At 43.7% G+C, this 72,089-nt stretch overlaps 2 protein-coding genes across 2 annotated transcripts; both read left to right on the top strand.

Moving 5' to 3' along the window:
* Positions 1 to 7,302: 7,302 nt before the first annotated feature.
* On the top strand, positions 7,303 to 29,152 carry cbx3a (chromobox homolog 3a (HP1 gamma homolog, Drosophila)). The gene is made up of 6 exons (XM_084313235.1): positions 7,303 to 7,441; positions 8,472 to 8,527; positions 9,388 to 9,539; positions 14,588 to 14,747; positions 24,268 to 24,362; positions 26,915 to 29,152. The coding sequence occupies exons 2-6, from the start codon at positions 8,516 to 8,518 to the stop codon at positions 27,039 to 27,041; spliced, it is 546 nt and encodes a 181-aa protein (XP_084169361.1). The 5' UTR covers positions 7,303 to 7,441; positions 8,472 to 8,515; the 3' UTR covers positions 27,042 to 29,152.
* Positions 29,153 to 37,473: 8,321 nt separating this feature from the next.
* snx10a (sorting nexin 10a) lies at positions 37,474 to 70,169 on the top strand. Its single transcript, XM_084312984.1, has 7 exons — positions 37,474 to 37,532; positions 45,301 to 45,352; positions 47,069 to 47,155; positions 49,965 to 50,065; positions 52,220 to 52,318; positions 66,519 to 66,719; positions 70,020 to 70,169. Exons 2-7 carry the CDS (start codon positions 45,314 to 45,316, stop codon positions 70,114 to 70,116), a joined length of 624 nt encoding a protein of 207 aa, XP_084169110.1. The 5' UTR covers positions 37,474 to 37,532; positions 45,301 to 45,313; the 3' UTR covers positions 70,117 to 70,169.
* The last annotated feature ends 1,920 nt before the right edge of the window (positions 70,170 to 72,089 follow it).

The following is a 72,089-nucleotide window of genomic DNA, read 5'->3' as shown; positions in this document are numbered from 1 at the left end:
TCCGCATCGACGGACGCCTCCGGGAGAGAAGGCGTGAGCGAGCACGACGGGGACCCCCAGACGTACCCCCCGAGTACCACGACCTCGAGGAGGTTTTCAGTAAGTCCAGGGCTCAGGTCTTTCCGCCTCACCGGCCTTACGACTGTGCCATCGACCTCCGCTCAGGGGCTCCCTTTCCCGGCGGCCGCCTCTACAGTGCTGACCGTCCTGCCCCCTCCGTGACCGGTGGGTTTTTTCCCTCCCGAGCCGTGACCGAGGAGGAACCCATGCAGCTGGGACACAACCGCCTTAGCCCGGCCGAACGGGAGTCCAGGCTCAGGTCCGGCCTTTGCCTCTACTGCGGCCGGGATGGACACCGTGTCTCCAATTGCCCTACCCGGCCAAGAAGACCAGGCTCGCCGGGACCCCGGGAGATCCTGGTGAGCCGTTTTTCCTGTTCCCCCACCCGTGCACCACCTAACCGTCTGGCGAACGTCACCCTAGCCTGGGCGGACCAGCGGGCGACGGTGGGTGCACTCATTGACTCTGGTGCTGATGGGAGTTTCCTGGACGTTGAGTTTGCCACCCGGGCCAACATTCCACTTGAGGACCTCGAGAGGCCCTTGGAGGTCTTCGCGCTGGATCATCGCCGCCTGGCTGACATCACTCAACGCACCTGTCCAGTCCTTCTCACCATTGCTGGTAACCACGTTGAGAGACTCCAGTTTTTCATCACCAGCTCTCCTCTTGTCCCTGTGGTCCTGGGCAGGCCTTGGCTCGCGCTGCATGAGCCCTACATCGCCTGGTCCTCCGGCACCATCAGGGGGTGGAGCCCCTCCTGTCGTGCCCAGTGTCTTCAGGTGCCGTCCAGCCCCCTCACCGGGTCCCAGTCCCCGTCTCCGGCCTCCCTCGCCGGTCCTCTGTCCCCGTGCCCGGCCTCCGCTGTCGGGCCCCAGTCCCCGTCTCCGGCCTCCCTCGCCGGTCCTCTGTCCCCGTCTCCGGTCCCCCTCTCCGGGCCTCTGTCTTTGTCCCCCTCTCCAGTGCGCCTGATCGCCGGCTTCCTTCGGTCCCGTCCGGGCAGGCCGGGGCCGAGTGGGTCGCCGGGTGGCTCCCATGGAGGGGGGGGTACTGTGAGGATTGGTTCTTTCCCCACCACAGGCTTCTTAAGGTACTGTGATGATTGGTCCATTCCCCGCCACACGCTCCGTTCCTTTAAGGTACTATGTTGATTGATGCATTCCCCGCCACGCGCTCCGTTCCTTTAAGGTGCCGTGTTGATTGGTGCATTCCCCGCCACACGCTTTTGGAGCAAGTATCAATCTCATCCCGCAGCTGTCACAGTTTGTGATTAGCGCCCCTGAAGGCTTTATATACACAGATCTCCTTGCTATCGATGTTGGGTCGTTCTGGAATACAACTGCATATACCTGCCTTTCCCCGTCGCTGTTCCTGTCTTCTTTCTCTCCAGGACCTTTTTGTGGAGAACCTGGTTTCCCCGTTTGGAGCTGCGCCTCGTTATCTGCCCGCTTTACGCGTTGCGCTCTGGTGAGTTTTTGGAAACAGTCCTTTTGGATTATCAGTTTTTTGTGTGTTTGGTGAACACTGAAGAAATACCGTTTTTGTTTTGTACTGGACTCAGCTAATTTGTGTGTTAGGATAACACTGAAGAATTCCGTTTTGTTTCGCACTGGACTCAGCTAATTTGTGTGTTAGAATAACACTGAAGAATACCGTGTTGTTTTTCACTGGACTCAGCTAACTTGTGTGTGGTACACCGAAGATCAAGTCACTTGGGATTAATACTGGACTCAGTCACCTCTCTGCCTCTGTGTGTTCGTTGGGCTGTTTCTGATTTCTCTCTCTCTCTCCGTTTTCCACCGTGAGTGAAAGCTGGGAGTATCTGCAGAGCCGCTACAATGTCACATGCCAATTCCTCACCACTATACTGGGAGTATCTGCAGAGCCGCTACATCGTCACATGCCAGATCCCCGTTTGTTTGATTACTGTACCTCATCCATCTTGTGACTCTGTAAATAAATACGCCCTAGCTTTTGGCTAACTCTGAACTTGCTGTCTGTGCCGTTGCGTTTGAGGTCGGTTACAAACCATAACACAAACTGGATGTAGCCAATTACTTAAACACTTTCTTCACAAACATAGCCACAATACTGGTAAACAAACTACCCTCCCACTCAGGGCAGTATGGGGTAGAACACATAGTAGCATACTACAAGAACCTAGGCGTCCACAAAGACGATTTCAAACTGGAAATGGTAACTACAGATGAGGTACTCAATAAACTGAGCGCCCTCCAACCGAACAAGGCCACTGGCCATGACAACATCCCCTCCAAATTCCTCAGAGACTCAGCAGCTGCCATCACCCCAGTCATCACACACATAATAAACCTCTCCATAAAACAGGGACACGTCCCCAAGGACTTCAAAATAGCGAGAGTAACACCCCTGCACAAAAAGGGCAGCAAATTAGACCCAGGCAACTACCGCCCTGTTTCTATCCTTACATCCATCTCGAAAGTCATGGAAAAAATAGTATACGAACAGGACGAAAAGTACCTCGCGGATAAAAATCTAATCTACGAATTCTAGACCTACAAAAGGCCTTCGACACTGTCAATCACACCATTCTGATTGACAAGCTAAAAGCAATTGGTTTTGATAGTTTATCAGTGAGCTGGATACAATCCTACCTGGAGGGGAGAGAACAGATGGTGGAGGTAAACGGTACCCTATCCCCCCCCCTCACAGTGAACTGTGGTGTTCCACAAGGAAGCATACTAGGACCACTACTGTTCCTAATTTATGCAAATGACATGTCGTCAGCTTGTGACTGCAACTTGTTCCTGTTTGCGGACGACTCAGCCCTGCTGGTCTCTGACAAGAACAAGTTACAGGTTGAAAAAACCCTCAGCTTGGAACTAGGCAAAATCTGCATATGGCTCGCCGACAACAAACTATCATTACACATGGGCAAAACAGAGTCCATTTTCTTCGGTTCAAATAACAAACTCAGCAAGACCGACTGCTTCTCAGTTACAGTGGGTGACAATATTGTACCATTACCTACCTGGGTTCCATCCTAGAGGCTAATCTTTCCTGTGACAAAATGGCATCTAATGTAATAAAAAAAGTCAACCAACAAACTCGATTCTTGTACCGGATCTCCTCTCTGGTAAACAAGAATACCCTGAAGACTCTGGCAGAAGCACTCATTCAAGGGTACTACGACTATGCTTGCACCTCATGGTACCGAAGCACCTCAAAGGCACTAAAAACCAAATTACAAACATCTCAAAACAAACTAGTCAGACTACTGCTTGACCTGACTCCTAGAACCCACCTCACCCCTGCACACTTTGCCAACCTAGGATGGCTTAGAGTAGACGACAGAGTACAGCAACTTGCAATGGGCCTGGTCTACAAGATACACTACACGACCAAGGTACCCATGTACATGTCAAAATACTTCCCAAAGGTCAGTGAATACCACGATCACAACACCAGAGGGAGCTCCACAAATCATGTAAAACCCAGATTCGGCTCAAACAAGGGACTAAACACGTTTCGCAATTATGCCACATCAATGTGGAACGCCCTACCCAAAGCTGTAAAGGAATGTGAATCACTACCCACCTTCAAAAACACTCTCAAAGAACACCTACGGGAGACTGCAATTCGAAACTGGCCCCTACAAATGTCCTAATCCAGTTGTACAATAACGACCAAGCATGACTTTGTCAGTACTCCAATGCACAGTTTCTATGTCAAATGTATATACTCTTTTTCTGGATTTTTTTAGTATCACAAACAGTACTGTATTTGCAAATCTGGTATGTCATAAATGTATAGATGTAGCAGTACTGTCTATCTGTATGTCGTGTGTCATATGATGAATTGAAAATGGGGGACCCTGATGGAAACAAGACGAAAGTCTTTCTCAGGTCTGCATCCTCTTAACAATTGTATGTATTGAGCTGTACTGTACTGTACCCATTCTGCAATCTGTTAATAAACTTTTCAATCAATCAATCAATCAATCAAGACTACTGCTTGACCTTACCCCTAGAACCCACCTCACCCCTGCCCACTTTGACAACCTAGGATGGCTTAGAGTAGACGAGTACAGCAACTTGCAATGTTTCAAGTTTCTTTAATAGTTGTCATACAGAAGTACAGAATACTTTTATACAAAATGCTTCTTACTGTTACGCTCCAGAGACTGCAAGACAAGATAAGTATGAAATAAAATAACATAGTATAGCATGTAAATTAGAAGTAAAAAAAATGAGGTCACAGTGTTCAATATAGACATATGTACAATGTTCGATGCAGAGTAGACGTAACTGAGTTACCATATAATATACAATACTGTGTAGTGTACTAATATACAATACTATATAGTGCAAGGCAGAAATAGGATGAGGTGCAATTTAGGTACAATTTACAGTAGGTGTACGAGTTGTAGTGCAAATCCTTTATCAATAAATATAAAGTGTGTTTGTGTGATCTAAAGTGTGGAGAGTGGGTGCTGCAGTGTGTTGTTTGTTTAAGTGAGTGTGTGCGTGTGGGTGTGTGTGCTGTGAGCATTTGATGGTTGTTGCATAGTGTTTATTGTTCGTTTAGCAGCCTGATGGCCTGGGGATAGAAGCTTCTTCTGAGTCTTTCTGTGCTCGCCTTAAGACTCCGGTATCGCTTGCCTGACCGCAGCAGTTCAAAGAGGCAGTTGTTCGGGTGGCTCGAGTCCTTAATAATTCTCTTAGCCTTCCCCTTGCACCGCTTGTTGTAAATGTTCTGGAGGGTGGGAAGCCCCCCTCCAATTGTGCGTTCGGCTGAACGTGTCACTCTTTGTAGTCTGCTACGGTCTTGTGCAGTGCTATTCCCAAACCAGGAGGTGATGTTGCCAGTCAGGATGCTCTCTATTGTACATGAGTAGAAGTTCCTAAGGATCTTCTGACTGACTTGGAACATCCTTAGGCGCCTGAGGAAGTAGAGGCGTTGTCGTGCCTTCTTCACAACACTGTCAATGTGTGTGGTCCATGTCAAATCCTTGGATATGTGGGCTCCGAGGTACTTGAAACTGTTCACTCTCTCAACCGTCGATGCTGAGGGGGCTGTAGTCCTTGACCCCCGACCTCCTGAAGTCCACAATCATCTCTTTTGTTTAGCTGACGTTCAGGGAGAGGCAGTTCTCCTGACACCACTGTGACAGGTTCTCTACCTCTTCCAGGTAGGCCCTTTCGTCGTTGGCAGAGATCAGGCCCACCACTACTGTGTCATCAGCAAATTTGATGATGGTGTTGTTGTTCCGCTGTGCTACGCAGTCATGTGTGTACAGGGAGTAGAGGAGGGGGCTCAGAACACAGCCCTGGGGGGCCCCTATGTTGAGCGTGATGGATGAGGAGGTGCAGTTGCCTGCTCTTACCACCTGGGGTCTGCCCGTCAGGAAGTCCAAGACCCACTGGCAGAGGTCATAGTTCAAGCCCAGGTCCCTGAGCTTGGCTATGAGTTTGGAGGGGACTATGGTATTGAATGCTGAGCTGTAGTCGATGAACAGCATTCTCACATAGTTCCCCTGCCTCTTGTCCAGGTGTGATGCTGCTGTGTGCAGCACATGGGCTATGGCGTCCTCCGTGGACCTGTTGGGGCGATATGCAAATTGCAGAGGGTCCAGGTTGATGGGGAGGGAGGAACAGATGTAGCCCTTCACTAGCTTCTCAAAGCACTTCATGGCTATGGAGGTGAGGGCTACAGGGCGGTAGTCGTTGAGGCAAGCGGGCGTAGATTTTTTGGGTACAGGGATGATGGTGGACTTCTTCAGACAGGTGGGGATGACAGCCTGTTCCAAGGACAGGTTGAAGATGTCAGTGAATACCGGGGCCAGTTGGTCGGCACAGACTTTTAGGACGCGGCCGGGGATGCCGTCCGGTCCTGCTGCCTTCCTGATATTCACTTTTTTAAAGATCCGTCTCACCTCATGCTCTGTTACCCTGAACACTGAGTCTCCATCAGCAGACCCCCCCCCCCCCCCCCCCCCATTGCCGTGGTTTGTGGGCTGGTGTTTTTATTCACAGCCTCAAACCTCGCATAGAAGGAATTGAGATCATTTGCTAAGGAGATGTCATTGTTCAGTTTGAGGGGGGTGCCTTTGTAATCTGTCATTGTTCTGAGGCCCTGCCACATGCCTCTAGAGTCAGCCTGTTCGAACTGAAGTTCAACTTTATCCCTGTAACGCCGTTTTGCCTCTTTTACTGCTCTCCTGACGTTGTATCTTGCCATCTTGTGTTCTTCCATGTTGCCTGTCTCCAGCCCGGTGTTGTATGCTGATGTGCGCACTTTCAGAGCCTCACGGACGGATTTGTCTACCCAGGGCTTTTGATTTGGGTAGATTTTAATTTTGGTGGAGGGGATTGTTTCTTCTACCAGAGTACAGACATAGTCAAGCACCGTTTCAGTGTATTCGTTAATATTGGCTGTGTTATCACGGAATACACTCCAGTCTGTGCATTCAAGTGCAGCTTGGAGTGACTCCTCTGACGTCACGGCCCAACGCTTAACCTCTCGCGAGACCACCGGCGTTCGCTTGAGACTTTGTTTGTACTTTGGCAAAAGAAATATGGCGGCGTGGTCCGATTTACCGAATGGACTAAGAGCCTGTGACTTATACCCATTCTTAAATTGCGAGTATACATGGTCTAATATGTTCTCGCCTCTGGTGGGACATGTCACATGCTGATAGAAATTCGGCAACACCTTTTTAAGACGCGCGCTGTTGAAATCACCCAGAACCAAAATGGCAGCGTCAACATTAGCTGTCTGGGCCTGGTCTACAAGATACACTACACTAAGATACCCATGTACATGTCGAAATACTTCCCAAAGGTCAGTGAATTCCACGACCACAGCCGCGGGAGTTCCACAAATCATGTTCAACCCAGATTCAATGCATTAGCTAACACTAGAACAGAACGTATCTGCTTATAAATATCACTTGTAAAATGGGGGACCCTGATGTAAACAAGACAAACGTCTTTCTCTGGTCTGCACCCCTTAACAATTGTGTGTATTGAGCCATACTGTATTGTACCCATTCTGCAATCTGTTAAATAAAGTTTGCATTCATTCAAGCATTCATTCATTCTTTCATTCCTTCGCGGTATCCGTAGACGTTTTTTTCTTTTATTTTTTCCCCTTGGCGCGTGCACGCGCTGCTGGTGCCACTACTACGCATGCGCTGCTGGTGCCACTGGGCTGGTGCCACTACTACGCATGCGCTGCTGGTGCCACTACTACGCATGCGCTTCTGCTGGTGCCACCACTACGAGCTAGTTTGCATTCCACCGTCACCACGCGGTCGCGGAGTCATTCGAGTGCCTTGTTGCAAAACAGCTTGTGTGCAGAGAGAGAGCATCACTCCGCAGTGTTTGCAAAGAACTACGATAAGGTACGTTAAAAGTAACATTGGCTAACAACTTAAACATCGTTTTAAACGTAATTGTGTATAGCTAAGATAATGCATTAACTGTTGTTGGGCTGAAAGGCAACCACAGGGCCATTAGCGGTAGTTAAAGAGTGGCAAGTTAACGTTAGGCCGCACCATCACAATACACACTCGAGTTGGGTTTAGTTAACATTGGTGTTATTATTACTAGATTAAGTTATTGGCTAGTGGGTGAGCCTTTAGTTAACTTAGTGTGATAGTCTTTAACTAATCGGCAAGTGCAAAAACAATGCTGGTTGTGCATTAATTCGCTCGTTTTGCACGAGTAAAAGTAAGCAGCTAGCGGAGCTCCAGGTTGTAGCCAGGCCACGTCCAGGTAGTTCATTGCCGACCTGCCCGCCATCTGAGGAACGTTATGTTGAGCTAGGAGTCGGACAAGTGTTATCGACACCAACTGCTAACTTTAGCCACTTTGTAAACGTTAACCTGTTTAACTACACCGGTGTGAACGTGATAATAACTTAAAGGAAACTCCAACATTTTGGGAAATTAGCTTATTTGCCATCTACCCTGTAGTTAGACAAGAAGATACATAACCCTTTTCTTCTCTGTGCATGCAGTAGGAGTAGGAAGACGCTCACCGTTAGCCTAGCTTAGCGTCAGTCACTGGAAGTGGGTTCCTCCATTAGCATATAGTTCCCAACGTCTTCCTACTCCTACTGCATGCACAGAGAAGGAAAAGGGTTATGCATCTTCTTGTCTGACTCCAGGGTAGATGGCAAATAAGCTAATTCCCCCCAAATGTTGGAGTTTTCCTAAGGCTACTACTCTCGCCTTGCTTGATAAAGTTGGCGCCAGTAAGAATTAATAATGTTAAAAGCTAAGTTTGGCGTCAGTGGGTTGAACCTTTTTAGTAAAGTTATTGGTTAAAAAGTTAAGTAAAACTGCAAGTGCATAAAGAAAGTTGGTTGTGCACCAAGCCGCTCTTTTTCTTGCACGATCATTAAAGTAACGTTTTTCTTCTTTTTTTTAGCACAACAACCAGCTTTGTATTTTCTCCTCCAGGAATTCGCCATCATGCCCCTCCAGGTAAGTTCCTGCAGCCATTGTTGATCTAGCCCGCCGTTTTGAGTAGCTAGGACGTACTTTTTTCTTTTAACGTGTTATCACCACCAACAGCTAACTTTAGCAACTAGTTAACCTAGTTATTTAAGTCAACATTACATTAAACGTTGCTTGACCGAGTTAACGTCAGTAAAGCGAATGTAGCTTTATTAAGCTAAACCAATTTGTTCTGCTGGGCCTTTGTTTTCGGTAGTAGCTTTTTAGGTCTTAAACTTTCGTTGTGTGCAATGTGCATCCATTTCGTGAAGTCTATCTCACGTTAGTTACCTCCTTTTCGTAATGTTAGCTTGGGAGACGTAACTTCTTCGACCCAACTTGTATTCCAGTGTTTTTTTTTGTGTGGGTGGTGATGAGTTAACTTCAGTCTGCTGTAAGGTGCTGCTGTAAGTGGTGTTTTTTTTAATAGTCGTCTACATGTTAAAATAGATGATCTGGTCAGTAACCTGGGTCTCCCAGTCCCCCTCTCTGCAGTAAACTAATCCAACCAGGAGAGAGAACTACACACTTGACAAAAATAAGAAATAACTAGTTTTGAGCAAATGTGTCCTTGAAACAAGTAAACGAATCTACCACTCCACTGCAGTAAGCACATTTGGCTTGGCAAGATTTCTTGAAATAAGGAAGAAAAAAAATATCTAGGGTTCTCTCCTGATTGGATAAAGTGGAAAGGGATACCAGCAAATGTATTTTGTTTACTGGTATACATACTCTCTATACCAGTGATGGCTGTTATTTTGACACTTATTTGAACAAAAAACACTTGCAGACCATTACATTCCTTCAGCTCATCTCGGGCCTCTGACCCAAACTTGTGTCTTTAACAGTCTAACATGGGCAAGAAGCAGGGTACGAAGCAGCAGAAGAAGGAGGTGACTACGCAGGAGGAGCCAGAGGAGTTTGTGGTAGAAAAGGTGGTCGACCAGCGCATTGTCAATGGAAAAGTAGAGTTCCTCCTGAAATGGAAAGGCTTTACAGAGTGAGTTCACTGCACCTGCCGAGCTGGAAGTGATTCCCTGGTATTGGGCGGGGTGTTATGCTTTGTCAATGCTGTGTGTAGCATGGTTCACTCTGCGTTGTGCATTTATGTGTATGAAAGAAACTGCTACAACCAGGTCAGGTCCAGTTTATCTGCCTCCTTCTGTGTTCAAAAAATCAAAGAAAACACATGAGCAATAACTCCTTCTGCACTGTGCTCCACATTGTCCTTAACAGTACTGTTCAGAAAGAGATGGAACAGCAAACAACACATTATATGTACACTTAAACCAATAAGTGTAACATAAACGTATATAAACTCAAAAAGAAGCTCGGAAATGTTATTTCGGCCGATTATTCCTCCTCTTTAACACATTGAGTGCCACGCCCCTTCCGGGAAGTGACCTGGCCTTGCCGTCCATTAACCCCATGTAAACGTAGTTGTACTTTGTAGAGCTAAACCTATATTTTATAGTAGGGCTATGGGTCTAATAACACTGTCGAGTCTCAGTGAGTTGCTTCCAGTCAACGTGCAAAAAAAAACGTTATTTTTTCATCCGTCCATTTCCGTTTTATACCGTTTTGAATATGAATATAGTTTGGTTGCTTCTGAGTAATTCCAGGGAAAAGACGCGAACAGCGTTTTTGTGTAATTCAATAAACACGTAATTTTTCGCCTGATTATCGGATCTTCCTGAAATCAATGCTAGATCATCATTATTATCCTTCCTCGTGCAAGCATGCAATGTGGTTTAGACCGGCGTGCCCCCCTCCTGCAACCCAACGGCAGACAGCCACACATAAAACACAGATAGCTTCAATCGCGGTAGAAATAAATATCTGGTCAACGCAAGATTTCATATATAGTGTCCTTACCCTGGTATCTGATGTAATGCAAAAAAAGATCTGATTGCCATTCCAGTTATCCACAGTGATCCTGTCTCCGCCGTTGTTGGGCATTGCACTTCAACGGGCGGGCGCGGTCAGTAGTCCAAACTAGGGGTGGACGGTATAAACGGTATGAATTTGCTCTACGGTATGGATTTTGACTATACCGTGTAACCGGTAGGGCAGCTCTAAAATAGCAATGACGTCATGTAACCACAGCGCGACTATTTCAATCACATTTGCCCCTAAAAATAGATCTAATTAGTCATAGATAATAGATATGTGCAAACTGGAAAAAGTTATTTAGGAGGCTTCGCGCAGTGGGCGTGTCAACACGCAATTGTCATTTCATAATAAACATATCACCGTGGCGCACAGCAAGTTTCAATTTCAGTTCCTGGCATTTTTAACCAGTGGAGAAAGGTAAGAGATCTTACCTATCGTTTTTCTTATATGAATTATGTAAGGTATAATGTATAGCGCCTCGGTATTTTAAACTCTGTCGGTCAATTATTTTGCGACAATGACCGAGTATAGCTATACATTATCCCGCTTATTACATGGCTAACTTACTAACAATATACCTAATTCATTTTACAAAATCGACAAGACGAGATCAAATGCACTGATTGAATGCAGTCAGCTGTGCATAATTATGCTGAGCAGCTTTCATGACTGCAATCGAAATGCTTGATTGCTCCCCACTTATTACATGGCTAACTTACTAACAAAAAAAATTAACAGCGTGGTCTCATTTCTGGTAATTTATTTGGACATAAAAAAAATTAACAGCGTGGTCTCATTTCTGGTAATTTATTTGGACATTTCCATTTATGGTGAAATTGGACCAGTTGAGGGGGGCGTTCGTCGGGACAATCATGTTCAGGCCCGTCTCTGTGCGCTCTGGTGGGGCTGGTTCAGGTCTTTCCGCACCTACAACACAAATAATATAACATACGTTTTCTATGCAACATATAGGAAAGGTAGGCATATCCTTGTACTGGGTTACTATAGCCTACTTACCAGCGTTTCTGTTCCCGGGGGAGGACACCACGGCTGGAGGACTGGCGCGTCCACTTTTATTTTGCGTACCTAAAACACATAATAGACATCAGTTTGCTGGCAATTTTGTGATGGCTGTTAAATAAATAGTAAGTAGGATGTTATAGGCATAGCACTCACCAGACAGGATATTGCTCCATTTCTCCCTGTCTGTGGTGGAGGGGGTCCAGTAGGACTTTAGACTTCCCTCGCACCTATGCCCGGTCACTGTCATGATCTCCCTGGTGTCGAGACCTGCCTCGGACAGGCGCTGCACGGCCGTGCTCCGCAGGCAGTGGTTGGTATAAAGCTGCGAGAGTCCGGCTGCGAGGCTGATGGTGGGCATCATTTGGCCTATATGATTATGCCCCATAGGCTCCTTGGAGTACCACACTGACTCGGTGTTTAATTCATGCTGTGGTCTCCTCAGCGGATGGTGGAAAAGGGCAGTAGCACAAGAGGGTAACAGGGAGAGATATTTTTTTAGACTGGCCACGGGACAGGTGGGGTCGCCGGGCGTTGAAAACATTGTTCCTCTGTACATCTCCTTGCAGGGATCCCTGGCGTCTTTGTGGTTTTTTGACTCAATGTTGTGAGTCAGGACAAAATATTCTTTTCCGTTCTCGTCTACTTTCAGCTGGAAGGAATCTCTTTTCATCTCCCTCGTTCCCTCTCGTCCCCTCCTGGCCAGCTGTAATTGAATGTCAAACCACACTTTGCGCACAAGTCCAGTCGCCGAAGTTGGTGCCAACACACTGGACGTGCGCAGGATGGCCATGTCCGCTGTGGTGATGCCAGGATGGTGTCGGCTGGTGTCTTGGCCATTTTTACGCAGCTTTTTAATTACGGACTTAAAGACCCCGTTACATGGCTCAAAAGAAGTACTCTTCATTGCATCCATTTTCGAAAAATGTCTGCAGATTCCTGCGCGCAGGGCCATGTAGCTTGCCACAGAGTAAGCCGCTCCTCTCGTTGTTTGAACGGATGCGTAAAATACGCGGAGTGCCTGGTTCAATTCTTCCGCGCTGACCTCTCCGTTCACATCTAGTGGTCTCTTAGTCTCCTTCAGCCAGTCCTGAAACACCCCCATTGCCCATACTGTACTTTTCTTGGTGTTTTTTTCATGTCGGTCCTCTTCAATTTGATCCACCTCATTTTCACAGACATCTCGATGTCTCTTAGTGCCTGTCTCCGTGGCTGCTTTTGCAACCTTAACGTGACCGGTTGTAATTGTTTTCGCTGTCTTACTTTTTTTTGCCGGGGGGACCATTCGTAATTTAAATCGAAATTAACGTCAAAGTCCTCAACACTGGCCATTGTGGATGTAACTTAAGCAGTAGTTTTGAAAAGTAGGCTATCGTCAGACTCACACACACTCCGCTGTCAGTGCGCGGCAGGTGTGTCTGATTGGCTGCACTGATGTGGGCTTGATTGCCAACAGCTGCGCACTGCGGTCATTATTGAAAAATCTGCGGTCATTATTGAAAAATAATGACCGCAGTCGGGGGGCTATTGACCAATCACAAGCAAGCATTTCGGCGAATGTGAAAACGCCATGTAATAATCTACGTTAATAAAACATACCTGGTGATCAACTACAGTTTGCTGTAAACATGATATGTGTGTAGTGTTATGATAACGACGGGAGGACGGCTGCAGCAGTGGATTTGCGAAATAGCATGCAGCTGCAGAGCCGCAGAGCCAGTGGCTCTTTCAGGTCTGGTCACAGGCCCGCTCAACAGCGCCCCCCCCACCAAACGGCTGAACGACCTGAAAGAGCCACTGGCTCTGCGGCTCTGCAGCTACATATGCTTCTAGCGAAATCCAGCCCCGCTGTTTGCAATGGGAGCAGCACGGAGTCTCGACTCGGGACTTATTTTATTTGGAATATAATTACTTTATACGCAAAAGTAGCCTATTTTTAAGTTAAAATATTATAAATATGCATGCCTTGAGGATGTCATTCTTTATATAGCCTGCCTATCGGGCAAAAAAAATGATTCTAACGGAAACACTGATACCGTGATATATACCGTTACCGTCTATGCTTCAAATTATACCGTGATATAAATTTTAGACCATACCGTCCACCCCTAGTCCAAACCATCCCTACAAACGTGTGTTTTGCTGGAGTGTTTAGGACCTGCCCCCACGCCGCAGCTCGGTAGAGAAAAGAAACTAACTCGTTTCTAACGGGGTGCAATAATGGCAGAAGGCGTTAGAGGGCGGTATAAGACTGTCTGCCAGCTCAGACACACTCTGAACAGTATGCACAAGGTGCCCCGCTGAATTATGTGAGAAATCTACGTGATAAAAACGTAGATCTATGTTTCCGGCACTCAACGATTGGGCGACAGAAACGTAGTTCTATGTGAACGGCATCAGAAGTGTTAATAATACCAATTGGTATTGTATTTTATATCTTTGCAAAGGCTGATTAGGCATAAAAGACATATTGTTTGGTTCCTGTTGGTTGTCAGTTAAGGCCATGGGTAGGTAAGGAATTTATTTTATTTATTAATTTCTTTTCCACGGCGACTATGGATAGGGAATTTCTTTATTTAATTAAAATGTTCACAACAACATGGATGCATGTACTCTGCCAGCATGTTTAATATCCATAATACTAAAGGTTTGACTAAGATTTTTATGAAACTTTATTGTAAATTTTTTTTAAAATAAATGTATTTTTATTTTTTACTCATAAAATATATTGGGTCGCACCTAAATCGGCAGGGTCGGTCGGCAACCGGAAACAACCCATTATCTTTTTAAGGCCCTAGTCACCTTTACAATGAGGTACAACTTTTAAGGATTGTGCATTCATGGAATAAGCAACACGGCTAACGGCTTTTTTTTTTTTTTTGCCAAAATCTACTATCATTTTGAAATGTTCAATTGTTTTTTCTGGTGAAGTAATCGCTATTGGGAATTATTCAGAGTGTGGGTTTAGTGTGACGTTAATGTCAATAAACCAAGTCAAGAAAATATGACTTAAGCTTATCTCGCTCATGGCGAGATTTCTCACTTAAGATGTTTGGTCCGCCAGAAAAAATTGAGAACCACTGGCCCTAACTAATATAGACTCAAACGGATTGTTTTTTTCTCCTCCTTCTTCAGTGCTGATAACACCTGGGAGCCAGAAGATAACCTGGACTGCCCAGAGCTGATCTCGGCCTATCTGGAATCCCAGAAGAACGTGGCGGAGAAGCCGGAGTCGGTCAAAAGGAAGCCCTCTACAGACGAGCCTGAGAGCGATGCGAAGAAGAAGAAGGATGCAGTGAGTTTGTTTTTGCTATAGGACTTTTTTTTTGTCGTTTAAAGGCCAACTTGCAGGTTAAACCCTACTCTTCAATTATGGGTAGTTTACATCATTGGTATCTAATTTCATTATTTATTCTTTTCCATTTGATGCCGGAAATGCCACTCAGAAAGGGTTAAAAAGGTCCACGCACGAATAACATGCACAAGCAAATCAAAAAGCTTATCAGACGCTAGCAGGGCCGTGACGTCTCGAGGCAACTTTCCCTACTTCTGATCCACTATAATGGAGTTTGACGAGTGCAGAAAGCTATTTCCTTGAGCCAAATGGACGCCATACAAGACTCAAATGGGTTTAATTATCGGATACTTTGATGGACCAGCTAGAACTGGTCAAAACAAGGTAGTTATAAGGTTTTTAATGTCGTAACAAAAGAACTACATGTACCACTAGGCAGCCTGTTCAGTACAGCAGCGCTACTAGTCTGTGGGCTGTCGCCTTATCCCCGGTTCATAGTATCAAGCTGGCTATCTGGCTCTGGCTAATGTTACCGCCCTAACGTTAGCATTATGTCTACTGTCGTGCATGTAAAAGTGTTTGGCGAACGAGTAAAATGAGCAGGTCCTCTTCTCAGACCTGTGGGGCAAAGCACTGCACGCATCATGCCGGCTAGCAAGCTACACGGCGTGGCATGTTTGATACGATAGTAGCCCCTCGGATAGCACTCGGTGCATCAGTCACGAAAGGGGCTACCACGATAGCTATTAGTTTAGCTAACTAACTTTAACGTTACAAGCTCAAACACCTTATAACTACTACTATTGTCGTGTCCATAAGTTCCCTGGCAGAATACTTGTGAGGACAAAGGTATACAAAGAGGAGAGAACTATTTTAAATCAGGCCATGTTAGGAGTTTGAGAATGCTGGCTACCAAGCTAGCTAACTTAGCTACTAACGTTATAAACTATACACAATATGTACAATGACACAATGATTTACATTATTACAAATATGGTAACGTGGTTGTGGCTTTTACAAATGGTGGTTAGCTTTAGAGATGAATGGCTATGATCACGGAGCAATAGTGTTAGGTGAAACAGACACTAGCTCCTCGGCTAGTAGTAGTAACAAGAAGGCTCTCTGCTTCCTCCCTGTGAAGAAACCCTCCCCAGCATGTCCAAATGACTACAGACCGGTGGCACTCACCTCTGTGGTCATGAAATGTTTCGAGAGGCTGGTCAAGGACCACATTTGTGCCTCCCTCCCCAGTGATATGGACCCTATGCAATTTGCATACAGGACAAACGGGTCCACCGACGACGCGGTCTCCCAGGTACTGCACAGCACCCTCTCGCACCTTGACCGTCCGTCAGAAGGGGGGCTATGTGAGACTGTTGTTCATTGACTACAGCTCAGCGTTCAACACCATAGTCCCCACCAGACTGGTGGACAAGCTGATCGAGCTAGGTCTGAGCTCCGCCCTGAGCGCCTGGGTACTGGACTTTCTGAGCGAAAGACCCCAGGCGGTCAGGGTGGGGGGTCAGACCTCCAACACCATCACCCTGAGCATCGGGTCCCCCCAGGGCTGTGTTCTGAGCCCCCTGCTGTACTCACTCTACACACACGACTGTGTGGCCAAGTTCAGCTCCAACTCCATAGTGAAGTTCGCAGATGACACGGTGGTGGGGCTGATCTCGGACAACGACGAGAAGGCCTACCGGGAGGAGGTTGAGGTACTGGAACGCTGGTGCCAGGACAACAGCCTGCTCCTGAACATTGGTAAAACCAAGGAGCTGATCGTGGATTATAGGAGAGGACAGCAGGAGACGCACACACCACTGATGATTAACGGGGCTACCGTGGACAGGGTGAGCAGCTTCAAGTACCTGGGGGTCCACATCTCAGAGGACCTGACATGGTCAACACACATAGACACAGTAGTAAAGAAGGCGAAACAGCGTCTCTACCACCTGAGACAGTTAAGGAAGTTCAGAGTATCGGGGAAGATACTCCAGTCCTTCTACTCAGGAGCTGTAGAGAGCATCCTGACCGGAAACATCACTGCCTGGTATGGAAACAGCACGGCACAGGACAAGAAGGCCCTACAGAGAGTGGTGCGCTCAGCCGAGCGTACCACAGGTATTGCACTACCCCCCCCTGCAGGTTCTATACAACAAGAGGTGCAAATCCAGAGCCTGCAGGATAATGAAAGACCCTCACCACCCCAATAACAGCCTGTTTCAGCTGCTGAGGTCAGGCAGACGCCTGCGAACCCCAGCTACTAGGACAGAGCCGCTTAGGCTCAGCTTCTTCCACCAGGCCATCAGAGCCATGAACAATGAACATTGAGTGCTCAGAACATTGAACTGTCCACACACAAGCACACATGAACACACACACGACACGCACACTGTGCACGCTCACACACGAGCAGCCACTTAACACTTTAACATGAGCGGGCACACACTCATGTCGCACACACGCACACTTATGGCCAAAGGAAAGGACACTTTAAATTAGAATAACAGGAACCGTGTATTGCACTACCAAAGCTAACTAGCATGTCCCACATGCTCTGTAAATAACTATGTACAGATACCTGCACAATGTTGTTTCCTTCTTTTGATTCTATTATATGTACCACTGTATTGCACATCGTTGCGGGCAAGACCACCCGCATTTCATTGTATACCTGTATGCCGTGACAATTAAAACTCTTGACTTGACTTGACTTGACTTGACTCTCAGAGCCCCTGCTGCCCTGCACCTCGTGTGACGTCAGCATTAAGATGACACACGCACGCTATGAAACATGGATTAAAATATGCATGTGCGTTGTGGTTTGGTCGACAAAATGTTTGATAAAAACTAGAGTTGTTCCGATACTGCCTAAAATGCTGGTATCGGCATCGGCGAGTACACGTAAATTCTAGCCTCCGATCCCATGATGTAATTTATCTCCTGCGGAGAGTGAGGATTATAAAGTGTGATGCTGTGTCATTTTAACAGCAGATACACTTTCTTAAATTCCATTGTCCCCGACAGTGCGGTGTGACGGGGAGCTCGGACGGGAATCGGGATGTGTTTGGCTGGTGTTATGATAGCATTAGCTGGAAAGATAGCTAGTTGGAACAACATCCGCTTTTAACGTTACATCAAATCAGATGATCGCCTGTCCTTTCTCCAGGACCTAACACTGTCCGTGACCGTCTATCAACAATAATGCACCCACGGTGAATTGTATTTAAGTTAAGTAGCTACGGACTAGCGTTAGCTGACTATTACTAACGTTATCTTAATGGCAATGCGGGAAGACGAGCTAGGTCAGTTAGCTTAGCTTGATAACGTTACCGTGTCTAAAGTTGGTGCTATTCACATAATCCAGCAATAATGGCTGCAGACCTGCAAGCAAAGTACAGCAAGTGCCAAAGGATAAGAGTCTGAGGCAGAGTTTCAAAAGAGAATGTTGAATATTTATTTTGCATCAAAAATCACAACATGAACGTTCTATCTGCCACTAGCTTACAGACTGAATAGGGTATATCTGCAGAGCCACTGAGTAGCGAGTGCAACACCGTTTAATGTCCGTGTGGATCATTGGAGTAGGGTATATCTGCAGTGCTGCAGCCCATACTCATTGATTAATGATACTAATACAAATCTATACAATCACCTGTTGTTGAATAAATACTATACGTTCTAGTTATTACTAAAAAAAACAGTATAACAGTATCTGGAAAAAAAAAAAAAAAGTATAATTTATATAATTTTTTTTTTAATTCTTTTTTTATGCACTGGTATCGGATAAATATCGGTATCGGCCGATACCCAAAGCTTAGGTATCGGAATCGGATCGGAAAGGGAAAAATGGTATCGGAACATCTCTAATAAAAACGCTAAAACTGGGTCAATTTAGATAATTCCCCCACCCCCCCCCCCCCCCCCTTCATGAAAGTCAGCGTTGGCCTAGTCGCATTGTTTATTGAACAAAAATACAACCGGCAAGTTGGCTTTTAACTTATAATTTCCTAGGCCTCTTCAAAGTTAAAAAGGTCACCCAAGTGACCACATCACACATGGCTTGATTCGATTAGATTCAAATGTATTGTCATTGCGCAAGAATTGTACAATGAAAAGAAGCTGGCATCTAATCTAACCAGAGTAAATGTAACAGTATTAATAATATTACGATGTACAAGTGCTTAAATGTAATATATCTCATTGTATGGTCTAACTGTAGGAGTATGTATAAGATCTTCCTTTATTGATCCCCTTGGGTATTGGATATATACAGATATAGATATAATATTTACAGGTATGTGACCAGGGATTTATGCAGATACCCAAACAGTTGTACATGTATATAGTACAGTATTATAGTACATGGCTATCACTTCTATGTAAACGGTAATATATGGGTAGACTATAGGATGAGGTAGGTAGTTATGAATACAGTGCAAGGCAGTTGTAGACAGTGATGGCAGTAGATGAGTATATATTGAGTATAGTCAACAGAGTTCAGAGTAAACTAAATGGTGGAACATCTGAGATTGTGGTTTAGGTTACCACCAATGATTTAGGTTTGGGCAATGTGCAAAATATCACTATTTTTCTTAGTTATGACTGTATAACAGTATTTGTTTTTCAGTACAAATTGGCATGCGATTAGGGATGCCACTGAGAACATTTTCCCGGTGACACGGGACATTTTACAAGATGGCGCTCAATATCTAGAACAATATCGTTGTGTAACCTGTCATCTACTGGAGCCTTTCTTCCCCTCCATGAAGTGGCGTTTACTTTGATACTCTGCTGCTGTGTGTGCTGACTGAGCTCACCTTCAGTTTATAATGTTGTCTAAGTAAACACTGGTGGGCAAGTAATGTACTTGAGAACTTTTATTTCAAATGCACACCACAACTACATTGGACCAGTCACAGTGGACAGACCACATGTGGTGTTTTATGTGTTTTATAGCACAAGTACTAGTTTTCAACACTAGTCCATTGAGGCTTTTCTAAAAGATGGAATAAAGTGAATAGTATAATAATACAGAATTAAAACCACAAATCGGAACATAGTTACCAGAACAAGAGTCCATGATCAAAACAACAAAACTAGTCCGCATCTACATAATGTGAGCACTGCTGCTTTGATTTCAGCCATACTTTTAGTCCTCTGTTGAAGACGTTGGCATTGGACTCCAGTTTTAAGCCAACAGAGAAGGCAGACTTGGTGGACTGGATGTCTGAACACGGTGAGGGCTAGTCAGACGATGCAGCACCTTGCCGTGTGTTGATGTGGAGGGGCCATTTATCTGACATACAAGATACTTTAATGCCACACAACTAGGGCTGTCTTAAATACTTCGAAGCTTCGTTCGCTGGCACAAGCTTCGAACATAAAAAGAAAATAGAAGTTTATTATATTTTTCTTTTTCAATTTTTTTTTTTTTTTACTTCAATTTGTGTGCATGGGGCCATTGGGTGGGGCCGGGGGACGAATACACTGGAGGAAAGTAACCCAGCTCAGCACTGCCCAAATTATATCATCACTATTGCCTGTTTGAAGTACACTCATTTGAGTAGTGGAAAAGGGGTAGGATTAAATAAGTGTATACTTCTTCCTACTCCTTTTCGAACATGCAGATTGAGTTGTTTTTTCTCTTTTGTTATTGTTTGTTTTCATTGCATGTTCGAAATAAAGACTTCAAATCAAATAAAAAAAAAAAAAAACATACACCTACATGCCTTGTAGAATTCCACACATAAGAAAGAAAGATACTGGGATGAATAAACAAAATGGGAAATAAAATGTATGCAATGCAATACATAAATAAATATGAATCTCCATATATGAAATGGAACATTTAGATAAGGTGCTACTGAGATGTTTTGGTGAGTTCTTTGTTTTTTTGTGGAAGTAGCCCTTAAAAATGCATGAACATTCACTGATAATTGGTCTGTAGTGGAGTCTACAAGGTCTACATTGCCGGACCATGTAGAATCCGGACCTTGTAGACTGACATAATTCTGTGCATAGTTTATTCTACACAGGCCATATTTAAAATAATCAATCTTACTTCATTCATCTTAAACATTCTTGATTTGGGGGATTGGTAGTTCCCATGAAATCTGAAGTTAACGACAACAGCGATCCACCTTGAATTAAATCACACAGCCGAGTGAAACCTTGTTGGCTGCATCACAGTCACGAAAGGGGCTACTTAATTAATTAATCCAATCCACTTTATTTATAAGCACATTTAAAAACAACAAAGTTTACCAAGTGCTGTACAAGTCCCACAACATAATTTTTTTAAAATAATTATAAAGCTTCGAATTAAAATCTAAGCTCGGCCCCGAAGCTTCGATTGCCAAAAAAAGCTTCGAAGGTCAGCCCTACACACGACTATGGTTGGTGGTATCGTTTTCGGTACAGCATGTTATTAAAGCACTGGAACATCAACATGGAACATCAAACGCCCACCTCCCAATCCCCACAATAAATACATACAGGACAGTCGCATATAACAAGTGTCAGTTAGATTCAGTTCATGTTCACTTCACTTGTCTGTGCAAGGGGGGGGCGGGCCAGGGTGAGCTTTTTAACTTTTGTCCCTGCGTTGTCTGATTAAATTTGAATGAGCCCCAACACAGACATATATTTTTTATGTTATCTTAACACATCCTGCGCCAAGAACGAGTTACGCCGTTTTTGCCCACCATGCGTTGAACGACTTACACCGTTTTTGCGATCAATATTTAATTTTTTCGCCATGACATTCATAATTCATCCAGCCAACCTCCGGACTCCAGCGGGACCCTGTATGAGATTGCAACGCCTCAATACCGCCGCCTGGTGGATCGTCGCCAAAACCGGAAGTGCCTATCGGTGCGTCGAGGAAATCCCTCCGGCAGTGATATCTTGTTACGTGGCTCCAGACAAACACTATAGTGCATTTGGATCTCTTTCTAAACGTAATAATCTATATGATTTCTGCGTTTATTGTACCATACAAACCGGAAATGGATGTAGGAGATCGGCGTCAAATAATTGGGATCTTTTTCCTCCAGTCTCATCGGCGAACGGTAGGGATGCCCCCCGGACCCCGGTTTTAAACGGGAACCGGTTCTATATTAGAAAATACCGGAGTATTTATAAGCTCTGACGTCCTCGGTACTGCTATCGATACTCTAGAGAAATTATTATTATTATTATTATTATTATTTAAAAGTTGCGAACGATCCTCTCTCTGTCTCTGCACGAGAAGCGAGCCGCAGCCAGCGAGTCTCCTCGCGAGTCGCTCGCTAGTGCTACACATAGACATACGGGTCCTACATACGGGTACTCCTTAATGAAAGTGTCCCCGACGCCCCGTGCTATAGCGCTCTGCACACAGACAGCAGCTCTGCATGCACTGAGTCGTGATCATGGCGGATAGAGCGAAGCGTTCTAAAGTATGGATATACTTTACAAGGGTCAATGCCGACAATGCACGTTGCCACAAGTGCAACAAAACATTTGCCAGTAAGGGTGGCAATACGAGCAAATCAATTTATCAAAACATCTGTTGGCAAAACATGATATTAGTGTGCAGAAATGTGCGTATTCGACTGCCTTGCGCGCAGTGTTCCATCTGCATCCACTGCAGCCGTAACCGTAAGCCAAGATACGGAGTTGCCTAGGCTAATAACGAATTATTACAAATAGGCTAATAAACAAAACAATTGTTTAGCTACAAATACTACAATCTAAACTTTTTATAGATCGTCAAGCTGAGGCGTCAGCCACTATGTCCCAGGCCAGTGAGCCCAGGGCCACCACACATCCTCCTCCTCTACCTCCCTCCACCACCCAAAGTCCTTTCTCCCTAGCAGCTAGAGGAAGGATGACAGAGGATAGGGTGAACGAGTGTCACAGTTCTGTTAGCCTTTTGCATTTGTTGTTTATTATAAAAAGTCTATAATTCAGAGTCAGACACATTTAAAACATTGTTGCTGCTGTTGCTGAAGAAATTATATTAATTTATTATATTTATTTATAAAGTTATATAAAAGAACATTGCTGTTGCTGAAGAAATTATATTTATTTATAATACTTATTTATAAAGTTGTATTTATAAATAATAAAGCAATGTTGATTCTGTTCTTAATTAATTGTCTTTTTTTCTTGCAAAAAAAGAACCAAAAAGAACCGATAAGAGTATCGATAAAGTACCGAACCGTTAAGCAGTATCGATAAGAGTAGTAGTATCGATAAAATCCTAACGATACCCATCCCTAGCGAACGGTAAGCGGACAGTAATGTTATTTTCAGCCCGATTGTTTATTCATTTCACTGCAAACCATCTGATCAATATATCAACCCATACTAAATAAAGCCGTTACTGACTATCAAGGAATTATAAACGACCCCCCCCCCCCCCCCCCCTTCCTTCACGCATGATGAAGCATAATGTATACCGATCAAATACATTTGAATTTTTTTATATAGCGTGTATAGGAAAGAAACGCCAATCGATAATCTATCATATGCGTCGGGGCCTATAACTCGTTTTTGGAATTACTGCTATACTGTCTAAAAACACTTATATTCTAGACGGTATTAACAACAATGTGTGAATGAAAAAATATAACGTTCCCACATCCTGAACGATAGATAATCGATGTTGAATGGGCCATAGTAATGTCAATATAGCAATAAAATTAAAAAAGTTATAGCCCTGCAAAGAAGGTAAACATCTCCATAGGCTTTCAATGGTGGCAGACTGGGTATATTGATGGATATAACCCATGGCGCCCAATGTGTTAAATGATCATGGTGCCTTTTGATTAAAAATGTTCTTACTTGGGCGGTTAGGTGGCCGAGCGGAGATTGCGTTCGTCACCAGCCCCGGAGCTGAGCTGGATTTGCCTGTTCGAATCCAGCTCACAGCTCCGGGGTTGTCACCAGCTTGGCTGGCCGTCTGCACTGATACAATTGGCTGTATCAGAGGGTGGGAGAAGCTGGCGGGGTGGGTCCGGGTCGTTGTAAACAGCGACTCCTACAGTTCGGTCGGGGCGCCTGCTAAGCGCGGATTGGACGTGAGGGGGATAGTGTGGTCCTCCCACATGCTACGCCCTCTCAATGAGAATCCGCGCTGCCAGGTGAAAAGAAGCGGTGATTGGCTGGACGTGTGTCGGAGGAAGCACGTGGTAGCCTCCACTCTCCCAGATGATCTGACTGGGGGGTAAGTGCGCAGCGACCAGGAAGGGACTGGGAATTGGCATACGACTAACATTGGGATGGGAGAAAATCGGTGGAAAATGGAGGGGGGAAAAGACCAATAAAAAAAAATTCTTACTTTTTCATACTTGTATACTTATTATTATACAATTTTTTAAATAAATGTAAAATTATACATGTACATATATTATTTTTTATGTATTGTGGACTACAGTGTAGGAGGAGTTCACACCGTTGCATTGATCCATGAATGCTATACCTGTTGTGTTGGTTATGTGCGCCAGTCTTGACTAGTGTTTTTCTGTTTCAGCCAGAGAAGCCCCGTGGCTTTTCCAGGAAGCTTGAACCAGAGAGGATCATCGGTGCGACGGACAGCAGTGGAGAGCTAATGTTTTTGATGAAATGGTGGGTCTTTTTTGTCTATATGTAACCACGCTCTCTTCTGCCTCTATGTAACCACGCTCTCTTCTGCCTCTATGTAACCACTAGGGATGCACCGAAAATTCGGCTACCGAAAATTATCGGCCAAAAATGGTTAAAAAGGCTCTTTCGGCTTTCGGCCGAAAGGGTTTTAGCACCGAAAATATATGACCGAAAGTCAAATAACGTGTTGTTGTGATGACTACAGACATACCGGTAGCATCATAGATATCTATGGTAGCATGCGCAACATGTAACGTGAGCAGCTTGGCAGCTCTTCCTGCATTCTACAGCCTGTGATAACTAACTCCTCTTGGGAGTAGGGATGCCCCCCGAAACCCGGTTCTAAACTAAATTCGAAAAAACCGGAGTATTGATCAGCTCCGACGTTAACGGTACTGCTATCAGTAGTCTAGGAGCGGATTAGCTACGGAGCTAACAGTGTACCATCCACCTGCGATGCAACGGTGGCAGCAACAGTGGACACTGAGTAATGTTAACGTTATGACGAGTTCATACTACACTACACTACACGTATGAACTCGACATAATGTTAACGTTACTCCGTTTAAATGAAGTGTTTAATTAGCAGCAATCCGTTGTTGAAAATGTATCGTTAAACCGAAAATGGAAATGCGAGGACAGGAAGTCGTCATCAATCGTTGTAGTCTTTTAGTCTTAACAGTCTGGAATTAATGTATGCATTCAAAAGTGCTGAATAAATGTTTTATGGGCCCATAATAGTGATTATTAATATTATTTAAGTTAAGTTTAGCCATAATCATGTCTTTTGCCATAATCGGCTAGCTAAAAAAAAAAAAAAAACATATATATATATATTAATCATTTTCGGCATTCGGTTTCGGCCAAGAATTTCCCATTCGGTGCATCCCTAGTAACCACACTCTACTCTGTGACCTCTATATGTAACCACACTGTAGTCTCTTCTGCCACCTCTATATGTAACCACGCTCTCTTCTGCCTCTATGTGTAACCACACTCTACTCTGTGACCTCTATATGTAACCACTCTAGTCTCTTCTGCCTCTATATGTAACCACACTCTCTTCTGCCTCTATATGTAACCCAGGGCTGTACGTTAACTTTTTTTGCACATAGCACTGGTGCTACAGAGGTTGATAGTTTTGTAGCACAGGCCAAAATCTTGTAGCACAGGCCAAAATCTTGTAGCACAAGCGTAAAACGTGTTATATTTGTAACAGTCACAAATGTGCCTATTGTATTTGTGTTATTTAGTTGCAGTGCCATGTCTGGCTGTCATTTTCATGCTGACAAGTTGACGTCACACAGCCAGACACTATACGTGTAAGGAATTATGGGATTTGGTGTTGGATGTATGGACTAGGGGTGGGAATCGCCAGTTTCATCACGATACGATATCGATTCTTTGGACAACGATACGATATTTGCCGATATCTGCCACGATACGATGCAGGTGCCTGCAATCGATATGAGACTATATCATAAGCCCATTTAACACAATCAGTAACATTTAGATCAACTCAAAAAAGGTAACGAAAATATAATTTGAGAAAAATTTATTTAGCTCTTCCAGACATTTAAATGAAAAAACAATCTACCGGTATTGTTTTTAATACAAATATACCTCCTGTTCACTGTAAAGTGCCACGTTTTGATGTATTGAGATTTAAACTTCAAGTAATTTTTTTTGGAACTCACAACACGCAACCTTCCTCTCCCAAACCGTTTCTACAATTGTTATATGTTGCATGATGATCATGAATTAATTTATTATTATTATTATTATTTTTTATATCAACATTATCTGTCCATCCTCAGTAATCCTCAGTTTACTATAATATACTCCTGACTTCGTCGTCTTTCCAAACGCACACACAGAAAGGGAGAGTGCCCCTTTCCCTTTCTGCTGTTCTCTCTATGGCTCTGCCTCTGATCAGGATTAGCTTGTTAGCTTATGCTAACGTAACGTTAATTTCGGGCGATGTGGGCATAAAGGAATGGCGATGATGCAAAGCATTTTCGGTGCATCCCTATATGTAATCACTCTTCTACCACCTCTATATGTAACTCCGCTCTCTTCTGCCACCTCTATATGTAACCCCTCTCTAGTCTCTTCTGCCACCTCTATATGTAACTACACTCTCTTCTGCCACCTCTATATGTAACCACACTCTAGTCTCTTCTGCCACCTCTATGTGTAACCACACTAGTCTCTTCTGCCACCTCTATATGTAACCACACTCTAGTCTCTTCTTACTCTATATGTAACCACACTCTAGTCTCTTCTTACTCTATATGTAACCACACTCTAGTCTCTTCTGCCACCTCTATATGTAACACTCTAGTCTCTTCTGCCACCTCTATATGTAACCACACTCTAGTCTCTTCTGCCACCTCTATATGTAACCACACTAGTCTCTTCTGCCACCTCTATATGTAACCACACTCTAGTCTCTTCTGCCACCTCTATATGTAACCACACTCTAGTCTCTTCTGCCACCTCTATATGTAACCACTCTCTTCTTGGCTCTACAGGAAAGAGTCAGACGAGGCGGACTTGGTCCCAGCTCGGGAGGCCAACACCCGCTGCCCGCAGATAGTCATTTCCTTCTATGAGGAGAGACTGACCTGGCATTCCTGTCCCGAGGATGAGTCAAAGTAGTAACCTCACCCCCCACCCCCCTTTCTGTTCCCCATAGCCCCCGCCTCCTCCCTAACTCCCCGGCACACTCTGGCCCTTTTCATCCCTGCCTTTTTATTGAAGGACGGATACTATTCATGTCTCTCCTACCATTTTCTTTTGTTTTGTTCTTTTATGGATCTACAGGATGTTGTTTGTTCATGTCGGACACGGGGGAAGGTGATATTGTTGTATGCAATTTCCGTAGGATGACGATAATGTGGTGTTAACGGCAAAATGGGATAGTGGGTGGGAGGGTTGCAATGGGTTTATTTTCCTCTTCACTTTGTGAGATTTGAAGCAGGCGCGTGCACAGGTGGGTGGGGCCAAAGGGCTTGAGCCCCTGCCACTTTGCCCAAAGTGCCATTTTTCCGTTTACGTGTTTTTTATTGTTTTATTTTTTCAGTGTTCAAATAAAGTTATTTTAATCATTAAAACAGGCCAGACTGCCTTTCTTACAAATAAGGGGTAGTTTCATTAAACTACCCCTTATTCTTCCCCCATTGCCCGAGGTACATTGCCATGGGAATCGCCACTTTGACCTAACTGTAATTCATCATAATTCTCACCTTTGTGAACCTATCCCTTACCTCATCCACTCCCACCCTGTACACACGTCCTATGGGATCTAGACTCCACCAATCCGATCTAGACTCTAAACACTATAACCCTTTCATATAAGCTCAAATGTCAGTAGACGGCTGCCCCTAAATAATGAGAGAAATGTTAGCGCTGAGATTTTAATGGGGTGAAAACTACCCAAATCAAGAAATGCGTGTTATTTCCATGGCCTTGGAACGTTTTCAAAATTATTTGTGAACATGAGCCTCTTAATTCCAAAGCCAGAAACCAGATAGATAAGACTCACCCTTGATGATGTCATCGGGTATGATAGTCTGGAGCGCCTCCATTGACGATGGATGGGAGATTGCTTTTGTAGACAAACGGAATGTTTTCACTTTTTTATACAAAAAAAAATCTGCTTAATTTTATAGTAGTGTTCTAATTTCTTACCCGTATACACGGAACACTCCTCACGGTGAGCCTCCTGCGTCGTCTGGAGCGGCATCTGTCTTTATACCTGATGACGTCACAAATCTGAGTTTGGGAGTTTTGTTCATGTTCACTTAATATCTTTGGACCGTCTTAAGACCATAGAAATCATTATTAAATTGGACAGCGTCCCCCTTTTTTTCTTTTATTATTAATGGATAGCTTCCCATCCTAAACTAGCACCTGATCAATACATGCAGTAAGTAAGAGCCTTTCCACCGTGATGAAGAGACACTTTCTGCTAAGTAAAGGGAATGTGGTTAGGCCAGTGGCGGTGGATGATGTTCCTTGAGCCCCCCTGCCCTCCTAATAGTGTGCGCACGTCCTTGGTTTGTAGCAATAATAGCTGCTAACTGTACCCACGGCTTCAAATATCACAAAGTTGATGGTTGCTGATGTGTTTTTAGCTCCTACGGTGAAGCGTTGTGAACCTCTGTTCGGCACAGACCTTGCATTTGGCAAGTCCTGTATGTTTAGTTTTTTTAGGGATTCTGAACTACCGCCTCAGAAGGGGAAAATGCTGACAAAGTGACAACATGACTTAGGCGCTGCCATCAGTCTGAAGTGTTTGTGGTGGTTTATGTAGGATCGGTTAGAGTCCTTTGCACAAGCCATTCCTCGTACTACCTCTGGCTAGTTGGCCACAAACCACTGCAAAGTCAATGGGGTCGAGCTTCTATCTGTACAAGCTTGACTCTAGCTTCACTGACCCCCCCCCCCCCCCCCAGTGCTCACCAAGTTTGTCTCAGTGAGCGCCAGTCAGCTCGTACCGACTGGGGGCTCGACCACATTGAGTTTGTGCCCAACTATCTGGAGCTAGTACAAGGGATGAGCATGGATTGTGCTGAGAAAGGACTACCGATAAATGTCTTTATTGGTAAGAAATTAAGCCATGGTTATAAAAAAGTTCAAATAAAAATGTGTTACCCTTCCCCTTAGTCACACAAGAATATTTTGGTTTTCTTTTTTTCCTTTTTTTCCTTTTCTATTGCTGTTACATACTTGAATGTAGACATAAATAAAGCAGATGTACATTCCCACTTGTAAATAGTTTCTTTTGAGTCGCCCAATAAAGGTGTTATGCTTCATTTTACCCACTCCTTACTCTAATCTTTGCAAGTACATTTAGTGCCCCTTATTTCTGTAATTTGGTAATGTAGGGCAGTGGTTTTCACACTGCAGGTCCCTCCCTGGTGGGCGGCAGCACGACACTGCAGGTCCCTCCCTGGTGGGCGGCAGCACGTGGCACGAGGACAAAAGCTCCTATTTAGATCAATTGTGAACGGCAGCCATTTCCCTCTTACGTCATCCTCAGATTGTGACCCTAGTTTGACCTGTGCCCCTCTTCCCTCCCATAGAAATGTTTTAAGGATTAAAAACTGGATTGTCCAGGAAAGGGATCAGTTATTAATTATTATGGGTTATTATGAAAACTTCTGTGTACTGGATATTCTTCAACCTTGTCTAATTACATGGTGGTTTGCGTGAACAGGACCTCTACCTTTTCTCCCCATGTCCTGTTTTATACGAGAAGACTAATTAATCAAATGAAAATAAAATAAAATATTTGTACGGCCCGACAACACACATTAATGTCCCCATGGGCCGGACACATCTTCTTTAAACGAGTCAAGAAGAAACGTCACAATAAATCGAGGACAACCACCATGAAATCCAAAATGTAATGTTAGATAAATCAATAAATTCAACATTCCCAGACATGAGATGCATGGTCCATCTTCATTCACCCCTTTATGAGTTTGTCCTGTTCAGTCTGAGCACATGATGCCCATGGGTCGGGCTGAAGTGAAGAGGGACTGCTGAGATGTCTCCTGCCTCGTCCCTTTGTTAACCTTTTCACTGCGACAATACATAAGGGTAACCCTTTCACTGCCACACTACAGAAGGTTAACCTTTCACTACCACACTACAGGCGGTTAACAAAGCTGTCGTATCCGTTATTTTTAAGATGCCGTCTGTGTTACATGCACATACGTTGCAGTATTCTTTTCACCTTTGTATATTCCAAATAAGATACTCCATGAAAACGGCTTAATTGTAGTTATTTCATTCATATTCTGATTTTCATGCAATTTTCTATGGAAAATCATGTGAAAAGTCTCATCGAGGGTCATAGTCCAATTTAATGTATAAAAACAAGCCTTTCAATAATCAATTTATATGGGCACTACACCCAATTTCAGAATGCATGTTATTCCTATGGTCCAAGACCGTTAACAAACATGTATCAACACTAACCACTCAAATCCAAGATGTTATAGATGACTGATAACCCAGGGGAGTATACTAGTACAAGTTCTGTTTCAGACATTAAAGGAACACGCCAACATTTTGGGAAATTAGTTTACCGTCTTCTCCAGAGGGACAAGAAGATAAATACCAGTTTCCTCTCTGTGCAGTAGAAAGCTATCTGGCTGCACGTTAGCCTAGCTTAGCACAATGAATGGAAGCGGACAGTGCCGGTTAGCCTAGGCATTGTCCAACTAACACCTCTCCCGAAGGCTAACCGGCCATGTCCGCTTCCATTCTTTGTGCTAAGCTCTTCAAACACTGCATTGCAGGGCGGTCAGGTGGCGTAGCGGAGATTGCGCTTGTCACCAATGCAAGAGGCTGCGGTCTCGACTCCCGGAGTCAGCATTGCCTTGGCTTGGGCTGATCGTCATACTAACTCGTTTGGCTGAGTTAGGGGGAGGGAAGTCATGGGTTGGAATCTGGTGTTGTGGACAGCGACGCCTACAGGTCTTTGCGCTTGCTCAGTGGAGGCAGGACTTGATGAAGGCAGCGTGACCTCCCATGCGTTACGCTTCACCAATGAGAGTCCTTGCTGCCAGGTGAAAAAAGAGTCACTGGCTGTCGCCGCGCGTGTCGGAGGAAGCGTGCGGATGACTTCAGGGTTCCCTTGTACCGACCAGTAGGAGAACATGTGCACAACAACCAGGCAGAGGAGGGGGGGAATTGGCACAACGACTAAATTGTGACGGGGAGAAAAAAACAGAAAAATCAGAGGAGGATAAAAAAAAATAAACTGCATTGCAATGTGAATTTTGATGACCAAGGCATGTTTTATTTCAACAATTGTATACAATTTCCTTGGATCTGTAGAACATGTTTTCTTTTCTCTCAAAGATGAAGAAAGTAGTCTTGATCTAGTTTTTATGATTTATTTTCCAGCACCTCTTTCTCTTAAAATATGCTGTTTTTGGTGGGTGTAGCACACACATCGAATTCTATATGGATTATTCTAGAATATAACATGGGAAAGAGTGTGGCTTTTTGCACCATCTTGTAGGCAAAACTCTGTTTCCAAAACCAAACCACACGTTCATCTTTTGGGGGGGGGGGGGGGGAGACTGGGTGAAATCGCTTTATTTTTTTTAACAATATGTTTATTGGTATTTTTTTTCTTTAGTTTTACAGCATCAGTTCAACATCAATACAAAAGGAAATGGGTGAAATCGCTTTTGTTGTCATTGGTTAGAAACATTAAATGGCTCTATAAAATGACACCAACCGTTTGGTAGTGCGGCAGTGAAAGGGTTATGGTCAAATGAGATTTTGGCCATCATGGGCAGTTAGGTTGACTGACTGACCTGCTTCTGAGGGAGTAGGAAATCCTCTTGATAGCTGTTTAAAGCCACAATGCAGATTTTTTTGTTTAACCTTTTTATAAATGTAGGTAAGTATATTCACATACATCAAGTTCAAGTTCTTTAATAGTTGTCATACAGAAGTACAGAATACTTTCATACAAAATGCTTCTTACTGTTACGCTCTTACTTAAAGTGTTTGATTTATAGATAGAAATATGCGTTTAATCCACTGTAAATCGGGATGTAGGTGTATATTACTCTGTTTACAAACATTACCAATGTAAACAAATACATTTTAAAAAGCTCAGTTAATCAATAGACAAGCATTTATCCATTTTTCATCATGGGTGGTGGTGCCTCCCATTTGTTTATGTTTGGCACATTCTTCAGGGAGTTTCTCAGCAGACCGGTGAATCAGGAAGAGACATGATGTGACGTGGGTCCCGTAAACTTTGTAACCGGTAGAGGTATCGCATTACCAACTCCTATACAAGGTGATATTATTTTGAAGCATTTTTAGGTTGTAATTCGTGGACCAATGAGATCACCTAACCTGCACACATTGGTCAAATTCCAAATCAGGTCTCTGACATCAAGGCCACCTAATCATCCCTTCACTTAATTGGCTGATATCAATCCCTGTCTCCTGAGCCGTTCAGTCATTGTGTGTAGTGTGATGTGTGCCTATATAGTGCCAGTGTATGGCAGCCATTGAGCCTGCATAGCCCAAGGTTGGGTGCTACACAGTGGTGGTGAAGGAGGCCATTTCCACCCTACAATAGCGTATCTAGAAAAGCGCTATATAAATGCAATATTGATTCATTCATTCATCATCACCATTAGAATGTTCAGTTCTAAAAAATATATATATGTTCTCTTCCAGATGCATCCATCCATTTTATTCAGTGTATTGACCTCCTGTTTTCAGTGTTTCAAATGTGTATGTAATCTGATTATTGTGTATTTCTAATTTAATTACAAATCATTTTACAGTAATTGTAGCAGATTTCAGTTACCCTTTCTTTTCTTCTCAGATTACCGCCGTTGACCTGTAATCCGTTACTTACCAACGATAACCCCAGCGAAGGGATTAGGCTACCTCAAATAAACTCAGATCACACTGGTCATTAGGATAATCCACATATTAATAAACTGCTCAGAAGTTGCAGCTACATGCTACTGGTGGTATATGGCTTGTTACAGCAGCCCTGACCGTCACAATGCAGGCACTGAAATGTCAAGTAGGAGAAACACTTGATAAAAATGCCTATTTGCCTGTAGATTTTCTGTCAGCAGGCCTTTATGTCTCCTGACACACACTGTACAAAACATATCTTACATTTAGTCACACAAAACACATCTCATATTAACTCTCACAAAACACATCTCATATTTAGTCTCACACAAAACACATCTCATTTAATCTCACACAAAACACATCTCATATTTAGTCTCACACTAAACACATCTCATATTTAGTCTCACACAAAACACATCTCATATTTAATCTCACACAAAACACATCTCATATTTAGTCTCACACTAAACACATCTCATATTTAGTCTCACACAAAACATCTCGTATTTTTACGTCTCCTGACACAACATACTGTTGCTGATTTCTTGTGAATTCATACTTAGATTCTAGTTCTTATTTGCAAAAATAATTTCTTCTGAAAAGTAATTTTCTTTGATGACATGACGGAGCCCACCCAGACCACTCGCATTGCGTGGTGAAAAAAATAAAAATAAAAAAAAGCTGTTCAAGTATGTTTGGAAAGAGGTTCACCTTGAATCATTTACAGAGATTTCATGGAATTTCATTGAATCAAACTGCACTTGTTTACTGTCTAGTCTATTTTATTATAGAATGAAACCGTAAACAGAGAGGCCTATTGGGATGTTAGATCCTAATGTGAAGAACTGTGATTTACCTTACCTTGCTACCTCTTTATCTTTTTTATGCTCGCTTATGCCTGTATTTTTTTTACTGCTGTGAGGCACTTTTAACTGCAATTTCTGTATGAAAAGTGCTATACAAATAAAGTTTATTATTATGGGGGAGTTTGCCATGGAAACGTAAAACTCTGAATGAGTTGCCATAGAAACGTACTACTACAGTATTGCACAGAGGACCAAAGTCTGTCTCTCTCATACCCTAATTCTAGTCACGGGAGCATTCGCCTCTTCGTTGCCAGCTAGGGATTTGGCCCTCAATATTCCAACATTTTCGAGAATCGGAGACGCTTGCCAAGATCAACTTATGTTCAGAATCAGAAAGGTCTTTATTGCCAAGTATAGTTTTCACATACAAGGAATTAGCGTTGTTCATTTTCGGTGCGTCATTAACGGACAGACAATAACAGACAGATAATACAATAAAGAGGTGGAGTAAAATTAAATGAAATATGAACTAAGTTAAGCACAATAGAATAGAATATAATTATTAAATAAAATATAGGCCAGGGCTGTACAACTGTAAATAAAGAGGTTGAATAAAATAAAATGGGATATACCGGTAAACTAAATTAAATATAGCACAATATAATATAGTACAATTATAAGGGGGGGGGGGGGTCGAGGGAAATGTATTGTCATGGAGCCCAGAATTGTTAGCACCCCCATACAAGACTAATGAAATGTGAATAAGACTTCTATGGATGTGGGAAGCAAAGTATAGCTGACGGTTTTCAGATGGCATCACTAACTTGAAGTACTGTAATGGATTATGTCACGGAACTGAAGTTCTATGGTCAGCGAATATGGACCAGCTAGCCTAGTTGTTGGCCAACTAGGCCAAGAACAACTCTCCTGGAGTTTTAAGCTAGGCTAGTGGTCCGTATCCGCTTCCATTCATTTGGGCTAGGCTAGCTTGCAGCCAGATAGCTTTCTACTGAACGCACAGAGAGGAAAGTGGTATCTATCTTCTTGTCTGACCAGCAGCTCACGCAGGTAGGGGGCAACTCAGTCACGTGATTCACTGGGTATTGCTGATTGGCTCGAACACGGTATGTTTATAAACAAGAAACCCGTCTATACATTTGATTACTTTGCCTCTTAAATGTACAGAATTGGAGGGTAAAACAGGCAATTTGAACGGTGTTATCATCGTCTACAATCATAATTAACATAATTTCAAGTAGTGTATAATACTGTCTGTGTCACAATGCCCTTTGCCCTCATACCTCTGAGTAATCCAACAAGTAATCACTATTTCACAAGTATATGTAATGTGATTACTGTGTTTTTCTCAGTAGCTGAAACTGATTACTGTTACTGTAATCCAGTTACATGTAACCCATTGAAGAATATTGTGTAAAAATAAGCGACACAACAGATTTTCACTCACACATTTATTGGACGTTGTGAATTATCTTAATTACATCAAACATCTTATCATCCATTTATTGTCAAAATGTCTGTTGTGTTGTTTTTGTTGTTGTTGTTGTTGTTGTTGTTGTTGTTGTTGTTGTTGTTGTTGTTGTTGTATGTTTTGTTTATATAAAAATAAAAACAATTGAATAGATAGAATAGATTGTATGGATGGATATCGCTTCCCATGAGGAACGTGGCAATATTGTTCTGAAGCCTGATTGAAATTCCTCCATGGTGTTGTTGAGACAATTCTTTCAACTATCTTGCTGATGAATGGAAGGTTGGATATCAGCCTATCATTGGTCAGTACATTCGTTTCTTCAGTAACTGCAACTGAGAATATTGTGTAAGAAGCGATGTATAATCTTTAGCACATGATTTGTAATACTTTTGAATATTCACTTAACAAATGCTGTAGGTAGGTCAATACATTAACAATTTTATAGAGCTTGGTTGATGTAATGCAAGTGCATTTTCCCATGGTTACTTTTTTTTTTTTTTTTACAGGGTTTACAAACAGGTAACAGGTAATGCTAGCTCTGATTGATGTCATTTTGTTATTGGAGAATAATACAAGTTCACATTTTGATGCAGAGGACTGTGGAGGGGTGGAGGCAGTGTTGAGTAGCAATGGCGGAGAATAATATTCTAGAGTTTCCAACATTCTCTGTGATAATCTTAAGTAGTCCTTTTTTGCCACTCGTATTGCTTTGTTATAGGTAGTCATGGCTTCTTTATATATAAATAATATATGTATTATATAATATAACTGCGTATATTTATATAAATAAATATATAGTTTAAAGAGCAGTCGACGCTGGGTGGTTCAGATAGTCTCCTTCATGATATTTGAGGGTAACCACTGATTGCGTTAAATTTAAGCCACTTAGGTTTAAGTACAACCTAAGTGGTTTAAATTTAACGCAATCAGTCAGTCAGACAAAATTAGTCCCTTGTTTGAGCCGAATCTGGGTTTAACATGATTTGTGGAGCTCCCTCTGGTGTTGTGGTCGTGGTATTCACTGACCTTTGGGAAGTATTTTGACGTGTACATGGGTACCTTCGTGGTGTAGTGTATCTTGTAGACAGGCCCATTGCAAGTTGCTGTACTCTGTCATCTACTCTAAGCCATCCTATAGGTTGTCAAAGTGGGCAGGGGTGAGGTGGGTTCTAGGAGTAAGGTCAAGCCAGTAAGGTCTGACCAGTTTGTTTTGTGATGTTTGTAATTTAGTTTTTAGCGCCTTTGAGGTGCTTTGGTACCATGAGGTGCAAGCATAGTCGTAGTACCCTTGAATGAGTGCTCCTGGATACCTGGCAACGTGGAAACCTGGTCCCCAAGCGGGAATCGAACCCTGCTATATTGAGCTCAAAGCTGAACGAAGGTTATTCTATAACCCTAGTTATATGATTACTAGCAAAGCGTCTTGCACTTACTTGTGTTAAAAGTTATACTTTTGATGTATTTTTGGTTACTTTTGTTTACCAAAATAGGACACTTTAGTTTATGTTCTTAGATTACATGTGCAGCCCATTATTGACTATCATACTAAACACATGATTTTTTATTAGTGCATGAATACAAGTACCAAAAACGCATTGCAAATAATACTCTCAGAAAAGTACATAATGGTTAGAAATATACTGTATGGTAAAATAATACACATTTTTGACTTGGGTACACAATATCCTCATTATTTCCACCTAAAAGTAGGCCTAAACCTATACTGTACCCAAATTAGCCTATACTTTTGAGTATGGTAATGCATAATGTTTACATTAGTAATTGTTGCCTGGACAACATCTCTAACCAGCTCTCACCTTTGACAAGGGCCTAAACCCACTGTACCCAAATTAGCCTACTTTTTGAGTATGGTAATGCACAATGTTTACATTAGTAATTGTTGCCTGTCTGGACATCTCTTAACCAGCTCTCACCTTTGACAAGGGCCTATTGTTCTCCACTACTTGAATACAATCTCGTTAAAGGAATTGGACTGCTATCTCAATCACGAGATCCCCCGCACACACAGACCTATAGATATCAATGTATAGGCTACATGATGATCATGATCACATCCCCATCACCTGACCTCTTCCTGACAGGTGATACGGTCGAGCTTAAACCCCGCCCATGCAATTAGGTCAACGTGTGCGAGAAGAAGTGTATTCCCACGCAACTGGTCTCTGTGGCTGCCTGCTCTGCAACCCGTCTTCTTCTTAGTGCGCCTCAGATTGTGTTATTTCTTGTTTGGTTGCACGGTACACACAAGGTTTCAGCACTCTGCTCGTCCTGCAGGAACGCGTGAAGGAGCGACGCGGGTTTATTGAGCTCTCAGGTCTTAGAAATAGAAAGTGTTGTCGAAGTGACACGAGATATAATATACAGCCGCCGGGAGGAACATTATAGGGGTGCGACGACGAGAGTCAATCACAGGTAGGAGACTAACGTTACATCTCGACTCAAACAGTTATTAATTATTATTTGTTTTACAATGTGTAACTTATGCCAACTTTGTATACCTGAAATGACTTTTTTCTTTTGATTTCCCTGTTAACTTGTTGTTGAAGCTGGATGTTGCCTTTTTTTAAATCCAATAAATTATTCGTATAACTTATTTTTCATTCACTTGACCTGAGCGAAATCGCTCGTGTTGGGTGCTTGTTGTTGTGTAGGCTGTGCAGCAGAATAATAAGGCTACTTCATTCGAGAATAATAATTGTATTCGATTAGACATCTTTGTCGCAACCAGGTGACTGAAATCAAATGGCAGGTGCGCCTCAATGACAACCGTGTCCAACCAGTTATGGCTAGATATTGTTCGTTTTTTAACATCAACCCAATTTTTGTTTATGAGCATTTTAAAGACTAGTTATTTATGGCCTACAACACCTCACCCCGACCTAAACTAGAATCTGAGGGTACCCTGTATCACCCCATGTAACTGATGTTATTGGGGCTGCTTCTTTTTATAAGGCCATACATGTTTTTGTGAGCTTTTGTACCCAAATGCACTTTTAATTCTGGTTCAGGCCTTCTAACAATGCTAAAATATAAACCTCATTTGGATGATGTAAGTAAGAGCTGATGCAAATATTCGATTTAGAGTGCCGTTCATTGGCTAATATGCCCACATATACCCCATTGTTCTATTGTATCGCTTCTGATCCAGAATGTGTACCGTTATCCCGAGCAAATCCATTTCGGTGCTCCCACGTTTGCCAGCATTCCCAAGCCAATCGCTTGGATCGGCTCCATGGCCTACATCACTTCAGGCATCTCAAAGATCTTATCTGAGGCCGGTCATTAGTGAGACGTGTCATGGTCATGTGACCCTAGCAGTCTGATTCCAAGGTCAAGTTCTCATATTAGAAGTTTGATGAATATGGCCCGGCCCAGATAGCATGATCACAGGGTCTTAAAACTCAGCTCTTTTGGCTGTGGAAGAGGAGTGTTCAGATATTGAAATACCAGGAATCCTTAAACGGTGTGGTATCTGGCCAATGCCATAGGCTACTTTTTCGACTTGCTGAATGTAGCATTAGCACTGCTGGCATAACCGACACTAAATGGCAATGGCATAGATATCTCTAGTCTTTCTTTGTATAGATGCCTGGACACCAGGGGTTTATCATAGGGATGTATTGAATTGTTCATCCAATTCATTTGAATGTAATGGTGGTAGTCTTTTTATTAGTCTTTTTGAACAAAATGTGCTCAGGAGTTTACTTTTACCTATCAAGCCCTGTCCTGTTCTTGATAATCCTATCACAACTGTTGCAGTTGAGGGAAGCAGCAGTTGTGATTGGAGGAGCAAGAAAAGGGGGCAGGGCTTGAGACAGGTCTTCCTTCCAAAATGGCGCTCTCTACACTATCATGTCTCGGTTAGAATCACGCAAGCGTTCCTAAGGGCTGGGCGATATAACGATAATGATCATTAATAATCGATATCGAAAAATAATAATTTTAATTAACTTTTTTTGCTTGTCCAAATGACAATACTGACCAAATTGAGATTTATTTTTCTCTTGTCCATTTTTTTTATTTTTTTTTTATTTAACCTTTATTTAACCAGGAAGTCCCATTGAGATACAAGATCTCTTTTGCCAGGGAGACCTGGCCAAGATGACAGCTCCAGTGAAAGGAATCGGATTCACTGGTTGGGAAATGTTGAGGGAGAGAGATGAGATGAGGATGTTTTTAACTAAAGCACTAAACTGGTCATGGCTGGAAGGCATCAAAACATTTTTGGAACTTAATATTATTGAAAGTGTAGTCATTGCATTCCCCCCCCCCCCCCTCTTTTTAGGTTAGGGGTGTGATGGGGTGGGATGTCTTATCCTTTTTGGTTTGAAGTATAGGACCAGTGTACTTTTTCTTGTCAACAAAGCCCATGGAAAGATTAAAAAACCATTGCCGCCATCTTTAGTGTTACAGATTTCAAAACTACCTCAGTGATCCCTCTCATTTTATAGTTGGTGCGGTCTCTGGATGTGATGGAGGAGTGCGCTGCATATTGAATGCACACTTGCAATTCAACAGAATTTACATGAAATGAGGATGTTTTAACTAAAACATGCCACAAGGCCTAGTATTTTACTATAGTATGAAGTGATGCCACTTATTGATTTCACGCAGTTATCGATAAGTGGTCTCGGCCTTCGCTCATATCCAGAAGTCGCAGAACTCCATTGTTGCATCCATCTCCAAAAACTGCTCAAACAAGTCGGAGCTGTACCGTTTGTTTTGGTCTGTACAATTCATCATTTTGAGTAGCATACCTTTTCCCAGCTGTCTGTGATGTGGATGTCTTATAGCCATTACCACTGTGTCTTTGTCAACACTAATGTCGGTACAGCTCTGGCAACTAACTAATAACATAGCTAGCTGGCAACATCCTGGTCATGTGGCAGTCCATATACATCAGCATTTACCCCCCCCCCCCCCCCCCCCCCCCAGCTTGAATACATAAACTATTGACACTAGGGCGACGGTATGGTGTTACCAAGACAGGAGGCGTTATTTTTTTTCCTAGCCGCATTTCTCGGAGACGCTCTCTGATTGGCCACTGACTGACGCTCTCTGATTGGCCACTGACATGTTTGCCCAATCGCGTGACGAGCTGTGTCTTTGCCCATTTCCGCGTTGAACAGCCTGCAAACTACCTGGCGTTCTATCGCCATGCTCTAAGACAAACTCTAACCTTAACCAACTTCGAAAGAGTGCCTAAGCTTAACCAGTGTAGAAACGGGCGTCGGCCAATCAGAGCGTCTCCGAGAAATGCGGCTAGGAAAAAAAATAACGCAGACAGGAGGGTATTGACTATAAAGCGTCCATTAGGGATGTGAATGACTGACTAAAATAATTTTCGAATAGTCTACTGTTCTTAACACAGTAGCTGCCACCTAATATCGGCATCCTATAGTAGCTACCGCCAGCGCTGTAAACGGTCGGAGTCGCTCACCTTGTTTGCAGTGCTATAACTATTTAAATATTATAGCTATATCTGCAATACTATGGCCCATTCAACATCGGGTATCTATCGTTTAAGATGTGGGAAAGTAATATTTTTTCCAATACATTGTCGTTTTATACCGTGGTGAATATAAGTATAGTTTTAGAGTGGTCTAGGATAATTCCTATAACGCTAGCAATAGGCCGCGATGCATATTATACTTAATCCATTGGCATTTCGTCCCTATACACGCTACAATAAAAATTAAAATGCATATGATCGGTATATATTATGTTACATCATGCATGCAGGAAATGGGGGGGGGGGTCGTTTATGATTAATTGATTGTCAATAACGGCATTCGTTAGTACAACTGCATACGTTGATCAGATGGATTGCAATGATAGAAATGGACAATCAAGATGGAATTAACGTTAGATTGCTCTTACCTCTAGCCGATGAGACTGCAGAAAGAATATTCCAATTATTTGATTGCCATCTGCTAGATCGTATTTCCGTTTGGCCAACGCCATAAGCTCCAAAAGCATATTGATTCTTGCGTCTCGAACGCGATTCAATGCACTAAACTGTTCATCTGGATCCACGTTACAAAACGACTGCGCCCGGACGACATTCACTGACGCACAGAGCCAAGCTTCCTGTAGAAAGTGAGTGCAACATCGGCCGAATACCACCAGGCGGCGGTATCGGGCCGTTGCGATTTTCCCAGAGCCTTGCTGGATGAATTATGAATGGAAATAGCGAATAAAAGAAATAACGATCACAACAACGAGCTATTCGATTGGCGGGCTATAACGAGTATACTTGTCATTGGCGCAGAAACGGTTAAGACGGAATATTCAAAAATTACCATGAATTATAAATGGCCTTTTCCAGTGTTTAGCATTGTTTCCTAGCAATGGGGGATTATATCAATGTTGTCTGTATCTCTAATTATCATATTGACTCATCAGTCTAGTCTCGTTCACGAGATCTTCCCTCACTAAGCCTTTCTGATTTGACTGTTTTGCTGACGTGAATATGGCACTGATTGAGCTGATTGTGATCTGATTGGCTCTGTGGTTGTAGTCACCGCCCACAATTCGCTCAACAGAGCGAGTGGATTACTTCCTCAAACAGAGTGCAGAGTCCGACAGACGGCAGAGAACGAGAGAGATAGAGAGGGACCACGCACAGGAGTGTGTGTAAAAATGTGTGTGCGCCGCGGGGGTGGGTCTTCTCTCACACACACGGAGCATTTACACACAACCTCTTGACAGTGCACTGCACACACACGCATGAGAGAGAAGCGCCTGCCCCGCGCGTGGTCGGGAGGTTGTGTGTAAATGCGCCGTGTGACCCTCTCTATCTCTCTCCCTTGCAGTTGGGAACACTTGCATATCACTGTCAAATATCTTTGTGCATGCTCCCACACGCACGCCCGTATTCCGATCCGTGCAATAATAATCACGGGTATATATTGTCATTTGAAACAAGTTACCAATGCATTGTCCCGTGGGATTATGCCCCCCCGTGGCGAAATTAATTAGTATCCCCCTCAATCTCTCTATATCTCTCTCTGTCTGCCAGTTGCAGACTGTGTGGGTGACTGTCACTCAAAGCGCTTATGGGCGGAGCCCATCCAATAACAGCCTGAAATCCTGAGGTTGAAAAATTATGCTTTTGAATACTTGATTAGAAATGTAAAACAATGATTAAAAAAACTTACAAATGGTTCCATAGACTCAGGAATTGTGTAAAGTTGCCCAAATAGTGCAAGGAATAGCAACGCATGTCTCCTTTAAAATGTTCAGTTTCAGTTAAATTCAGTTATTCTTTTTAATAAAGTGGATCATTAAAATCAAAGGGTATTGATTTTGGGTATTGCACATAAATAGGCACTTCAGATAATCCTTCAGAACGTTGATCGGCTCAGCTGACAGATAATAAATAAAAATGACACCATTCACCATCGTAGCCTATAATAACAGCATTGCATTGGCCCATAAACAAACGGTAGCATGTGCATCTTTTAGATCAATTAGGCTATGAAAATTAGGCAGCCTCTAAATATAAAAATGTATTAAATAAGTGGTTTGCTTCACTATAAAAAAAATAAAATAATTGTATATATATTTTTCGACTAAAATGTGGAGACTGCACGACTATTCGAAAATGTTTAACTCATCCCTCGCGTCCACATTATAGCTGGCTGAGTTGTGGACTCCTCACATGACCCAGAGGTCACAGCAGCTTCAGGCTTTTCAACTTGTTTACAGGCCAGTGCTGGTGTTTATGAGTTGGGAGTTAAGGTGTTTGTGGCTAAGTAAGGTTTTCCCTGGACTCGGCAATCCACTGCCTTTGCACTTTGTACCCCCGGTACAGCGTTTAATGGTGTTTTTCATTTTACTCTGAAGTAGGCTGTTGTTAGCCGTCAGCTGTCTGACTACTGTAATTCAATAACAATGGCTGTCCTCCACTAAAATAAAGATTATTGGTCGACTAATAAGTTATAAGTTTTTGTTGACTAGTCGGTTTGACATTTTCCACATGCAATCATGCTGAAGGACCTTTTTTCTCTTTTTTTTCTAGTTTTTATCAGATGTTCTAATTTTTCAGGACGAAAGCATGAATATCAGTGAACGAATCTTGGTCAAGTGACTTGACTAACAGGGGGCATCTGTAGTGACTAGGGATGCACCGATCCGACCTTTTCAGTCCCGATACCTGGGCTTTGGGTATCGGCCCATACCGAGTTCCGATCCGATACCGGGTTCCGATCCGATACCCATTGTTCAATTAATAAACTGTATGCCTCACTGTGTGGAGGAAGAGACTGGGATCATTCTTTTGTGCAAGGCAACATCAGGCTCGACTTAAAACATTACTTTCCTAACTTAGTGAAACAAAATTTAACAAATGAACACATAGATATAAATGTACTGAATTGTTATTTATTATTAAAATTAAATAACTATATATCTTTTTGTCTCCGATACCCGATCTAGCTATTTTAGTCATATCGGGGCCGATATCAATATCGGATTGGTGCATCCCTAGTAGTGACTAACTAAACTAACCCCGGTCCCCTAGTAGCTTTGGTTGAAACACTGGACTTTGACAGCCTGAGCAAGCTTTGCTGAGTGGTGGTTCTTCTTGAGAGGGGACAGGGTCTTGGGCCTATAGGGTGGGAACAGGGTGGAAAGGAGTCCCAACTGGAGCATGACATGAGCGCAAAATGGCACGTCATGTGAATATGGCCACCCGCCACTGTGCTTTTTCTGTTGCAGCCCCCAGGCTGTGGAACAGTATCCCTACCTCAGTCTGTCTTGCCCCCTCGATCGAGTCCTTTAAATCCCAGCTCAAAATTTACCTTTATTCTCTAGCGTTTCCTGGATCCTGACCTGTACCTTGCCTGAGCTATTGTACCGCAATTTTGTTGTCTGTTCCATGTTGTGTGACCGGTCTGTTCCCCTACCTGCCTTTTGTAAAGCACTTTGTTTGGCTTGTGTCATGTAAAACGTGCTACATGAATAAATCTGATTGACATGTATACCAGAAAGTTTGGATTATTTGAAATGTTAATTAAATAGTATACTGTTCTTTGACTTGTCTACTTGATACTACAAAAGACTTGGCTTAAACAAACTCCCCCAAGAATAATTTGCAAAGGCTTATGGCTGTCCCCTCTTAGTTGGTCGGTTTATTTTAGTTTTTGTTCCCCATGATGAATGACTTGTCTCCTGGAATAATAATAAGCCCGTCTCTGTCGAGCACTAGATTTAAAGATGTCCTTCTGCATGAGTGCATCATGTGGGAAACCTTCTGTTAATTGAATCAAGTCAATTATTATGACTATTGCTCAACTATTTATTTTAGTCGAGGGCAGCCCTACAACAGACCCCAGGTCAGGTTTTTAACTGGCCCTGTTGACCTGCAATGGTCACATCACCACACGTGCTAGAAGTGTATCGTCTTCTGTAAAATGCGCTCTATGCACTCCTACGGGCTATATTGATCCATCTCAAAACGGAGATAAAACAAACTGTAGGTATTGCTGTCATGCCTTTGCAGAAACGACAGCTTTGCTAACAGGATGGCGACTTTATCCGCCAGTTCCCAAAGTTCATCACCCTCTAATACATTTCTGTCTTGCCAAAACGGACACAAATCCAGCAGATATGGACACTATGGTGCTAACAAACTGAGGTTAACTACAGACCCGGGCGGAAAGAAAAAAAACTGATCATTGTAGCTGAGCCCTAATTGTTGTACATATTAAGTACAAATGACTTGATCTGTATTGGTTTACTGATGACTAGTGATGGCGCAATTATTAATGGGTCTGATATCTGGAGTTTTGAATGAGATGGAGCATTAGCCACACACCCATGACTGCTTGACAACAAATGTTAACACTCCCTTGTGTCAATGGGAAGTGTGGGGGTGGCATTAATTTTGAACCAGCACAAAAGAAAATTACTTCTATTGGATCTATTATATATATATATATATATATATATATATATATATATATATATATATATATATATAAAAATTACTACATGATGTTATAGCACCTTTTAAAAATAAATCTGTACTAACGACCATTGAATAGACTATTTCGGTCGACCACTACTGAGTGACTACCTTGGGATAAATGTGTTTGGAGTGGAACATTTTATGAACCACTGTCCTGAAATTGGACTAGAATGTTGCATTTATGCCATTTCTCCACGTATCTTTCAGCTTTCTGTCTACCATGGAGGAGGCCGTGTTTGACAGTCTGTCAATAAAGACGGTAAGTGCTTGAATCTCCCCTTACCCAGCATGCTCTTTTAGACTATAGCAGCTATACCCCTAGACTAGCAGTTGTAGCTTGGATTATCTGTATGGTAGTGTGAGGGTCTCGAGTCAAGAGGTCGGCAGGAAAATGTTCTGCCGAGACGTGTCCTGTTCAGCACAGTTTACTACTCATTGTTCTCCAAAAGATACACAATGTCGTGTCTCTCTTGCTCTTTGTTTCCGTTTGTCTGTCTCCTCTGTGTTTTTTGTCTCTTTGTTGCTTTCTCAGTCTGTAATTTTCTAGGTATTTCTGTGCGTCTGTCTCTCACTCTGTCTGTCTGTCTCTCTCCTCACTCTCTGTATCTCTCTCTCCTCACTCTCTGTATCTCTCTCTCCTCACTCTCTGTATCTCTCTCTCCTCACTCTCTGTATCTCTCTCTCCTCACTCTCTGTATCTCTCTCTCCTCACTCTCTGTATCTCTCTCTCCTCACTCTCTGTATCTCTCTCTCCTCACTCTCTGTATCTCTCTCTCCTCACTCTCTGTATCTCTCTCTCCTCACTCTGTATCTGTCTGTCTCTCTCCTCACTCTCTGTATCTCTCTCTCCTCACTCTCTGTATCTCTCTCTTCACTCTCTGTCTCTCTCTCCCCACTCTGTGTATCTCTCTCTCCTCACTCTGTATCTTTCTCTCCTCACTCTGTGTATCTGTCTCCTCACTGTGTATCTCTCTCCTCACTCTCTGTATCTCTCTCTCCTCACTCTCTGTATCTATCTCTCTTCACTCTCTGTCTCTCTCTCCTCACTCTGTGTATCTTTCTCTCCTCACTCTCTGTATCTCTCTCTTCACTCTCTGTCTCTCTCTCCTCACTCTGTGTATCTTTCTCTCCTCACTCTGTGTATCTGTCTCCTCACTGTGTATCTCTCTCTCCTCACTCTCTGTATCTCTCTCTCCTCACTCTCTGTATCTCTCTCTCCTCACTCTCTGTATCTCTCTCCTCACTCTCTCCTCACTCTCTGTATCTCTCTCTCTCTCTCCTCACTCTCTGTATCTTTCTCTCCTTTCTCTCTCCTCACTCTCTGTATCTCTCTCTCCTCACTCTTTATCAGTCTGTCTCTCTCCTCGCTCTCTCTCCTCTCTCTGTTGGGCCTTACACACCGACCAGGCTCCGTGCTGGAGCTGGTTCCCGAACGTAATCTCGAACCGGCCGGCGTGTTCACACCGGGAATAATTGGTTCGTAACGTGAAAAATTGGGTGCTCAGCTGGAACGGAAAAATAGTTGGGTTTTTCCTTGCGAACCGTGACATCATCAGTGGGCGTGTCAATATTCTAGGCTGTCAGGGCGAGCGAAAAGGGGGAACAGCAGAGGTTCGGCATTGCACTCAATCGATCCATACAACAGGAAACGATTTGCGACTGATCTCAAAACGAGATTAGATTCCAATATATTGTTATTATTATATAGTACAATACACCATCAAACCAGAGTGGATAAATAAATGCTTCAGAAATAAATATGCGTGGAGAAAGTGAAAGTGAGCCTCGGCGCGCAAGCACACACTGTCTCTGTCTCTCTCCTCTCTGTATCTCTCTCCTCTCTCTCTGTGTATCTGTTTCTCTCCTCTGTCTGTCTCTCTGTGTCTCTCTCTCTCTTTCTGTGTCTCTCTCTCCTACATCTTGTGTCCCTGTCCTCTCTCTCCCTGTAGTTAAACTACTCTTGTCTCTCCTGTAGGAGTTCATCAGTATCTGGGTTCGCGACCCCCGGCCCCACAGAGACGACTACTGGCACACACACGTCGACTACGAGATCTGTTTACATGTGAGCTCTCTACTGTTTACGCTGAGGACCAGTTCACCTCTTTCCCTTAAACAAATATCATGGCAGTTTGATTTGCGCTGTTACCGGTCATGTATAAATCATTTACCACGTTGCTGTCATGGTAAAAGGCACGTATCACCATGGTATACCTTTTGTACTTAAATAATACCAGAATATAATCTTAATTTAAATTGATGCAAAATGTGAAGAATAATATGGTATTTTAAGATAAGATATTCCTTTATTGATCCCTTGGGGAAATTCAGGCATCATAGCAGCATGGGGGAGGGGCGGGGGGGGGAGGTACAGGTAGAAGATATGGTACAGGTCATAGAATTATAGTACAGTGGAGAAGTAAAAATAGAATAAAAAGGCAGTGTAAACGATATTAAAATTGTCTTCACTATGATGGAAATACCATCATCTTTTGGAAATACCATGATACTTTTTCATTGGTTATCACAAGTCAAATGTTCCTTTATTAATCCTCTTGGGGAAATTCAAGCGTCATAGCAACATGGGGGTGGGGTAAGTAGTAATGGTGATAACAGTAGTGAGTGGCAGGTTTTAATCAGGCTGTATTAATAGTGATGATGGTATACAATGTATACTATACATGGTCCAAACCGTAGTAACGCACTACACCATAGTCTGTAGAGTGTTTATTAAGAGTCAGATAGTCCTAACAGTTCTCAAGTTCACCAGCCGTTAGCTCTCCAGCAATTGCCAGCAGTCCGTGCCCAACGATATGGAGCCTGATGGCTATGAAAGACTGGCTGAGGCGGGTTGTTGTGCGTCATGGGGGGGTTAGTCTATGGCTGAACGTGCTCCTCGTCCTGGCTGCGTGTAGCCTTTCTCCAACGCGTCCGTGTTTCCGGGTTCCCGTTTTGCGCTCTGATTGGCCATGTCATGTGACATGTGCGCCAATCGTGGGACGGCAAGTTCTGTGCCTATTTCCGGGTCGAACAGCCTGCAAACTACTGTACCTAACGCCTAGTTTCTCACTGGTTAAGCTTAGGCGACTCTTTCGAAGTTGGTTAAGGTTAGAGTTTGGAATCAGGGCAGGCATTCTATCGCCCTGCTCTAAGACGAACTCTAACCTTAACCAACTTCGAAAGAGCGCCTAAGCTTAACCATCCAAAAACTTGCGCTCCCACGATTGGGCGTACATGTCACATGACCTGGCCAATCAAGAGACGCGGAAACACGAACGCGTTGGAGAAAGGCTACAGGCGGTCCTGGCTAGCTCCTCACAGAGGCTGTGGGAGGGGTTTTCCAGTATAGCATCCAGCTTTTTCCTCATCCTCCTCTTGGCCACCACCTCTAGTTTGACCAGTTTGACTTTTCATGATGGCCGGCAGTTCACTCCACCACAACGCTCAGTGAGTAGTCGGTGATGATGCTGCTGCTTTCTGGAGTGCTTGTGTTTACCCAATCACGCACAGTTTATGTGAATGTTCATGTGATATGCGTTTTCAGGCATGTCTGTAGGCTATGAATGATGGTGCTAAAACACTCTTGTGGACGGAGATTGTTTTAGTTTTAAAAATGAAAACCGTATTGCTGTGGACGTAAATGGTCAAATTAAATGGTGTATTTGTATACCGTTTTTTTTTTTTTTTAAACTTTGACCAGTTAGCTGGTTCTTTTCGCGTTTATCGCTTTTTCTGGTCAAGTATGACCGACAGATACAGGTTGAATGGGGTATAGATGGGGGGAAAGACACTCTGAGAAAATACGGCGAGTCCGGGAGTCGAACTCGTGTACCCCAGATCCGTGACGCGCACGGTTGTCCCCGACGCCGAAATAGCGTTCGAGGTACGCGGTGAGCTACTGGAGCTCCCCTTGTATACCGCTTTTATCCAAAGCGCTTTACAATTTGTTCCTCACATTTTTCCCCATTCACTCACACATTCACACACCGACGGCAGAGGCAACCGTGCAATGTGCCAACCTGCTAATCGGTAGCAAGTAGGGGGTTAAGTGTCTTGCTCAAGGACACTTTCACACGCTGCCCGGGAGGAGTGGGAATCGAACCGGGAACCTCCGGATTACCAGACGACCGCTCTGCCTCCAGAGCCACTGTGACCCATGTAGCCTTATACTCGGGTGCTGCTGCCTGGTCTGTGACTGTGTTGTTTGAATGATTTGATTTGATGTTTTTTTATTTTCGTGTCTTGCATACAGGTGTATGCCCAGCCCATATGGACTTACAAGACGCAAACAATAGGTATATAATAGTATACTTGACATTGACAATAAGTTATATAGACCAAGATGGCCACAAAAAAAAGAAAACAAAATAAAATGAAATATAACAAGCTGTAAACAATGTATGTAAACAAAGAAACGAGAGGAGTTCATATAGTGTGTTTTGTCTCAAGTGCCATGCTTTCTCCAAAAATCCTGCAAAACTGAAGATCTCCACAAAAAAATAACTCTACATACAACTCTCAGACTGCCAAAACAAATCCGGATTTACAAATAGAATTTTCTCAAATAAAGCCGTCCTGAATGAATCTTTTAAGTTTGAACCCTTTCACTGCCGCACAACTGTTAACCCTTTCACTGCGACAATACACGGAAGGTTAACCCTTTCACTGCCACACGACAGCCGGTTAACCCTTTCACTGCGACCGTCGGTTGTGTGATGGTAAAGGGTTAACCTTCTGTCGTGTGGCAGTGAAAGGGTTAATCTCTTATAGGGAGTAGGTGTCCATGTGTCACTCAAAGTATTAATGTTTGTGTTTTGTGCTTCCTGTGTGTAGACCAATAGCATGCGTTTGTGTTTTGTGCTTCCTGTGTGTAGACCAATAGCATGTGTTTCAGGAGGAAGACCTCCTGTGTGAGGAGGCGATACAGTGAGTTTGTTTGGCTACGCAACTGTCTCCGGCGGAATGCTCTAATCATGTAAGTTCATTCAACTGACTTTTGTTGTGTTTTAAGAAGGAAAATTATATATATATATTAGGGATGTCCGATATTGGCATTAAAATGTAATATCGGAAATTATCGGTATCTGTAAGAGTTTTTTTCTTTTTTACATTTATTTACCCAGGCAAGTAAGAACAATTCTTATTTTATTGTCAAAAGTATGCATAATGTTGTGTTAATTCCACAACAAGAGATATGTAAGGGATAATGTATAGCTGCGAGGTCATTGTCGCAAAATAATTGACCGACACAGAGTTTAAAATACCAAGCCGCCTCGGCGAGGTGTTTTAAACGTCAGTGAAGGTCAATTATTTTGCGATGATGACCGAGTATAGCTATACATTATCCCGCTTATTACATGGCTAACTTACTAACAATATACCTAATTCATTTGACAAATCGCAGTTCTGTGGCTCTGTCAGCCCAAATAAAGTGATTATTATTATCGCGGGCAGCCCGGCAGGTGTGTCTGATTGGCTGCACTGAAACAGTGTCAGTGGGGCTTGATTACTCCAGCTGCGAAAAACAATAATCACCGGTGGTTATCGAAAAATAATTCACCGCTGTCGGGGGGCTATTGACCAATCACAAGCAAGCATTCGGCGAATGTGAAAACGCCATGTAATAAGTAATGTTAATAATTACCTGAAATGATTCCGTTTTTCTGGAGGGGAAACCCTGCATATATCGGTATCGGAAATTAAGAGTTGGACTATATCGCTAAAAAAGCCAATATCGAACATCCCTAATATATATATATAGATATGTGTTTAACCCGTTGATGTGTACGATCACACCAGTGTGATGTTTATAGACGTGAGAATAGAGGCCTTGCAGAGACGGTTTGTGTAGTCGTCTTTCTTCCAGCAGTTGCCTATGTAACTACTTTCAAAAAAGTGGTTTATATATCCCATGTATATTATACATTCTTTGATTTATTCCTTGTATTATCAACGCATGGCAATTGTTCCAAAAATGTGCATTCCAAACATTCCATGAAAGGCCTCTATTGAACGTAGTAATGATGTCGCCATGGTAACGGGTCGTAGTGAACACTGTAATGTCACAATGGTAACGGGTCATCGGAGAAATGCAGCTTTCTAGATTCTGAGGAAGAAGGAAGCTTTGTTTCTTCCACAACAGGAAGGAGTGTTTCCTTTCAAAAGAGGCCAGACTTGTGCATCTGCTACAAATGGTTCCAGAATAGCGTCCAATTTACTTTTAGTGCATTTTTATAATGCCAAATCTGCAGGACTGTTATATAACCTGTAGGTGCCACTCTTGTTATCTTTAGTTCTAGAATTTACCTAGAACTCTCAAACTCTGCCCTCTTTTCTTGATCCTCCAATCATAACCGTACAAATGGTAGGAAAGCAACAGGGCAGAGTTTGAGATGGGTCAATTCCAAGATGTGATTCTGATGAAGGCAGAACAAAGATGATGATTATAATAATAAATGTATGTAGAACTTCTCGAACTCTTGTTGCATTAAACGGAAGGTATCGCCGTCCGTTGATTTTGTTTTTAATTAATCAGCTTTGCTACAGACTGACGTATCCGTCCAGTTCCAAAAGTTCATCAAAGTTCATCATGGCAGTGATGGGGCTTATCAGCCTTGTCCAACAGACCAATACTTCCAAGGGAGAAATTATGGAAAAACAAATGTAGCTGGACAACGACTGTGAATCAATGTGGCTGAGCCTAAACCTCTGGCCTCAAATGCCCATTTAACACCCCATAGCTTATCCCTTTTACTAGTAAATATTTGGTAGCAATTTTTTGCCAATTTCTGCACTAGGTTTCCAGTGTCTGAATTTGACAAAGGCCAGGGGTGTTTAGTCAAGAATTACCTCAAAACAGGTTATTTTCTATTAATATTTCAGACTAAAAGTTTGAGAGTTGATTTAGAATACTGTGCCATTTATTTATTGGGTAGACAAACTGTTTCCAAAGACTACTCGTCATTTTAAGTTGCAATACGTTTATTATATATATATATATATTTTTAAATCTCTCTGTAATGGATTACCTCCGACAAAGAACAGTTTATATATATATATTTTGCTTGATAAATGAGCCCCTATATCCTTAATGAATGCATTTCCCCCCCCCCTCCGTTCACCTGTCCAGTGACTTGCCCAAACTGCCACCCTGGAACCCTTTCTTCAGCCTGAGCAACGAGGAGGAGGTCAACAGGAGAATGAGGGGTCTTCAGACCTTCTTGGAACTGTGAGTTACTACTTACTTCCCCCCTCCTACTGACAGAGACCAGGGAGTGTCTCACATTGTAGTGTTGCCATCTAGTGGTGGCCAAAGGAAAAACAAACAATCCCCTGTTCTTTTTCACCTTTTTACATTGAGTGGTGAGAGTTAAGTATCATACTCTTGAGACTGCTAACTACTGGACTTCCCAATATGTTTGTAGGCCTTGGCACTTACATTTGTCTGTGCCCCACTGTTGCTCAAGTCTTTCAATAGGGTTTGTTTTTTATAATGTCCTTTTCTGTTGGTTCACATTTTATTTTTTACATTTGAATTTATATGCCAGTAGTGTAATCGATGTATTGTAGTGGCTACTGAGTCATAATTCACGGCGTTCTAGCCTACATGGAAGGACTGTTGTGTTTACTACATCTCCCGTGACTCTTAGCGGGGGATGACTTAGCTTAACTCATTCGCAGCCTCGATTTCCCCATCTAGCTCTAGCTGGGCCAGGTTTCCATTACATAGTTTTACTGTGCATCTCAAGTCAAGTCAAGTCAAGAGTTTTAATTGTCACGGCATACAGGTATACAATGAAATGCGGGTGGTCTTGCCCGCGACGATGTGCAATAGTGGTACAACATATAATAGAATCCAATAAAAATACAGTGGTATAACATATAACTTGTTTGTAGAGCGAAATCTATATTTTATATTATAGCTATGGATACAATACCATGGTAATTTGACAGTAACTATCTTCCGTTCAAGATGCAAAAAAGAATTGATTATTTCATGAATACGTTCACGCGTTATCCCGTGGTGAATATAAGTATAATTTTGGAATGATCCGGGCTAATTCCTGGGAGGCTGGTTATAGGGCGCAACGTGAATTCTACTAAAATCATTGGCGTTTCGTCCCTGGACATGCTACTATTTCCAATCAAATGTATATAATAGGTATTATGTTTATTATTATGTCGTTTCTGATTATTTGATTGCCAGTAACGGCATTCGTTATTACCACAACGCACGCCGATCAGGGGGATTGGTATGAAAACCTTGCACGATCAAGCTGAAATTGACGTCAGATCGCCATCTGGTCCATCGTATGTCCATTTGGTCCACAACATATGGATTGCGGGTCCCGAAAACTATTCAATGCCATCGAGTGAAGCCCTAGGTTTCCCATTACTAGAAAAGTGCGCCCGGAGACATTCGAGTGTAGCACCCGGTCTGGAACAGGGTTTACTGCACTCTCGATACTGCCTACTAGCAGGATCTGGCCGGTACTGCAACTTCGGAGTCCCAGTATGCCTTTTAACGGCAACATACGAATAGGATATTAAAATATACGTATAACCGTTGGCGCCCAATAACGTATATATATGTGGTTGGCCCTGAAAGTGTTAAGAGAGATGAGTGAAAGTGGAATGCAAGCGTTGTAGTGTAATTAATCTGTTGTGTTTTGCATCGGAAAGCGAATCCATCTGTGCTATTACCGCACTCCTACATTGGTGACCCTGATTTTCTCTTGGACGTATTTCGGAGATTATATCGAACATGTCAACTGACCAACAGAACGCAGCTGGCTGGGCGATATAACGATAACTATAATTATCGCGATATATTTTAATAATCGATATTGAGAAAAAGAAAAAATAGAATTTATTTAAATTTTTTGACCTGCAACAGGGCAGTTTTAAAGCCAGAGACGGTGGACAGACTTGTCTTTCTTGCCTGCAACTTAAAGTAATGGCTTTGCTTGTCCAAATGACAATACTGACCAAATTGAGATTTATTTTTCTCTTGTCCATTTATTTTGTTTGCTTTCTAATTTAAAATACAGTTTGAAACCGTCTGTACACAGTAGGCTATGTGTGCTAGCAGAGCTAGTTTCCAGTCATGAGTCACGGTGCACATGTGCAGAGGTTTGTCCACCAAAAAAGCGCCAAAAGATGGAAAAGAAACTAGCAGAGCCAGAACTGTTAAACTCCCCTGGAGCCAGGAGAAGCTGGTTTACTTTCGCTTTCAAACCAGCTGCAGCCTGAGAACTGGAGTGTGAGGGGATGTAACACTAAAGATGGCGGCAACGACAAAGAATTGCTGCAAAATAAACATACATCTGTTGTTTAAAAAGAAAAAAAATCTTTTTTGAATTTTTTTTTTATCGAGTGATATGAGATTGTTATCGTTATCGCGATATAATTTTTGGCCATATCGCCCAGCCCTACACTGAACGCAGTTTCACTCAAGAGTTTTGGGAACAGAGTGCCAACGCTTGGTTTGCACAAGCCGAAGCTCAATTCGCTCTCTGGGATATTACCGTGGATACCACCAAGTGTGGTAGCAGCCCTTACCAACTCAACTGCAGCGAGAGTGGTGAGTTTGCTTGAAATCCCACCTGCACATGACAAGTATGTTACTTTAAAAACACATCTTAAAGAGGCTTTCTGTCTGAAGCGGGAGTTACACACAGTGTTTTTGTGCTCGTTTTTATACGCTTTTGAATACGTTTCATGTCCCTTTTACACAGAAATGCGTTTTTTGGCGTTTTTTGGTGGATACGGCTGAAACGCTAAATTGTGTTTGCGTTTTGGAGAACGCCTAAAAAACGCGCCGACAACAGCCGTGTAGTCTGCACGGAGCCGTTGTTGCGAAAACGCCCATGCGCAGTAGAAAGCATCTGCGTGCCCTTCCGGTGACAACAGTGTGGGTGTGTGTGTGTGTTTGGGACATAGCTCCGTGTCCCAAATAGCTTCAGCTACCATGTGTTGTCAAGTTATTGTTATTAGGACCCCAGTCCAAGCTACAACAGTCTGCATTCCCTTAACAATTGTTTGTATTGAGCCGTATTGTATTGTACCCATATGCAATATGTTAAATAAAGTTTACATCTATTCATTCTGCTAGCATTACCGATTGCATGAGCAGCTGGCTAACGTGAGCTATCAGACCATGTTAGCTCAAAGCTCCTCTTTCAACTTAACAAGCATTAAACAAAATGGCCCAGTCATCTATTCACCTTTGTTTAATACACACAGCGTTGTCTCTAATGTTATCTAACTACTGATGGCTCCCGATATCATCAGTTTGGTGCTGGCTAACTAGCGTGAGCTAACGTTAGCTTCTAGCCACAATGCTATACTGTTATAATGGCAAATTCCATTGACGTTAGCATGCAGCTAACAATGTAGCTACCGATCTTTTTTTAGACTAAACTATCCGCTCTTGGTGGTCACTTGTGTTGATGTTAGTTTTGTTTCATCAACAAATGACAGGCAGAACACACAGTGAATGTATCCGTTTTGTTTATTGCACTTTTATTAGACTTTGCTGCATTGGGTAACTAGGCAAAAGATGGTGGCCGCCTTGTTGACATTTGCTTTGCAGGCACATTCAAGTTCTGATTGGTTGAAATTGCCTTCATGTTTGCCACCTACTGCCACCTACTGCTTTGGCAGTGTACTACATCAGTGTGCTCAGGTGACAAAAACGAAAGTGTGACTCGAGGCTGCCACGTCGCGGCGAAACGCATATGACAATGAAACGAAAATTTAAATGAAAGGTGTAACTGCCGCTTGAATCTGACCGTGCTCGCCAGCTTCTCTATACCTGGACTGGGTGACTCAAAACCCTCTGAACTGGTGGACCACATGCTAGCTCTGCTGGGTGACCATGGGCCATGTTTTCTATTTAAAGAACTTTTCCTGCAACAGCTGCCAGACCATGTTCGTTTATCTATGGCTAATTCCATCAAAACTGACTTTCGTCAGCTAGCTAGGGAAGCGGATGTATTTTTCTCAGCTGGGAAGAAGTGTTTGGCAGCGTCGGCCTACACCACCGTTGATTAGCATGGGTTCCAACCACTCCATCTGACGCGGGTGAGACCGTCAGGGCTGTGCTTTTACAGCGCAAAGTACCGCGCAAAGTTTGGGGACAAAGCTAAGAAGTGCCTGCCACCATGCAACTACAGTGGGTCGGGAAACGCACTGGCTGCCACTCATTAGCAGACGTGAGTGTTGGCCATCCTGCAGGCTTCAGCTGTATGTCACAGACTCGCTCTCCGGCCGTAGTTTTTTTTTGTGCGACACTGGTGCCCAGGTGAGCGTGCTGCCGGCGTCGGCAATGGACTTCCACACAGCGAGACGGGGCCCGCCCCTTGAAGCTGCCAATGGCAGTGCCATCCCTACCTTTGGCAAACGCACCATGGTATTGTGTTTTGCTGACCAGCATTTTACCTGGGATTTTGTGTTTGCTAAGGTGTCCACTCCCCTCCTAGGCGCTGAGACGTTCAGCTCCTTGTCATGTGAGCGCAGTGACACAGCCACAATGAAATGAATGAAATGAATGAATGAATCAACGACGCTACAGGGATAAAATTGAACTCCAGTTTGAACAAGCTGACTCTAGAGCTATGTGGCAGGGGCTCAAAACGATGACAGACTACAAAGGCGCCTCCCTCAAACTGAACAGTGACATCTCCTTAGCAAATGACCTCAATACCTTCTATGCGAGGTTTGATGCTGGTAATAACAACACCAGCTCACAAGCCTCGGCAATGGGGGGGGGGGGTCGGCTGCTGATGGAGGCGCAGTGTTCAGGGTAACAGAGCATGAGGTGAGGCGGACCTTTAAAAAAGTGAATATCAGGAAGGCAGCAGGTCCAGACGGCATCCCCGGCCGCGTCCTAAAAGTCTGTGCCGACCAACTGGCCCCAGTATTCACTGACATATTTAACCTGTCCTTAGAACAGGCTGTCATCCCCACCTGTCCACTATTATCCCTGTACCCAAAAAATCCAAGCCTGCTTGCCTCAACGACTACCGCCCTGTAGCTCTCACCTCCATAGCCATGAAGTGCTTCGAGAAGCTAGTAAAGGGCTACATCTGCTCCTCCCTCCCCATCAACATGGACCCCCTGCAATTTGCATACCGCCCCAACAGGTCCACGGAGGACGCCATATCCCATGTGCTGCACACAGCAGCATCACACCTGGACAAGAGGCAGGGGAACTATGTGAGAATGCTATTCATCGACTACAGCTCGGCATTCAATACCATAGTCCCCTCCATACTCATAGCCAAGCTCAGGGACCTGGGCTTGGGCTATGACCTCTGCCAGTGGGTCTTGGACTTCCTGACTGGCAGACCCCAGGTGGTGAGAGCAGGCAACTGCACCTCCTCATCCATCACCCTCAACATAGGGGCCCCCCAGGGCTGTGTTCTGAGTCCCCTCCTCTACTCCCTGTACACACACGACTGTGTGGCTCAGCGGAGTAGCAATACAATCGTCAAATTAGCTGACGACACAGTGGTGGTGGGCCTGATCTCTGCCAACGACGAGAGGGCCTACCTGGAAGAGGTCAAGGTCCTGGCGGGATGGTGCCAGGAAAACAGCCTCTCCCTGAACGTCAGCAAAACAAAGGAGATGATTGTGGACTTCAGGAGGTCGGGGGTCAAGGACTACAGCCCCCTCAGCATCGACGGGGCACCGGTTGAGAGAGTCAACAGCTTTAAGTACCTCGGAGCCTACATATCCGAGGACTTGACATGGACCACACACATTAACAGTGTTGTGAAGAAGGCACGACAACGCCTCTACTTCCTCAGGCGCCTAAGGAAGTTCCAAGTCAGCCAGAAGATCCTTAAGAACTTCTACTCATGTACAATAGAGAGCATCTTGACCGGCAACATCACCTCCTGGTTTGGGAATAGCACTGCACAAGACCAAAGCAGACTACAAAGAGTGACACGTTCAGCCGAACGCACAATTGGAGGGGGGCTCCCCACCCTCCAGAACATTTACTACAAGCGTTGCAAGGGCAAGGCTAAGAGAATCATTAAAGACTCCAGTCACCCGAACAACTGCCTCTTTGAACTGCTGCGGTCAGGCAAGCGATACAGGAGTCTCAAGGCGAGCACAGAAAGACTCAGAAGAAGCTTCTATCCCCAGGCCATCAGGCTGCTAAACGCACAATGAATGAACACTACACAACAACAACCACCAAACGCACATAGCACACACATCCACACGCACACACTCACTTTAAACAAACACACTGTAGCACCCACCCCACACACTTATAGCACACACCCACTTTAAACAAACACACTGTAGCACCCACTCCCCACACTTTATATTTATGGATGAAGGATTGCACTACAACTCGTACACCTTACTGTAAATTGTACCTAAAATTGTACCTCATCCCATTTCTGCTTTGCACTAGATAGTACTGTACATTAGTACACTGCATAGTATTGTGTATTGTATATTATATGGTAACTCAGAACATTGTACATATGTCTATACCGAACACTGTGACCTCATTTTCTTCTTCTAAATTCATGCTATATTATGTTATTATGTTATTTGATACTATCTTGTCTAGCACAGTCTCTGGAGCGTAACAGTAAGAAGCATTTTGTATGAAAGTATTCTGTACTTCTGTATGACAACTATTAAAGAACTTGAACTTGAACTTGAAACTGTCCAGTGCTGTCTCGCCTGCTGATGATTTCTGCCTCCTGTTGGAGTTCTCGGACATTACAACACCCACCTTCTCGTCCGCTGCCACTAAGCATGGAGTCATGCATTACATCTCCACGGAAGGCCCACCAGTACATGACAGGGCTCGTTGTCTCGACCCACACACTGTCGGCACAGTGGTTAGCACTGCTGCCTCACAGCAAGAAGGTCCTGGGTTCGAACCCCAGCAGGGGACGTTTCTGTGTGGAGTTTGCATGTTCTCCCTGTGTTCGCGTGGGTTTTCTCCAGGTGAGGTGGTTTCCTCCCACACCATGAAGACATGCATGGTAGGCAGGGACTACAGATGAAAACTAGCTCATTAGCTAATTCTGGCACATTTACATTGATGTGGAAACTGAAGATGTTGATTAATGGTCCGAAGACATGTCAAAGGCGTTCTCGGATACCAAGGAGGCCCTCGCGAGCACAACCATGCTGATGCACCTTGTGCCTGAGGCTCCCCTGGCGTTGACGACTGATTCCTCGGATTATGCCGTCGGAGCCGTTTACGAGCAGCTGGTCAATGGCATTTGGCAACCCCTGGCGTTCTTCAGCCGACAACTCCGTTCCAGCGAACATAAGTACAGCACCTTTGACCGTGAGCTCCTCGCCCTGTACTTGGCAGTCAGGCACTTCAATTTCCTGCTGGAGGCTCGCCCTTTCACTGTTTTTGTAGACCACAAACCATTGATTTTTGCTATGGCGAAGGTGTCAGAACCGTGGTCTGCCAGGCACCAACGCCATCTGGCTTTCATCGGAGTTCACCACTGACATCCGGCATGTGGCTGGGAAGGACAACCCCGTGGCTGACTGCCTCTCTTGTGCCGCCATCGGTGCTGTCCACCTCGGCATTGATTATGCCCGTATGGCTGCGGATCAGGTTTCAGACCCAGACATCCAGGCATGCAGGACGGTGGTTACTGGCTTCCGGTTGGCGAACGTCCCCTTCGTTGATGATGGCACGACGCTGGTATGTGATGTATCTATGGCGCAGCCACGCCCAGTGGTTCCGCATGCATGGAGACGAAGTTTTCGAGGCCGTCCATGGCCTCTCACACCCGGGCATCACCGTGCCTAATGGCTGTGAAATTTGTCTGGCCCAGGATGAAGGTTGACATTGGGGGTTGGGTCAGGACCGGCATGGCATGCCAAGCCAACGTGCGAAGGTCCATCGACATGTTAAGGCCCCGTTGGAGCAGTTCACAGTCCCCGAGAGGCGTTTTGACCACATCAATGTGGATCTGGTGGGACCCCTTGCTTCGTCCAGGGGCTACACTCACCTTCTGACGATGGTAGATGGGACCACCCGTTGGCCGGAGGCTGTCCCACGCATTCATCGGTACATGGGTCGCCCGGTTCGGTGTTTCCTCTGATCGGGGGGCCCAGTTCACTTCTGCATTATGGACTTCCATTACCCAGCAGTTGGGTGGCTCCCTCCACTGCACTACGGCCTATCATCTAGGCCAACTGCTCCTACAGAGTAGGCCCTCCTACCGCGTCGGCCTTGTCTGTCCAATAGCTTGTGTGAACGCTTTCACCGGTCAATGAAAGTTGCTCTTAACCTCTTAAGCCCGGAGCCCTATTTTGTCTGATGGTTGCTATTGTTCATGTAGTGGCCAAAATCCCAACAGGTTTGTCTTATAACCTATTTGAATCTTCCACTTGTAGGTTGGGAAGCAGTGTCAGACTCGCAGTCGCAGAACAGAAACCACTGCACGTTTTTGTTGTTCCTTTTGCTCTTTTAATGGTTCAGCAACTGGCAGCAAGAACAAAACATGAAAACAATATCGCACATAAAAGTAAAACAGGAGATCCTAATAATCTTAGTAACAAAACAAGAGATCCCAATAATCTCTAGACAAAAAGGTTGCGTCTGCGCTGCGTGTCAATGACGGTATTGCTGCTGCCTGCTGCTCTGCCGTCACACGCCGCACCTGTGGCTTATAGCGTTAGCCCCGCCCCATTCACCTGAGCAAAGCGCCCCACTCACTGCAACAGAGAAATGTATTAATACAGATTCACAATTAATCAAAACAAATAAGCTTGAATGCGGCTCTTACACCGGCCCCTAATTGTTCTCTAGGAATCAATTACTCAAACAAAATAAAGAGCCGTAAAACTATCAACAAATTAATTTAGAAAATATAGTATATACATTACATCCCTTGTTGATGTTGAAAGAAGAACTGTGTGAGGCCAACTTACAGGCCATGCGGCTGGGGCTAAACTGTGTGAGGCCAACTTACAGGCCATGCGGCTGGAGCTAAACTGTGTGAGGCCAACTTACAGGCCATGCGGCTGGGGCTAAACTGTGTGAGGCCAACTTACAGGCCATGCGGCTGGGGCTAAACTGTGTGAGGCCAACTTACAGGCCATGCGGCTGGGGCTAAACTGTGTGAGTCTTCATTCTTAACCGTATCCTAGGGCCGAGGTTACTAGCACATAGCCTTAAGGAGGGATCTTTATGATCGCTAGGTCAGTCAAATCAGAAAAAACTAAAAACTGTAATCCAAAGTGGCAAAGAGTGTATATCTCCATGTATCAGTCTATGCGTGTATGTCTATGTATTAGTCTATGGGTGTATATCTATGCATCAGTCTATGGGTGTATGTATATGTATCATGGGTGTATATCTATGCGTCAGTCTATGGGTTCTCTAGGAATCAATTACTCAAACCAAATAAAGAGAGCCGTATAACTATCAACAAATGAATTTAGATAGTGACCTGGATGCTGAAATGGCATTTTGTCGCTCACCCTCTTACAACCCTGAGTTCACAGTTTGACTCTTAAGAATGTGTCATCGTCTAAATCATCTTAGCGATCCGGAAAGTATATATAAGGTATATATCTCAAACAGTAACACATGCTTCTTTGCTCTGTGCTTGGTTCATGACCAATGACTATATTGCCATAATGAGGGTGGTTGCTACTGTATAATTCATTTTAGATTAAATAGTAATTCATTAAATATAACTTGAAGGGGAACTTTTAAATCCTATGGACTATATAAATTGGTCTTCACCACTGTGGTAAATTTACCTAAGTGAAATAAACAAAGTATATACATTACATCCCTTTTTGGCTGTTGAAAGAAGACCTGTTATTCTTCAATCTCCAGGAATGCGGCATAGCTTAGCTATGGGCCTATCAATAATGGAGGTTTTCGTCTGGAGCTTCACTGCACGGGTCAGACCTCCTGCATCAGGCTTGGTCTCCTGTACTCTGCCTAGTGGCCACGACCCCCGTGGAGCAGTTGGGTCCACTACCAGGACGACATCTCCAATGTTAAAGTTTTTTCCTTTTTTTTCTCACTGTGCTCCATTTCGGTCTTCCTTGGAGGAGCAGAAGGTATTCTTGTGTCCTGGCATAGAGGTCAGATCTCTCGCAGAAGATGGTTTGTAGGCCTTCATCCAGTATAGGATCGTTTTTACTGTTCTTCTGCACTCTGAATGGAGCGGTTTCCAGCACTGCCATTTCCACTGGGAAGGATTGCTTTTGAACATAGGTGATGACTGACTTCTCTGCCTGTGAGAAGTCTTCCACTGTGAGGAGCTGTCCACCAAGTGTGGTCCTGAAAGCGCCTAGCTCAGTGCTCACCTTTTGGCTGCTCGAGTGGGTGTGGCTGTGACCTGGGGAAAGCTCTTTGCGCTTTTTGACAGTCAACATCAGAGCATTCTTCCTAGTGTGCTCGTTACCAATGTACTTGAGTACTGTTTGGCTATCCCCGGCCCCTATGTGACCACATAACTCTGCTTGGCTATCCCCGGCCCCTATGTGACCACATAACTCTGCTCTCTTCATATCTGCTGGGGTCTTGACCTCTGCCCTCTTCATATCTGCTGGGGTCTTCTCTGCCCTCTTCATGTCTGCTGGGGTCTTGTCCTCTGCCCTCTTCATATCTGCTGGGGTCTTCTCTGCCCTCTTCATGTCTGCTGGGGTCTTGTCCTCTGCCCTCTTCATATCTGCTGGGGTCTTGTCCTCTGCTGCCCTCTTCATGTCTGCTGAGGTATTGTCCTCTGCCCTCTTCATGTCTGCTGAGGTATTGTCCTCTGCCCTCTTCATATCTGCTGGGGTCTTCTCTGCCCTCTTCATGTCTGCTGGGGTCTTGTCCTCTGCCCTCTTCATGTCTGCTGAGGTCTTCCCCTCCGATGCCAGGCTTCTGGATTTTTCCTCACAGGGACTCTGGACCGGTGTGGTGAGAACAGGCGCCTCCCTATTGGCTGCTGCGATGGCCTCAGAACCATGTGGCCAAGACACAGGAAGTCCCCGTCTGAAATGCACCTGCGGCGCCTCCCGTTGGGCAGAGGGGTGGGCTCCGTCCTTCTCTTGCGGCCCGGCTTTTGCGGGAGAAGTGAGGGGCGAGGCCTGTGGCAGAGGGCTGTCGGTGAAAGGACTGGGCCGCTGGTTGACCATCGAGGTGGAGGACGGGAACTGGGCAGGGGGGTCCCTCGGGAACCGGAACTTCCTAAACGAAGACTGAGGGTACAGAGGCGTCGGTGACATGGGCATGACAGGTCGAATATTGTGCACTAGTTGGGGCTGGTGCTGGTCATTAATGTCATCTGGCTGAGCATCGGGCCAACTGTGAGCATTACCATCGTTAACATTAAAAAAGGGCAAGTAATGTGCTCCTGCCTTGCTCCTAACAGCACCTATGTCATATGGATGAATTGAAACATCTGGCTTTGAATATACCAGCGCCCATTTCCACTGGGAAGGATTGGCTGTGCTGGCTGCTATTTCACCTTGTAATTCTAATGTTTCTCTCATTTTTTTTTAATGTTTCTCTCTTTTTTTTTAACATTTGTTCCTGTTCTTCAATTGCATGTTTTTCTTGTAACATAGAAGATTTGGCCAATAAATATCGTCTCTCTGCCTCCGCGTTGATGCGTATGGAGGAAGAGGAGGAGTGGTGGGAGGAAGAGTGAGACGACCTCGTTGAGCGTGCGTCTGTCATCCTATTTGGATGCGCGCAGCTGCGCCTCATTATGTCATTAACGGGCAGGTCTGCCTTATCTGAACTCGCCATTTTAATTCAGAATAAACAAATAAATAAATCCACAAGGTCTTCGACGTGTTTTAGAAACAGTGGCTGGTTATGTCATTATCATTGTCTTTCTCAATTGTTGGTTCGGTTACAGCCGCACGCCAGGCCGGCGTTTCCTTGTCTCGATGCGCGCAGCTGCGCCTCATCCATGTCATTAACGGGCGTCTGAACTCGCCATATTAATTCAGAATAAACAAACAAATGAATCCAAAAGGTCTTCAACAGTGGCTGGTTATTTGTTTCCTTGGCTGCTCTCTTTATCCATGATATGTCACCAGCACAAAATAAAATATTCACTGTCCATAAACATCGTTATCAGAGGCGAAGTTTGTTTAGTGATAATCCATGCATTTATTCCAAACGAATAATTATTCATGTGGCGTGGCTTTTTGCAAACACATACCTCAATTATTTGTTTGCTTGCTTGTTTACAGCAGTCAGGCCGGCGTTTCCTCTGTTTGTAGCCGCGCGTCGGGCCGGCGCTTTGGTTCCAATTTGGACCTGTTTGATCCTCCAATTCTTTTTTCGTTCCGGATCCCAATAATCCGTGCTCTTCAATCGCAGCTTGTCATTTGGCTTGGCTTCAGCCCGTTCCTTCGGATCCCAATAATCCGTGCTCTTCAATCGCAGCTTGTCATTGACTTGATGTAGTGGCCAAAATCCCAACAGGTTTGTCTTATAACCTATTTGAATCTTCCACTTGTAGGTTGGGAAGCAGTGTCAGACTCGCAGTCGCAGAACAGAAACCACTGCACGTTTTTGTTGTTCCTTTTGCTCTTTTAATGGTCCAGCAACTGGCAGCAAGAACAAAACATGAAAACAATATCGCACATAAAAGTAAAACAGGAGATCCTAATAATCTTAGTAACAAAACAAGAGATCCCAATAATCTCTAGACAAAAAGGTTGCGTCTGCGCTGCGTGTCAATGACAGTATTGCTGCTGCCTGCTGCTCTGCCGTCACACGCCGCACCTGTGGCTTATAGCGTTAGCCCCGCCCCATTCACCTGAGCAAAGCGCCCCACTCACTGCAACAGAGAAATGTATTAATACAGATTCACAATTAATCAAAACAAATAAGCTTGAATGCGGCTCTTACAGTTCACAATAGGGGAGACAAACTAACTGTGCTCCAATATATGCCAATAACGTTCAGTTTTGTGGTATATAATCCAGAGTAATAAGAGAAATTCATACACGTCATTTGCTTGAAGGCAGCTAGAATCCATTGGGAAGTGTAGTTTTTAGAAATTCCAACGCTCATTGAGAGCTCTGGATGTCCTCTTCTCAAAATGACTACATTCGTCATCATTAAGAGACAGCCGCTAATTCAAAATGGGGGATCGCCACGATCAAAACAACACATTTATAAAAACGAAAATCTCACGAATACTTTAACCTATTGGTAATAGGGATGTCTGATATTATCGGCTTACCAATATTGGCATTAAAATGTAATATCGGAAATTATCGCTATCGGTTTTCAAAAAAGAAAAAAAATCGTTACATTTATTTACCCAGGCAAGTAAGAACAAATTCTTATTTTATTTATTGTGAAAAGTATGCATAATGTGTTAATTCCACAACAATAGATATGTAATGTTAATTACCTGAAATTATTAAAAAAAATTGGGGGGGAAACCCAGCATATATCATTATCTGTTGATATTGGTATCGGAAATTAAGAGTTGGACAATATCGGATATTGGTAAAAAAGCCAATATCGAACATCCCTAATTGGTAAACAAATGTATTGCTGAAAATATACACTATGACTGCTGTTGTGACATGGTTAGGATGTTTACTCTTGAATATGTTTGAATAGAAAAAAAAACGATAATTATGTCCGTCTAGAGAGAATGATTTATGACGTGATGTCATTTGCGGTCCGGTACCGCACGGGTGGAAGAGGTTAAGGCCGATCTCCGGGTTGATAGCTGGGTCGACGGACTTCCTTGGGTGATGCTGGGACTCCGTACTGCACCTAAGGAGGACCTTCTTTCATCCTCTGCTGAGCTGGTATACGGCCAACCCCTCCGTGTCCCGGGGGATTTTCTTCCCTGTGCTCGGCACCGGAACAGCGGGGTGCTCTGCTGGACAAGGCCAAGTCTTTCGTACCCATCCCTAACTCATGCCACGGCATTCCGAAGGTGCGTGTCCCGCCTGATCTGCTGCGATGCCCATTGAGACCCCCTACAGCCACCCTACGATGGTCCTTATCGGCTTGTGAAGGCAGGCGGTAAAACCTTTGTCATTGACACAGGGGCGGAGGGGGGGTGAAGAACGGATCTCTGTGGATCGCCAGAAGCCTGCTCACCTGGATTTGGACCGCCCCATTGAGTTGGCCCAAGTGCCCCGCCGCAGTCGCCCCCCTGGTAGGGCAATCCCGACGCCGACCCTAGCTCCGGCGGACCCTCAGACCTGCCGTCCGAGGCCTGTTAAGTGTCAGATATATTGTGTGATTACTGCGCCTTAAGTTTGAGTCCCAAATCTCGTTGTATGCAAATATAATATATGACAATAAAGTACAATCTAATCTGTTAGGACGACCCCTCGTCCTCTAAAAGCAATGCAACACGCAGGAAAAGGTGAAAAATAAATCCTAACTATCCTTTTGAATGTGTCCGTTCCTCTCCCCTGCGCTGCAGTGTTCTCCACACGCCCCTGCTGCTGTCAGACAGCCGTCTGCACCTGTTCCTGCAGACGGAGCTCGGCGTGGACAGGATAGAGCGCTGTGCCCAGGGCCAGACCCGTTACACGGTGGCACAGGCCTTCCAGCGTGCCTGTAACGGCCACAGCCCACAGGGGGACGCCACCAGCAAGGTCTCCTACGACTCCGACTGGGAAAGGTAACCATGTTTTTTTTTTTTTTTTTTTTTTATATCTTTCTTCCCCTCCTTTTTCCCGATTTTTCTCCCATCCCACCCTTCCTGGTTGTTGCGTACTTTCCCCTACTGTTGGTCCGGGAGACCGGAGACTGTCACATGCTTTCCTCCGACGCATGTGCAGCCTGGGGCAGGCCAACCTGGCCGCGCAGGTTCTCACCGGGGAGAGTGTAGCGTGTGGGAGGCCACACTATCTCTCCTCAGATCCAACCCTCGCTGAGCAGGCGCCCCGACCGAACTGTAGGGGTCGCTGTCCACAACGCCCAGGACCCACCCTTCAGCTTCCCACCCCCTGATACAGCCAATTGTATCAGCGTGAGAGGACAGCCAAGCTGATAGCAACGCCGGGAGCTGGATTCGAACAGGCGAATCCCAGTGTCTCCCGGTGTTGGTGACGAACGTAATCTCCGTGCGCCACCTGCCCCCCAAGGTAACCATGTTCTGTTCAGTCGGCAAGGTCTCCTACGGCTCCGACTGGGAAAGGTAACCATGTTCTGTTCAGTCAGCAAGGTCTTCTACGACTCTGACTGGAAAAGGTAACCATGTTCTGTTCTGTTCAGTCAGCAAGGTCTTCTACGACTCTGACTGGAAAAGGTAACCATGTTCTGTTCAGTCCAGTCAGCAAGGTCTTCTACGACTTTGACTGGAAAAGGTAACCATGTTCTGTTTAGTCGGCAAGGTCTCCTACGGCTCCGACTGGGAAAGGTAACCATGTTCTGTTCAGTCAGACCCTGACTGGGAAAGGTAACTATGTTCTGTTCAGTCAGCAAGTAACTTTTTGGGGAAGTCATGTGTTTCATAAAGCTGTTGTGATGTCATGTGTGCAGTGTTGTAGTACTCGAGTCCAGGACTCGTGACTCGACTTGGACTTGAGCACTGATGACTGGGACTCGAGCATTGACTGCATTCGGACTCTGAAGGTGCAGACGAGGACTCTGACTTGTTAATTGATAAATAGTATTTTTTTTGTAATGGGCCCTAATCATTTGGCATAAGATGTTGATGGCTAGTGCATTTGTTTGGCTATTGTGTCACAAAGTAAATCAACTCTTATTTTGAAATGGTGACCGCTGTGTCATTTATGTTTAATGTAGACCTTTTTTTATTCCGCTCTTTGACACGCACACAATGCAACGTGCACAGAGCATTGTTCTTTAGTGGCAGCCCGGCTGTAATTTAAATGTCATCTAGCTATTACCTGCCATTATTTCATTGTGACATTGTGTCGGGTACCAGCTAGGAAAACACTCTGGGAGAAATACGGGATGAAGAGGCTGACGTTTGTGGCTGGTTTCTGACGCAGAGAAACTGTTAGTCAAAATAAAGATTGCCGATATTTCAATTTCAAACCTTTTCTTTAAACTCTAAAGGCAACTGAGGTTTCCCTTATTTAGTTGTGTCAAGTGTACATAGAGTTAAGCAAAACATGAAGTTAAGCAAAAATAAAAGGCATACAAAATCATTAGACTAAGGATAACAATCGATTAAAACACCTACAACTTGATTGACAAAGGTTGGAGATCAAGGTTTTAAACTCTGCAACAGAGGGGAGAATCTCAAGCTTTAAGGACTGAGTTCATTCCATGAGCTAGGGGGCATCATAGCAAAATGCAGATTCACCCTGTTCCGAGCAAACTCTGGAGACTTTAAGGACCAGCCAGTCACTAGAACAGGTTCCATAGGTACCAAAATTCCATTCCAATAATGTAGTATAAGGAGGTAATATGTGTATTAAAATAGAGGGAGGAATAAAAAAGTACTCCATGAGCTCTGAGACATGGCAAGTATCAAGTTTGAGGGAGATGTCCTCAAACAGGCCTCTCTGATTTGGGGGGCCAATGACTATTTATTTATTTATCTGCATTAAGGAGCAGAACATTTAGTGACATCCAGTTTTTAATGGCAAGCAGGCAAGCCTCAACATTTTGTAATTGGGAGGAATCATTCGGCTTAATAGGTAGGTATAATTGTGTCATCTGACTCATCTGCGTAGCAATGAAAGTTAATACCAAATTTGCGTATGATATTGCTGAGGGGTAGCATATGAATGGAAAATGGCAAAGGGCCCAGGACGGAGCCTTGCGATACACTGCATTTCACTGTGAAGGTCTCGGATGTTAAAATCATTATAGATCACACGGTGTGTTCTATTGGTTAAATAATATTTAAACCAGGCAAATGCCTGACCCTGAATGCCAACATGATTCTCGAGCCGACTCAGAAGAATGGAGTGATCAACGGTGTCAAAAGGATGCACTGAGGTCAAGTAATAAGAGCAGAGGTTAGATTGGAATCAAGAGAAAGCCGTTTGTGATTTTGGTAAGTGCCGTTTCAGTGGAGTGGAAGGTTCTAAAGCCAGATTGAAAAGATTTGTGAAGGTTGTTACTTGATAGATGGTAATTAAGTTGCGTTGTGATTGTCCGTTCTTAATATTATGGATAAGAAGGGAAGATTGGAGATGGGTCTGTGGTTTTCCAAAAATTAGGGGGTCAAGGTTTGGTTTTTTAACTAGCGGTTTAATAATTGCTGATTTTAAAGGCCAAGGGAACCATGCAAGTAGACGGAGAAGTGTTAAAGATGTTAAGTAGGGTGGGACCTAAAGTTGGGAGAAGTTCTTCAATGAGAGTTGCTGGAAAAGGGCAAGCGAGCAGGTTGAGGGTTTAGCTCCACCAACCAATTTTGAGAGGACACTTAAGATGTTTTCAAGGCAGGATAGCATATGGCTGGATTGCATAGCAGAGGGAAGGCCAATCAGAGGTTGGGAGGGACTCTTGATTGGTAAGTAAGCCTTCAATTTAGTCTCTTATGAGATAATCTTCTTGGTAAAGAATGCAATGAAGTCATTGGCCGAAGATGCCTGATTTAGCGCAGTTGGTTGTTTCCGAGTAAGTTTTGCAACTGTATCAAACGGGAACTTCTAGTTATTTTAGTTTTCATTGATGAGCCTGGAAAAGTATGAGGTTTTGGCAAGTGAGAGTGCCTTTTTGTATTTATGTAGACCCGTCATTCCAGGCAAGGTGGAACACTTTGAGTTTGGTCGAACGCCATTATGTTCAAGTTTGCGGCATGCCTTTTTCATGATACGAGTTTCCTCCGTGAACCAGGGAGTTCGTTTTTGTAGACCACGTTTCTTTTTAGGCTTAAAAACGACCACTAAGGCACTGGCTGTTACCAATGCTTTTCAGCTACTTGCTTTTCTTAATCATATATTACCATCATTACACAATTGGCTTTTTTACTTTGGCTGTATTTCCTCTCTTCCAGCAGTTCGTCATCGTCTTCCAGCCTGGGCATGGCGGTCCAACCCACCCGCAGGAACCCACACCTGTTCATCTGTCTTTCAGAAGAGCAGAACATCTAGCCATGACACGTTCTCTTCCAGGTTCACCACTGTTGGTTCAGTCCTGTGTAGAAAAACCTGTTGCTGCCATATCTAGTCAGCTGTTTCAACAGCATACTTATATTATACATATTTTTGTCTTTGTCGTATCCTTTTATTTGTAAAAGCGGCTTAGCAATGCATTTCCCAAAGGGGAATTCCTCTTAAAATTAACGTGATGCAAAAGTAGACATTGTCCAAATATTTCCATTTTTATTTTATTTACTTTTATCTTAATGAATGAAGGGGAATGCAGTCCTATATGGCATTGTCTGAAATTGTTCAAGAAGAGAATTCATGACAACTAGAATTGTGTTCAAAAGCAAATTGTTGAAAAATATATTTAAAAAAGAATCCGATGACATAATACACTTATCATTTGATTTGATTTGCTTGAGAAACCAAAACTCAAACATTGGACATGTCTTTTTTTTTAATAACATTTTAAATAAAGTGTATACTTTTGCAGAGTAAAAACCTTAAGTCCGTTTCGGTGGAATTCCCCATTATGGCTTATTCATGTGAAATTCATTGTGTGTGTGAGTGGTGTTCGGTCGGTTTTATGTCCCAAGTAGCTTAATCGAATTTAGTCTTGTCTTAAACAAATACCTCACTTCTTTAGTATGTAATTGTAAAATATATATTTCCTGGTTTTAATTGTGTATATTCTTAATGATTAATGTTCTCAAATATATTTTTTATCTGCAAATATTTGACATACTTTTATGATTTAAACTGTGGATGAATAAATATTATTTTGAAGAAAAACCTTTGTTTATTTTAGATACAAATTTTAGGAAAACTTATTTTCCTCTTTACACCGTTTGCTTAATTGAGCTTAATTTGCTTGACTATGGTTCCAACAGGTGACTCCATCTTTTTTTGGGGGGGAAATGTATTTCACCCCTTTTTTTTTAAATTTTTTTTTTACATTAAAATCACATTGAAGTTTTGTTTTGACATAATTTGTAGATACTGACATTTACTCTGTAGGCCTAACTGATAGTTCATAGACCATGTGCAAAAAGCTGTTGGCGGTAATTCATTTAATTTGTATTTCAAAATGGTGACAATAGTTTTGTGCTATTTAGTTGACATTTTTAAGGGACTGTTTTCATATCGAGGGACCCACCTTGGGGACAGGTTGTTGGGACGTTGCATGGTTTCATCCAGAGACTATACCTGGAGACATCCAGAACCAAATCTAAAAAAAAACTTGATTGGCTACATCTGTAGGACTTGGGAAGCTGGTGTAAAAATGTCTCGGGTCAAGCTGTCTTAAGGATCACTCCCATTTGACTGTGTTGAGGGGCAGATCTTTGGGTTAAAAGATGGTTTGGAAGTCTTGTCTGAAAACCCTGCCGTAGAAAATCTCAATCATGAGAGAAACCCAGGGGTGTAAAGTACTTGAGTAATTGTACTTTGTTACAATACTTAAGTACTGTTTTGGGGGATTTGTACTTTACTCAAGTATTCTCCACTTGCACAACCTGAAAGTAGGCACTTCCGGCTGACTTCCGGTTGCGAATGGTACTTCCTGTCCCATCCAAATACATTGGTTTTAGCTACTTTTCTCCCCTTATTTAAACAACTTTGTCGTCACAGAGAGGCAATGAAACGTTTGTATTATTATAGTATAGAATGTATTTAATAAGCAAACGTTTGTCAGCAGGGTTTTTGGGCTGTATTTCATGTAAAAACGTTAGTTTCCTTGCTCAGCCAGCATTAGCCTTCAGTAGCTAACAAGCTAGTGGTTAAACAGGCCGGATTAGCTTTGAGCTAACTATCTTTCCCGACCCATGTATTCATTCCATTCTAAACATAACGTTAGTTTACAAAACATGACCTGTCTATATAACGTTGAGGAACAAATTATAACGTGTGTGTTTTGGTGAACATTGGACTGCAAACAGAAAATGCATCACAGTTACAGACAGTAGCTACTGTTAGCTGCC

Source organism: Notolepis coatsorum (genome assembly GCF_963971535.1).
Source record: "Notolepis coatsorum genome assembly, chromosome: 4".
Classification (NCBI taxonomy): Eukaryota; Metazoa; Chordata; class Actinopteri; order Aulopiformes; family Paralepididae; genus Notolepis; species Notolepis coatsorum.
This window is presented reverse-complemented; position numbering and strand designations above follow the sequence as displayed.

Coding starts and splice junctions, on each gene's coding strand:
- cbx3a (XM_084313235.1), top strand. Junction 9,540..14,587: donor AAATGGAAAGGCTTTACAGA/GTGAGTTCACTG, acceptor CTCCTTCTTCAG/TGCTGATAACACCTGGGAGC. Junction 14,748..24,267: donor CGAAGAAGAAGAAGGATGCA/GTGAGTTTGTTT, acceptor TTTCTGTTTCAG/CCAGAGAAGCCCCGTGGCTT.
- snx10a (XM_084312984.1), top strand. CDS start 45,314: ATGGAGGAGGCCGTGTTTGACAGTCTGTCAATAAAGACG. Junction 45,353..47,068: donor ACAGTCTGTCAATAAAGACG/GTAAGTGCTTGA, acceptor TCTCTCCTGTAG/GAGTTCATCAGTATCTGGGT. Junction 47,156..49,964: donor ACTACGAGATCTGTTTACAT/GTGAGCTCTCTA, acceptor TCCTGTGTGTAG/ACCAATAGCATGTGTTTCAG.